General features: G+C 43.4%; 1 protein-coding gene across 2 annotated transcripts; it reads right to left on the reverse strand.

The window, feature by feature from the left end:
* Nucleotides 1–1,098: 1,098 nt before the first annotated feature.
* QC (glutaminyl cyclase) lies at nucleotides 1,099–55,856 on the reverse strand. Of its 2 annotated transcripts, XM_086524778.1 has the most exons (14): nucleotides 55,561–55,856; nucleotides 55,402–55,488; nucleotides 55,124–55,180; nucleotides 55,008–55,043; nucleotides 53,436–53,500; nucleotides 53,271–53,334; nucleotides 53,086–53,203; nucleotides 2,753–2,850; nucleotides 2,598–2,668; nucleotides 2,490–2,517; nucleotides 2,348–2,402; nucleotides 1,700–1,737; nucleotides 1,622–1,629; nucleotides 1,099–1,473 (listed from the first exon to the last, which is right to left on the reverse strand). In XM_086524778.1, exons 1-14 carry the CDS (start codon nucleotides 55,726–55,728, stop codon nucleotides 1,434–1,436), a joined length of 933 nt encoding a protein of 310 aa, XP_086380904.1. In that variant the 5' UTR covers nucleotides 55,729–55,856; the 3' UTR covers nucleotides 1,099–1,433. The 2 variants fall into 2 exon arrangements, with proteins under 2 accessions (XP_086380904.1, XP_086380903.1); XM_086524777.1 differs by having other exon boundaries at nucleotides 1,622–1,737; nucleotides 55,561–55,851.
* Nucleotides 55,857–72,089: the final 16,233 nt, after the last annotated feature.

Here is a 72,089-nt window from a genome sequence, read left to right on the forward strand (position 1 = left end):
GTGAAGATCTAGAATACCATGTAAAATGACGGATTTGCTTGCCCACTAATGTTATTTTAACACTCTACCCTAGTTTTTTCATGAACCCAGTGGTTTGCGTGGTAATGGATGGTGCTTAATATTCCTTTTTCCTTTCTTTTTATTGTAAGGCTCTTTTTATTGGCAAGTCTTTATTGGATAATCATATTATATATATGTTTTAATCCAGTAGGATGTGGGGTGCTAAAAGGTGCCATTGTCAAACAGAAGAATGCTAGTCTAAATGCTGTATAGCTTGATTTTCTTTTTTCCATTCTACCATCGCTTTTACCTAGATACTAAGAATTATTCGCAAAAACTCCGACATCCAAAGACCCACGTAACTACTGCAACACAAAAGCATGAGATAAAGTTGTCCACAGCTTGTGTTATCAAGATCAATAGCATGCCATCATGAGACCTCGCCTTGTTTGGGAAGACTCAGGGATTTACCACACTAAGCCTGAATTGTACTAAAGCTCTGCAAAAGGGAAACTCACGTAACGTCTTCTAACTTGAGCTACCACCCTTAAATCTTTTGAAACGACGAGCATTGCCGCAACTTCAAACTTTCCCAACGGTGAACTTCCTTTTTTTTAAAAAAAAAATTCTAGGTGGGTAGTGTTCTCACATCTTCTTCACCCATAAACATGGGCAAGATATCCGAAATTAGGTAAAAACCCCACAAAGATCAACACTAATTGCAATGAATATGTATTCACAAAATGTATTCCTTCTCAGCGTTTAACCACTTCCCAATAAATTAAATCCATATAGCTTGTGAAAAGACCTTTGCAATATGATCCTGTATTAGGGGCTTTGTTTTGCTTCGGGACTTAAAACAGCATAATATTAGCGTACTCGTACAGGAGCCCCAGTCCAATCAAGCGCAGATGAAACATAATAATCCTTGAATAAACATAGGGTGATTTTCTGGCTTTAAAAATGTAACATTCTGTAAGCGTTTTCTATTTCCCTTGATGTGCATGAAACGAGGTAAAAGGAGTCTTACCATTTTATTTTAATAATTTTAACATTTGCAAAGCTTATTACACCTGAAGCACCTACCCACATCCAGCATCCTCACAAAATAACTTTATCTCAAAGATCAGAGCACAAATTTCCTTTAGGGGGGATATAAAAATTGCCATCATCTCAGGAGCACAAATTGCCCGCAGGGTATATGAAAGTTACCATCATCTCAGACCGGAACCCGTATGTTGCTAGGTCCCCTTTAGAAATTGAACAGACAACCCCCATGACGACACCCAAAGAGAAAACGACCTGCACTCACACTCTTACTTTGGATGATTTCCATAAATATGAGTTGGACATAGCTCCTCATAATCAGGGGGTCTATTTTTATGAGCTTGTCTGACATGCACAAGCATCCATAGTATACCTCTGATTGTTTCTCAAGTCATTTCCCGTTTGATGCTAGTTTGCCCTTCAATCCTATCAAAAGCCAAAATTCACGACGTGATGTACTGTCTTTAGCTGTTTGCAAGAAATATTGCATTCACTCAAAATTTCACATTTCCTGTAGTATGCCCTGCCAAAGCATCCACAAAAGATACAAGACACACCACAGTTTAAAGCTCACCTTCCAGGCTTAAGAATGCACATGGCATCTCTCCCAAACATGTTTGTGATCTTGGAGTTCTTCTGAATGTGGCCGAACCTTTATCTCATACAGTTTGGGCCAATACTTTCCCGTGACTGTCATGAAGCCATGGAATATAGTCAGAACATTCACAATAGACTGTGTGCGTGCCAGTATCTAATAACACAGTGTATGTAGTCATCCATTTGACCAAGCAATTGAGCATACAAACATCTAAACACACTATTTAGAACCCACAAACAGTCCACAACACACAAGACAAACAACAAAAAAATACAAACCCGTGAGTTAGGATTCCAGAGTATGCATCCATACAAGGGAATGCATGGATATGTGTGTGAGCATGCAGGCGTGGACACCCTCACCACTCTATTCAATGCTAGTAACAAGCATCCATACGCTCATCAGGGCTTGGAACAACGTTCACTATGGGTTCAGGCGTCTCATGACACAGATATGATGATTATATTCAAGATTTCAACATCAACCAGCATCAAATTCAGATATGCCAAGACTAAAATTGGCTGTGCATGACATACTTCCCAATAAAGACTCAGGGAAATTTCGAAGTCCTCTAAACTGTCTTTTTTGTCCTTTTTATTAAAGCTTTCAAAGTGGAAAGGACAATTTGGGGAGGGGGGAATTCTGAAACTTTGGGGCATTAATTTCACAACAGGTATGTGCATGTGCAACAAAGCAACTCACCGAATAATCTGTTTTGCTTGTTATCCCAAGCTATGCCATTTAGAACATCTACACCCTACATGGTAGTCACAAATTAACAATTTGTTCAACAAATAAACTCAATTGGCTAAATTTAAACTGAGTACACAGCTCACACTAGTACCTTATAACTGCGAGCCAGCAGGTTGCTCCTATAAAACTACACATGTCAGTCCAAAAACAGCATTGCTAAAATGTCAGTTTCAAAAACTATATAATGCTAGGGCTTTACTTTAACTCATGAAGAAGGATCCAACCAAGAACTTGTCCATTCAATGGTGAAATTCTCACAATACAGTCAGTCTGCACAAGTGGAAGACTCCCCAGTTTAACTCACTACAGGATTACGATTAGGCACTGCAGCTACATTGAATAATGTTGGTTTACCATCCAAACGTTGGCCCAAAGCTCACCATCAACGTACTCCAGCTCATTAAGTTGGGTTATCTCCTTATTTTGATCTTTCACTAAAAATCGCTTTTCTTCTGCATACACGGAGTGAAGGCCTTAAAACAGACCATTGTGCATCTTTCATACAACCATAAATAACTGCAAAGAACTTGACTCCAGTTTTACCACCTAACTTGACCAAAAAGTTATCAGGCTTTTGAATCCCTTAAGACAGAGCGCATGATATGATGGTCATAGATCTATGGACTGATTTGATTTTCTCAGGTAAAGGTCGACTTGGGAGATATTTGACACAAAGATCCAAGAAATAACCATGCACAAACATTGCACCTATGTCGGTGTGCACATCCCCGCCCCACCCCTTTTTTTTTGGAAGAAAAATGGGGCCTGGCACTCTTCATAATAGTTTCAAAAATGTCCGAAGGCAATATACAAGAATGTTTGAATGGAAAAACCCCTAAAGCACACAAAGTACATAGCTATAGGGAACGCCCTATCTATGTACAAAATAATGATACATCAGTGACAAAAACTCTGTCTGCATGACACATACAAGAATCTACCAGGTGCCCTGTTTGCACCAAGCCATATAGGGAGCTGCATCCTAGGTACTGTGGAACTGAAAAATCATCCTGACCCTAAAGATCTTGTTCCTGGCCTTGCATACGTCAAGGAACACTAAAGCATGACAGCCATGTCTGAAGCATCCACTCAATAAGGACATTCTCCTCCATATTAAGTAAGGATGCAGCTCTCCTCAACCTCCATAACGCACAAAAGGGAGAAGAGGACACCACTCATCCTCAAAAATAAAAGGCATGCCCCCCCCCCCCCCCCCCCCCCCCCCTCCTCCTTCCCATCCACCTGTAAAGGTAACAGCCACTAAAAGTGTTACCTTTACAGGAATAGCTGAAGACTCAACTGGCTGCTATGAATCAGAGGCCGGCCCTTCGACGCCACCTGTGACCTAAGTCCCACCATGAGGTGGCCTATCAGAATGTTGCTGCTCTTCCTCTATAGCTACTCTCTCCCTTTGTATAACAAAAGGTGTCCCAATATTGGCTCCAACAACATCATGATCTTCCTCCCACTAAGCAAGGAAGATCAATTGTGCTCCCAAATCGAGAGGAAAGTGCACCAATAACGTAGAGGCAAAGTCTGCAGATTGAATCACTATGAGTGGAGAGAGGATGACACTAGCCTCTGAAAGATGGGCACTTTGAAGCGAACGTGCGGCGAGGATCTCCCAGCTACACGGACCGCCTATACACACGCGTCAGACAAACCACCCGTATCCGAGGGCAGCGTCTGAGGGCGTAGGCATGCACCTATAAGATCGAGCATCCCATACCACCCGGCTTCACCTCCTTGCAGTGACCTCGCGCACTCCTAGCCTCTCAGGCTCACCACTGGCACTTCCGTTCAGTTTGTCGGTCGGATTCAAGATGATTAGAGGACGGCATACTCAACTTCGTCCAAAGGTGAGCAAACACATCTCGCCAAAACCACTCAGTGAACTTGGCATCCCAATCATTGACGATGTCCTCTAGCAAATCATATGGCTTATAAAGCTGGTCGATAAATAAAACCGCCAACACGTGGCTTTTTACTCTCGACTTCGTTGGTATAAACTCTGCCATTTTTGTGAGTCGACCGACCACAACCCAAATGGCATCGTTGCCACGACTAGTATTTGGCAAAGCAACAATAAAATTCATGGAAATATCACTTGGCATCAGGGATTTCCAATGGATGTCGTAGGCCAGGCGCTCTGCGTTATTGACCTCACAATGAGTGCATCTCTTCACAAAGCTCTCTATGTAAGAGCACATCTTTGGCTAAAGTTCTCCGGATGCTTGGATGCCCAGTGCTAGGAGCAACATGGCAGTCGAGCAAAATCCTTTTGTCGAACCTCATCAATTTTCGAAACACATCTATACATTTCTAAACTATAGTCCACCTCTAATGGAATTTTGTCGTTGTCTCATCTCTCCAACACGCCTCACTTGGGTCTCCAAATCACCCAAGCCTACATGTGAGTCATGCCCCAAGTCGACCTTGTTCCATATCTTGCCAAAATAGCTGTTGTAAGGACATGGGCCTTATAGAGAGAGAGAGAGAGAGAAATCCGTCGAGATTTCAGCCATAGACCAGGTATTAACCTCAGGAATCCAACTCAGTGCGTCAACAGCTTGTTTGTTGGATCCTATTCCGTGACGGATCTCAAAGTCAAACTCTTGTATAAGCTTAACCCATCTAGCCTTCCGGCCTTTGAGATCACCCCAATCACAGACATTCAAAAGAGTGACGGTTTGTCCATGCAACAAAGGTAGAGCCATATAAATAGTTCCACCACTTCCTCAAAGCGTGGACCACGGCATAAAGCTCTTTTTCATACCTTGAATAACGCATTCCAACGTAAGAACGTTTCTTACTTTCAAACGCAACAAGACGTCCATCCTGATACATCACCGCACCAATCGCATAATCAGTAGTATCCGGCATGCTAAGCTTAGGAAACAAACGTTCCTTGCCTTTCCTTTTCCTTAACCTTGCCTTTTCAAAGCGCAAAGGTACCCAATCACCAAGTGAAAATACAAGTTCACGACGGTGACGATCAGCAACTTTCTTTTGCTTAGCCTGCGTTTTCTCAAGAGCAATCTTTATCTTCTTGTATGTTTCATCCATACCGTGCACATATTTGTCTGCCTCAAATATCTTGTCCTTAGTTTGCAAAATGGGTGGGACTTTCTTCCCTCCTTCCACTATCTCAAATGGTGCCTTGCCTGTTGACTTATGCACAGTGTTATTGTAAGCATATTCAACCAATGGGAGATGGTGTTCCCAAGTTGCCTTGTGCTCTAACACATAACGTTTGAGCAGATCCACGACATTAGAATTTTTGCCTCTTCTGATTGTCCATCAGTTTATGGATGAAACGAAGATGAGAAGTTTAATGTAGTGCCCATGCTCTCAAACAATGCCTTCCAGAAAAGACTCGTCATACGTGGATCCTTGTCATTGACAATTGACTAAGGCATCCCGTGATACTTAAAAATATTGCTCATGAATATCTTGACCATGCATTTTGGCTTTATCTTCTTCCTAATAGGAATGAAATGGGTCTTCTTACGGAACCTACAAATGATAGTTCAAATCCCATCATTGCTTGTTTGCGTTCTTGGAAGATCAAAGATAAAGTCCATCGCTATGCTTTCCCATGGCCTATCAGGGATAGGCAATGGCTGCAACAATCCCGATTGCTTTTGCAAATGTGTCAACATCTTGACGCAAAGCTGGCCAATAGAAGAATTACTCAACCCCTTTCACTGTCGCATCAATTCCATGATGCCCAGTATATGGTGGAGCATGACTTTCCATCAAAACCTTTGGCCATAACTCTTTAGTAACGCATAACTTTCCATGCATCATGAGAAAGTTGTTCTTAAGCATATAGTGCTCATGATGTTGCCCATCAACAAGTTGATCATAGATCCTTGCAAAATCTGAATCTTTAGCATATTGTGTCTTCATTTCATCTAGTTCACAATGGTACGGAATTGACACTCCTGAAATTTGGGGCTTTCGTGACAAAGCATCCCCCACCACGTTCTTTCTACCTTGCACATACACAATCTGAAAATGGAACATTGACAAGATGTTTGCCCATCACATGTGTTTCTCAAACAACTTCGTTTGTGCGAGAAAGTATCACAAGGTTTGATGATCTGTTTGGACAACAAAATCAGCTCCTAGCAGATAGTGTTTCCAACTAGTAAAAGAGTGAATTACTGCCAGCAATTCTTTCTCATAAACTTGCATGTTCCTTTCGGTCTTCAAAAGAATGCAGCAAAATTTCGGATGAACCTCTTGTAGTAGGCACATAAGCCTAGAAAGCTTTGAATGTCATGTACAGACTTCAAGTCTGGCCATGACCTAATTGCACTCTTCTTCGCATTAATGAGTAGCATGTTCTTGCGTAACTCATTGAAAACTGCGGTCAAGTGATCCCTATGCTCCTCTTAAGACTTTGAGTAGACAATCATGTCATCAAAGAAGGCACCCACGTAATTTCTATGTGGTCTAAATATTATGTTCATCATTCTATTGAACGTGGCAGGACCATTTGTGAGACCAAATGGCATGACAAGAAACTCATAGAGACCAAATGTTGTCTTGAACGCAATCTTTTCTTGCCTAATGCGTATCTAGTGGTACCCACTCTTTAGGTCTATCCTCGTAAACAGTGACGCTCCCTCAAGCCAATCAAGAATGTCATCTATCCTCCGTAAGGGGAACCTATTCTTGATGGTATTCGTATTCAAGGCACGATAGTCAATACACATGCGCCACGAACCATCCTTCTTCTGCACTAGGAGTACAGGCGAACAAAAAGGGGATGAATTGGGGTGAATCGGCTCCTTCTCTAAAAGCTCGTTGACCTAACTCATAATCTCTTTCTGTTGGCCTGCACTAACCCTATAGGGTGGTCTATTCGATGGACTGAAACGTGGCACAAGATCTATGGTATGATCCTCACGTCTCTCAAGAGGTAATTCCCCTGGCAAAGAGTCCAAAAAACAATCACTGAAACCACTCAGAAAAGTTAACCTGTCTTTATCTAAGGTAGACAAATTAGATACAACTTCAGGTACTTCTTTTGCAAAGATCAAGTATGCAGAAAGATGATTCTTTATTACAGATGAAATAGCAGAAGCAGAAACAACTGGAACAGACTCGCCTTTAAGCTTTACATCAAGGACATGAGTCCTTCCTCTATGTACAAGGGTAATCTTTTTGTTGTAAGTATCCACCATAGCATGCAACTTGTAACACCATGAGATACCCAATAACACATCACAGTCCTCAAGTGGCATAATATGAAACTCTTCCGCATCCACAGCTCTAAATGTGCAAACGAAGCTTCCCCAAAATGGGAATAACACGCTCTGAATGACTTAGGGCATGCCAAACCTGCTTCACCTGTCATACCCATCTCCTCTGTATGAATGCCCAACTTTGATGCCAATTCCAGCGATATGAAATTTACACGGGTCTAGTCTCTAACTTTGCCCCAAGCTCTACGTAGTTCCGTGGCATCTATGTTTGGGTGGTCACCAACCAAATTTGGGACAAGTCCTGCACTGGGCTTTGGCTTCTTTCCTTTATGCTCTGACTTGTCATCCTTATCCTGTGACTTCTTCTATGGGCATTCATTCGCAAAATGTTCCTCCTCTTCACAAATGTAGCATTTCTTCAATCTTGGCCTCTCCTAGAGCTTTCCTTTCTTCAAAAGATTTGCCTTTTCTGTCCTTGTCCTCGCCCCGAAGAAGATTTAGATTGCTTCTTGGACATGTCAGTTTCATCAGTGGAGGGTTTCTTTGTGGGAGGCACAAAAGCCTTTGTTGAAGCATTGCCCTTGGCTGAAAATTGTTTACCCTGGGACCCTTTCTAGTGGCTATTGAATCCATCGGAATCTCCCTTCGACAGATTGCTGGCCACTCTCGCATTCTCAATCAACTACGCCATATTCATGATAGTAGTCCTTGTGCAGTAGTCCCTGATTTTCTTAGGCAATCCACAACATCACTTCTCAATCTATTCTGACAATGGCACAAATCTATAGCAGGTTACTGGCAACAGTGCGGCCCAAAACTATTTATTGTACTCTTCAAGATTTGCACATTGTTTAGCATTTAACTCATGCCATTGTGTCATCACATCCACATCAATGTTTGTAAGCCATGCAGGTGCAAAAAGCTGTTTGAACTAGACCCACGTTGTTGGGGCTTGACCCTGACTCAACAATGAGGTCCACCATTTAAATGCATTCCCTTTCAAGAAAGTGGCAGCATTGCGTATCTTCGAAGACTCTATGAAGTTTTCTCAAGCATAAGCTACATCAAACCGTTGTATGAAGGTCAAAGCCTTCAGTTGATCCTCGGTTCCCCAGAAAGTCTCAAACTTCACTCCCTTCCCACCTTCATTGCAATCCTTAGGCTGACTCAAAGGAGTCACATTGTCGTAAACAGGTGCCCGCAAAAGTGGTGCTCCACGATTGTCCATTCCAACACTCACATCACATGTTTTATGTCACAAAGTGATGACGTGGCGGACAGCAGAAACCCTAATTTCTGCCAAAAAAAACCTGAAATTCCTGCAAACCCTAATTTTTGCCAAAAACCCTAATTTCCGAAAATCGCGGAGGCTTTTATTTTATTTTTATTTTTTTGGGAAAAATGATGAGTGACGCGAATTTTGCTTTTTTTATATAAAAAAAGAGAAAAGACTCTCTAGGAGAGAGAGAGAACTGATGCTTTTTATTTTAAAAGCTTTTGGGGCTCTGCTTTTGGGCATCCCTTGTAATCTTTAAATTAGTGGTGAGGGCCTCACTTCTCAGAGCATCTGGACGCAGAGTCTGAGAGTGAAACCCTAACCGCTCTCTTGTACTTTGATGATTGATTAATACAAAAAGAAATACCGAAAGGGGCGCCAGTCTTTGGGGCCAATATCTCTAGGCACGGAACTCCGCCGGGCCAGTGTACATCTATTGAGATCTGTGACTTGTTTTGAAGTGGTTATTTGGTGCTGTCGCGGTTGATTCTTGACTTGGAGTGTCCAAGTCTGTTACAGTGGTATCAGAGCACGGCCGATTTCTCTTCTACGGGAAATCCGATCCCCGAATTTATTTTTTTTTCCGCGGCACCTATGGCTTCAGGCAATGATCAGTCGACTCTCTCTACATCTGGAGATGCGGGCTAGGATCACAACGAAGATTCAGAGAGAGTATGGCCCGCCTCGGCCTACTCAGGCGGAGCAAAGAGAGATGGAGCGTCGTCAATTGATTGGCGATGCTACAAAGATGATGCTCAATTTTGCCAAGGACCCGAAGATGGCAAAATATATGAACCAGACCTCTTTGGAAGAGGTACAGATGGAGTGGCAAAGAACCACAACGCCACTCCCGAAACCCGCTCTCAAGAAACCTTCTGCCCCCAAGAAAATATACGGAGAAGGAACTGGACAACGTGGTTGATGCACGGATTGCTCAGCTTTTTGACGCGCAAAAGAAAGCCAAAAAAAGCACGGCAAAAAGCAGAAGAAAAGCATTGACTTTTCAAGTTATTTGGGTCGTCAGTCGACTTTTGACAAGGCAAAGAAACAGAAGAAGCGTGTTTGATTTGAAGGAGTACCCAGTTCTTCTTCTTCTGACAGTTCTTCTAGCTCCTCGGATTCGAGCGAAGAAGATAGAAAAGGTAAAAAGCGAAGCAAGAAACAAAGCTTCGGAAAGGGCAAGAAAAAGGCAAAGAAGGCTACATCTCGCCCAGAGACTGACAGTTCTACTGAGGACTCGTCTACAGACAGCTGAGATTCCGATGACGGAAAGTTTTATGCGAACAAGAAGAATTTTTACAAAGCCAACCAGTATGACTTTCTCGAAGATAAAAGCAAGAAAGTCCGAGAGTTTAAGGAAGGTGGCCACTCGATCAAGTTTGATACTTTTTCAGGATACTCAGATGCTTCGAAGCCTTTGTCTTTTATACAGCAGTTTGACATCACTTTCGCGGGAGGACGCTATTCAGAGCACTCCAAGATTCGGAGAGCTACCTCTTACCTTAAGGGGAATGCTCGTACTTGGTGGTCCACGCTTCTTTTAAACAAGACTGCGCCAGTTAAATGGCTAAAATTTAAAAAGCTTTTTATTTCTTCTTGGTTGACGCAAGAATATGAACGAGATATACGAGCTGCTTGGAACCATCTTCGGATGACCAAGAAAGACACAATCAATGCTTATTGTGAAAGATTCTGGAGCTCTTTTCTACCCGCCTCTTCATTCAAGAAGATCTTGTTCAGAGAACAGATTGAGCGGTTTACCTTGGGTCTACCTACAGAGATCCGAGATCACTGCTTGGAACAGAAGTCGGCTTCTATTTAGGAGTTGATGAGTCATGCGAAGCGGGGCTTTGCCATTCACTCTGGCAGTTTGACCTACCCCACAGATAAGGCCATGACACAACGCCGAACAGACTTCTGGGAATGAAAGTAGAAAGAAAAAGAGCAACCCAGAGAAAAAGGATGCACGACCCAAGCTTACTCCTGAGGAGAGAGCTCGCTTCATCAGAGAGGGGAAGTGCTTTGGATGCGGGGAACATGGACATATCTCCACGAAGTGCCCTAAAAAGGCACAGAAAGAACAGAATGATAAAGACGACGATGGACCTGAGAGTTCGAGAGCAGCTGAGGAACGTGGCAGAAAAGGCAGATAGAAAAGCAAAACTGGTACCACATGGCGTGGGACTTGCACCGAACCTAATGAATGAAAGTACAAACTTTGCCGCTTTTGGGGCAAAGTGAAGGATCAGGAAGCTCTTTTGAAGGTGCCACGGCCAACTTCTTTTCACTTGGAATTGGCGGCTCGATTTGGAATTACGTCCGACAAACTGACGCCACAGGCGGAGGTAGTTCGACTCGCACCCGGATGGGATGTTGCCATTACACCGAGCATTGGCAAACTTCGTTTGCAATGACAGGGGTGTTCAGGGCACGCGAGTGCGTATATGCACTAGCTGCGCAGACAAACTTCGGCTGTAGATCAAGATATCATCGAGAAATACAACAACGAAGTTGCCTAAAAATGGTCTCAGCAGATCATTCATCATCTGCTGAAACATAGCTGGAGCATTGGTCAAACCAAAGGCAAGACCAAAAACTCATAGTGTCACGTGACACATCTCAACCCTATGTGTCCGTGGACAAGCTACACCACAGCAGGGTTTAGTCAGTTCAGTCAAGTCTAGATTAGCAGTGATCTGACACTTTTGTGAGTCTATTCGTAGACCGTGCATGCCCAGTCACTTAGCATAGATGCATATCCTCCGGTTGCACACAGCATGATCATCAGAATTCCCATCAGAATCCATTAGCATTAGTTAGAGGAATTTTCCAGTGCAGTTAGCCTATTTTCCTATTTTTGGTTATTTTCACTTATTATTTTTAAGTGACTTTCCAACAAAAGTAGGTAGGGCAATTTTGCTAATTTAATATATAAGCAAACCCTATAAGCAAACCCAAGTTAGCACTTTCTGGCAGAAGAGGCAGCAGGAGCTTCCCGCTCAACAGGCAACTTCTTAGCAGTACCCCCCAACACCCCCAGCGTTTTTGGACTCCATCCTCGCCAGGCAGTTCCCATCCTCAGCCGCAACCATCGCCATAGAAGCTCCCCTTTCTTGGTGGTTTTCCCCCAGCATGTAGCATCACCAGAAAGCATCAAGGTCTAGCGTTTTTCCTCCTGACTATCATCAGCGATTTCAGCCTTTTACTAACGCTAGCATGAAGCAGCAGGTTCAGAGTTTTCTTCATTGAATTCAGCAGATGCATATCGGCCCTAGCGTTTCTTGTTCCAGCCATTCGGAAGCAGAAGCTCAGCAAATCACTAACGCTAGGACAGCAGGTCAGCGTTTTTGGTTTGCAGCCTAAAAACGCAGATTTTCAGCATATGGAACAGTAGCAGATCAGCCCCCAGTCGGTTGCAGAAGTCCTCCCAACTTAAGCCCAAGAAAACGCAGCCAAAACAGTCATTTTCAGCCACCGAAACAGTCCCCGAATTCAGCCCTAGAAGATCACAAATTTCAGCCTTAGCTGTCGTCGTCACTGTCGTAGTCCCATTGCATCAATCCATTGCATTGGCATTGTACACCTTTTGTGCAATCAAGTTAGACCACTCTCGCCGACGAGAGTGGGGCCTTCGGAGGAGGGTTCTACAACCTCTCGGGTGTCGTATCTCTTCTCTCTCCTTCTCTCAGTCTCATTCACTTGCACGCGCAATATCCACTCACTTGTTCGTGACCACAACACTCTACAAGACGGAAAGCTCTCTCTTTCCCTAAGAACTAAAAGGAACCTTGAGCAATAAAGATCACTAATCTTGAGAAAGTACAACATTCATTCCGCTGCACCTTACATTGGTATCAGAGCTTTGGAAGTGTTCTGCATTACCCAAGGAAAGAACCACAAGAACCACAAGAATTTTTTTTGCTTGTTGCGATCGCACGAACCCAAGTTCGCTTGGGCGTGGCGATTCCTAATTGTGTTTTGTTGAAGAGTGACAGGAATCCCAAGAAAGAAGGGCTTGTCCAGCCTCCCCTTGTGTCTCTTTTCACTCATTGAGAGCGGACCGTGCACTTAGCGGCCGGCCAATCGACGTGAGGTGGGAAAAAGCAACCTTGGTGTGAGTGCAAGGCCGCCAAGGGGTGCGCCCGCAGAAAGGAGTAGAACTCGGGTGAAGAGAAGATCCTTCTGCAACGCGATTTGCAAGCAAAAGAAAACCTCAAGAATTCCAAGAACCCAAGACCCTCAAGACTCGAGAACCTCAAGACCCTCAAGAACCTAAGTTCCTCGCGAACTTAAGAACCCAAGATCGTAGTGCATGGTCGTCACCCGAAGCGGAATGGATACTTCGTATATAGGTGATGAGCATGAGAGAGGTGATGAAGACTCGTCCCCACCCGGAGATGATTTCTTCAACCCTCCCCCTTCGCTATCTACGCCACCAAGTGCACCAGACCCTATGGAGGCAATGATGAAGAAGATGATGGCCATGATGGATAGATAGGAAGACAAGCGCTTTGCTTTAGAACGCGAGCGCGACGCAAGAAAAGAAAGAAAAGAACTAAGGAAGGAAGAAGCGGCAGCACGAAACGCAGCATTGGAGGCCGATCGTGCCGCTCATAGATTGGCTTTGGAGACCGAGCGTGAAGCTCGACGAGAGCTACGCACTCAAGAATTGATTGCCCAAGTCCTAGCCTTGAAGACCGAACCACCCAAAGATCGTGGAAGTTCGCAAGTGGCGCAAGCCACGACGCGGATTCCAACCATCCAGTTACAGAAAAGTTGACTTTCAATAAGTATGACGGTAAGATGGATGCTACAGTTATTCATTCTTGGTTGCATCAATTTAATGCTTATTTTGCGGCAGCTAAGAAAACAGGAAATAGCAAAGTTTTGATGGTAGCTATGTACCTTGCCGGTGATGCCATCAATTGGTACCATGCATGGCAAGAGACACAATTAGCCGCGCACCTAGAGGCAGCCGACGATTTCACGCCCCCCTCTTTTAGTTGGGCTGATTTCCAAGACAAGCTCAAGGCGCGGTTTATGCCACCTGAGTATCTTGCATGATTGAAAGACGATTAGCGCGCTCTCAAGTAAAATGGTATGTCGGTTATGTCTTTTTCTAATCGTGTTTTGCAGCTAGGTACCCAACTACGCATGTCGGATGAAGAGCGCAAAGAGGCTTTTCTCTTTGGATTGGACGAGTATATCAAGTACGATGTCGAGGTACTCGATCCAATCGATCTCAACAAGGCAGTAGCGATTGCTCTCGCACAGGAGATGAAGCACAACAAGGGAAAGCCTAAGAAGAACAAGACTTCCACAAGTACCTTGCAAACTTCTCAGAACGGTAAGAACGGTAAGAATGGTAAGAATGATAACTCTTCTAACCAATCTTCCAACAGTCTCTCATCAAAGAATTCTTCCAATGAATCTAAGGGTAAGGCTAACACAAGTGCTAAACCTAAGATTACTCCAGATGAAAAGGTAGCACAAGGAATTGTAGGAGGTTACATCACTTCGGAAGAACAAAGCACGTATTCTAAGGAAGGTCGTTGTTTTCATTGTCACATTAAGGGTCACATAAAAAGAACATGTCCTAAGCTAGAATCATCTAAAGAACCCACAGCACCCACTACATCTGTCAATGCAATGAATGATAACATGGGTGTGCCCAAAGTTTCTCAGGACCCTCTCATTGATGATTCTCTCATTAAATGTTATGGTCGTACGTCGGGGCACCGTTTTGTCATATTGTTTGACCTAGGTAGTATGCATGATGTGATCAATCCCTCTCTTCTTGAGAGAGCCCGCTTCGAAGTTAGTCCGAGATCTCCTATCGAGGTCTCTGGCTTTCGTCTTGGTATGGAGGCTCTCATCACGAAGGAGTGCCTTGATGTGTTGTTTGCAATTCAACAGACTGCCTTCACTAGAAGATTTGTTGTTTCTCCTCTCTAAAGATGTGATATGATTTTAGGCATGAAATGGTTTCATGAAATAAACCCTCTTGTTGATTGGGAGGCTAGCACTTTAACTCTCAATGCCAAAAGTGATTCTCCTACTGTCTTTCATGGAGTGGACATTGCTCTTTCTCCATCTCTCATTGCTAATATGCAGGACAAGGTTGAAAGGATTCGAGATAAGGAGACTCTCTCAGTCTCTTTTTCTCCACAGCATGACACACAGAATTTGCATGATTATGAGAAGCATGATGATTTGAAGGATAATGATTTGCATGATGATTTGGATGACAATGACAAGCATGATGATTTGCATGCTCACTGTCAGACTCTGCGTCCAGATGCTCTGAGTTGTGAAAGCCCAACCCATCTATTCATTGATTACAAGAGATGCCCAAAACCAGAGCTCCAAAAGCTGCCAATCTTTTAAAAACAACTTAAAAATGAAGCAACTTATCCCAAGCTATTCCAAGTGCTTGTGTAAGATTTTAATTGCTTTTTCCTTATGCAAATCAGCGCAAAAAGCGGGATTCTGTATGCTCAACCACGTCAGCATGTTGTCGCAATTCACACCGCAAACCACGGATGTCTATACACTGCCACGTCAGCAATTCAACGGCTTCTCCGGGCCTGTTTTCCGGCTGTCCATTGCTGCCCCATTGTCCGAGGCCTTGACATGTCACTAGTTTGTGACAGGACACCTCCGCAAGAGGAGGCGCCCAAATGAGAGAGGAGGCTGATCATTGGATCACTGTGACCAACAATGTGGGTGTGAGTATCGGGTGCATGTGATCACAGCCTGCTGTCACAAAACGGGAGCGTACACGAGCACTTAGAAAATCTGAAAATTATAATTCTTTGAAAACATGAGACAAGGGAGAAGATCGACACAGTATTGGGGACCAGAAGATGGGCTGGTCCCCCCCCCCCCCGTTAAGAGTATTCTTTTATTCAGGGAGAATTCGTATACAAGCACGAGAACTCGAGGAAACCCCTCCGTTCTGTAATCTTAGACCCGAAGGTCGTGCTTTTCCGTAAAGAGCTTGGGCACAAGGCCGTTCCTTCCCGTAAGGGACTTAGGCGCGAAGCCGTACTTTCTCGTAAGTGACTTAGGCGTAAAGCCGTACTTCCCGTGAAGGGCCTTCCCCGTAAGACGGGAGATTCCTGCAAAACAAACCACACAAACACGTGACAACCATTCGTATGGCGAATCCACAATAGATACCTGTCGCTCTTGTGTGGGAAAAGTGACTTCCGTGCTTCGTAGTCTTGCGATCTCTTGCGGCAAAGTCTTCTCTTGCTGACGTTGGTACCCCCCGTGAGTGAGGGCATGTGGTGCTTTTATAGCTCCTTGGCCACGGCACGAATAACTGCTCGCGTAGAGATCGCGGCCGTTTGTTTGTTTTTTTTTTTTTTTTTTTTGCGCTGTTCTACCCGAAATAGGGAGAGAGAATTCGCTGGCTGGTTTTGTTGCTTTATCTTCTAAGTGGCTGCCCACTTATTAAGTGGGCGGCCAGCATATTTTAAAATTGGTTTGAACCTGCCCAAAAACTCAATAAAACCTTAAAAGTTAAAACCAATGCATTTAACAACACTTCCCAGGCGTCCCTGGATGCAACCACATGCACGAATGCAATGCAAACATAGATTCCTCGCCGGGAAGCGTCTGCCTTCCCGCGATTGTTCTTGCTTTTCGTAAAAAGCTTCATTGAACCTATCTTTATTCTTGTGCTTGCGTTCTTACGCGTATTTTCTTACTCAGTTCGGATTTCCTCCTTAGCCTACGGGATGCCCCCTTACTGATGCACCCGTCACCCATCATGTGACGCACCAGGGGCACTCGTAACCCGGCCCTTTCCACCGAACTTATGGAATCTCCTTCGCGATGTTTACCGTCACCCATCAAATGGCAGATCAGAGTTGTCCGTTCCTGATGGTAGTTCTTGTAGCTACAATCTTTTAACAGTTCTTAGTGCACATAATCAAATATCCTAAAAAAATATATTTAATCTTTAAAAATAAGAAAATAGTCCAATTAGCAACATCCCTCTGGCTTCTATACAATTGACCTCAACTGTAGTGCTTGGACATATACCTCCAGTATCTCGGGATAAGCTGCTAATTCCTCCTGCGTCATCCACTGAGCATCTAGATTCGAATAGTTCTTAAACTTAACCAAATACTTCCGTGTTATCTTTCCGGATTTGAGAGACCGCTCCTGATGACTTACTATCTGCTCCGGTTGGAGTATTTCTTCTGTTTCCTCAACCTCAAGAGGTTCCTCAGCACTAGGCTGGCTCGGAGGCGGTCCCACATACGGCCGGAGTAAACTGACATGGAAAGCATTATGGATCTTCCAATTAGGCGGTAGCGCTAATCGGAACGTGACATCATTTACTCGCTCAATGATCTTAAACGGCCCATAATAACGGGTAGAAAGTTTTACCACCTTCCCCTTATGAGACACTTGTTTCTTAAGTCTTGCCTTCTCAAACTTGAGTAAGACTAACTGTTTGACTGTTAAGTCTAGATTCCTTCTGTGCTTGTCTGCAGCTTTCTTATGGTTTTCCTGAGAGCGTAGAATAGCTCTCCTAACTTGCTCGTAGGCTGTCTCCAAGTCTCGGACAAATTCATTTGCTGCAAAGATCTTATCCTTAGTTAAAAGGATGGGTGGAAGCAAAGGCTTACCATATAGAATCTCAAAAGGTGCTTTCCCTGTCGATGAGTGTATGGTATTGTCATACGCATACTCGACAAGAGACGAATATTTCTCCTAGTCAGATTGCCGGTCTGACACATAAGCTTTTAACATATCCAATACTGTGGAATTGGCTCTCTCACTTTGCCCGTCCGTTTGAGGATGGTAGGCAGATGAAAAATTCAGCTTCGTATCAAGATTATCCATCAAGGCACGCCAAAAATTTCCTGTCATGCGAGGATCTCGATCACTCACAATAGACTTAGGCATTCCATGATGCTTAAAGAACTGTGCCAGAAAGACCCTAGCTATATGATCTGCTTTTATCGTTTTCTTGACTGGTATAAAGTGTGCTTGCTTGCTAAACTTGTCCACAATGGTCCAGATCGCGTCATTTCCAGTCTGAGTTCTAGGGAGGTCCATGATGAAGTCCATGGCAATACTTTCCCAAGGTTCATTAGGCACAGGCAATGGTTGTAGTAACCCAAGCGTCTTATGGCGATCATATTTCACTTTTTGGCAAACCAAGCATTCCCTGACATACTTATCAATGTCTGCTTTAAGGCTAGGCCAAAAGAAATATCTTTCCATTGCTAAGGTCGTAGGGAGAATACCCCGATGACCCGCATAAGGCGAAGCGTGTGCTTCATCCATGATCTTCTTTCTTAATGGTTCTGCCACACATATAGCTTGATGGTGGTAGAGATAACCGTCCCGAATGGAATAGGGAAACTCATTCTCTATACGATGTAGCTTTCCCCAAATGGTGGAGAAGTCTGGATCACTCGGATACAAATCCGGTAGTGCTTTTAATTCTTGGTGATACACCGAAGTGATAGAGTTCACCCTTGGCCGCCTAGACAATGCGTCCGCGACCACATTCTTACTCCGAGCCGTGTGAAGGATCTGGAAGTGAAACATAGACAAAAAGTTTGCCCATCTCATCTGCTTCTCAGATAGTTTCCTTTGCGTAAGAAAATACCGCAAACTCTGGTGATCAGTCTTGATCACAAAATCCGCTCCTAGAAGATAGTGCTTCCAGTTGGAGAAGGCGTGAATCACAGCTGTGGGTTCCTTTTCGTAGATTGATGCATGCAACTCTGCATCCTTAAGCCGTCTGCTTTCGTAGGCCACTGCATGGCCTTCTTGGTTTAACACTTCTCCGATGCAATCGCCTGAAGCATCGCAGTGAACCTCAAATGGTTTTCTTAAGTCAGGCACTATCAAAATAGGTCCATGGCTTAGCAGGTACTTGAGCCGATCAAAAGCTCCTTGTTGTCTCGATCCCTATCTGAAAGGAATCTTCTTCTTTGTCAAGTCATAAAGTGGTCCTGCTACATGAGCAAATCCTCGAACAAACCTTCGATAATACGAACATAATCCTAGGGAACTACGTACATCATGTAGCGTAGTGGGAATAGGCCAATCTTCTACCACTTGGATCTTGGCAGGATCCATACTCACTTGATTGTGAGAGACTATATGGCCGAGATAGTGTATCTCTGAGAGAAAGAACTCGCTCTTCTTTGCATTCACATGCAACTCATGCTCTCGCAATTCTTGAAACACTAAGTCCAAGTGCTTCCCTTTCTCTGATTCTGTGTTTCCTTGAACATTTGGAATGGAGTTCGAGCTTGGTGGTGCGGGTTCCTTCCTTGCTTTCTCTTGCCTTGTAGAGGCTTGCTCTTGCCGTTGCTGCTCTAGCGGGCAATCTGGTTTCATATGTCCTTTCTCGCTACAGTAGAAGCATCTTCCTTCCTCTCTGAAAGTTTGAAGTTGAGTAGGAGAAAGGTACTTAGTTCGCTTGCCAGTGCCCTCTGGCTTCTTCGAATGATCATTGTCTCTAGATGGAGGACGTTTTCTTCCTTGGCCCCCTTGGTCATCGTAGACCCCTCTCTGTCTTGCACGGTAAGTGCTATGCTCCATCTTTTTGGGCGTCCCAGTTGAGTGCAAATCCTCAGCAATGATTGCTGACTCCATCATCCTCTGAAGAGTATCATGCGGATACACTTTCATACTCTTTCGAAGCTGCGGTTGGAGACCCGCTTCGAACTTTCGTTTCTTTTCCTTGTCGGTAATCTTCATGAAGGGAGTGACCTTCAGAAGAACCGACCAATACTTGTCCACATAAGTCGTTACTCTTTCATGTTCCTTCTGGGCAAGCCAGTCCCATTCCTTCCGTATGTCCTGCTCGAAGTCAGGCGGAAGAAATTGTTCATAAAATTCAGATTTGAAGCTCTCCCAAGTTCTTGCCTGAGAACCTTCCAGGATCTTGGCTAACCACCAATTACTTGCCGTTTCCTTGAGGTGCATCCCCACATGGCGTAATTTGGATTTTTCTGTGAAGTGCCCATTGGTAAAGGCGACTTCAAACTCTCTGATGAAGGACAGTGCTTTGGAGATGTTTCTCTGTCCGTTGTAGGTTTCGAACTTGATGTCCTTGTCGCCCGATTTGAAGACTCTCATGCGATGTTGAGACTTGCGACCATGCTTCTTGAATCGAGGTTTATCTTTAGGTTGATGTAGGGTAGTGGCAGTAGTAGCGGCTTCCTTCTTGTGACGAGATGATCGAGAAGTAGAAGTATAATCAGGAGAGTAAGATGGAGATGAGATAGAGATGTCCTTGCTGTTGTCTAGCAAAGAGAGCGCTTTTTCCTTGCCTTTCCTTGAAGTAGGCCGTTCATTCCGATCCGAAGATCCTTTGTGCACCTCGGCACGTTCTTCTCTTGCCTCCTGTGGTCTCACGCCAACAGTGTTGTCTGGATGCTTGGCTGCATCAGTTCCATTCGTTTTCTTCATTCCGCCCAAAAGCTTTTGGACGTCTGGCAACAGTAAGATTTGTTGCAACTCCGCAAGCTGAGCTTGCACTTGTTGAAGCTCCTCTTCAACGCTTCTCCCTTGGCTCGAGATGGTTCTTCCCGTTCTTCCCGTTCTTCCCGGAATCGTCCTTCTTGCAGAGAAAGAGAGGAGTCCGAGCTCTGATACCACTGTCACAAGACGGGAGCGTACACGAGCACTTAGAAAATCTTAAAATTATAATTCTTTGAAAACATGAGAGAAGCGAGAAGATTGACACAGTATTGGGGACCAGAAGATGGGCTGGTCTCCCCCCCTCGTTAAGAGTATTCTTTTATTCAGGGAGAATTCGTATACAAGCACGAGAACCTGAGGAAACCCCTCCGTTCTGTAATCTTAGACCCGAAGGTCGTGCTTTCCCGTAAAGGGCTTGGGCACAAGGCCGTTCCTTCCCGTAAGGGACTTATACGCGAAGCCGTACTTTCCCGTAAGTGACTTAGGCGTGAAGCCGTACTTCCTGTGAAGGGCCTTCGCGTAAGACGGGAGATTCCAGCAAAACAAAGCACACAAACACGTGACAACAATTCGTATGGCAAATCCACAATATATACCTGTCGCTCTTGCGTGGGAAAAGCGACTTCCGTGCTTCGTAGTCTCGCGATCTCTTGCGGCAGGGTCTTCTCTTGCTGACGTTGGTACCCCCCGTGAGAGAGGGCATGTGGTGCTTTTTTAGCTCCCTGGCCACGGCACGAATAACTCCTCGTGTAGAGATCGCGGCCGTTCTTTTTTTTTTTTTTTGCACTGTTCTACCCGAAATAGGGAGAGAGAATTCGCTGGCTGGTTTTGTTGCTTCATCTTCTAAGTGGCTGCCCACTTATTAAGTGGGCGGTTGGTCTGAACCTGCCCAAAAACTCAATAAAACCTTATAAGTTAAAACCAATGCATTTAACAACACTTTCCAGGCGTCCCTGGATGCAACCACATGCACGAATGCAATGCAAACATAGATTCCTCGCGGGAAAGCGTCTGCCTTCGCGCGATTGTTGCTGCTTTTCGTAAAAAGCTTCATTGAACCCATCTTTATTCTTGTGCTTGCGTTGTTACGCGTATTTTCTTACTCAGTTTGGATTTTCTCCTTAGCCTACGGGATGCCCCCTTACTGATGCACCCGGCACCCATCATGTGACGCATCAGGGGCACTCGTAACCCGGCCCTTTCCATCGAACTTACGGAAACTCCTTCGCGATGTTTACCGTCACCCATCAAATGACAGATCAGAGTTGTCCGTTCCTGATGGCTACAATCTTTTAACAGTTCTTAGTGCACATAATCAAATATCCTAAAAAAAAGATTTAATCATTAAAAATAAGAAAATAGTCCAATTAGCAACAGCTTGCCTTCTCCCTTGTTTCATGTAGTGCGATGATTTGCTCTCGTGCATCTCGCTCTCCGCTTTGTACATATGGTAATGCCCCAATAGTTCGGATACTGAGACAATTATGTGCAGTTATGAGGGTTTTATCCGCGTTTGCCAAGGAAAGAGCCTTCTGAGCAGGAATCGGATTAGCTTATTGCTAATCCCCCACAGGTACGCACAGTTCCATCGCGAAAGATTGCGAATTTGGAGAGTTTTCTTGCGTGAGAACTCGTCCAAACTACAAGGGAATTGTCCCATTGCGTGCGGGAGCCCTATGGGACACGCGTAGACGTGTTTGGTTCGCTAAAAACAATCCAAAACAAAGAATTACAGCCTGCTGTGTTTTTCTGCAGGTTTAAGGAAACACCAGGGGAGCCTAGGGAAACCCTTGGGATGTGTGTACATGGTTTTGGGCACCCGACAGTGGAAAAACAGAGAATTACAGCACGCTGAATTCTGTTACAGCTCGCTAGAAAGCTTCTAAATTGCGAGGAAATCCGTCACAGGTACTTTTGACCTGGAGGGGATTTTGGTCGTTATGTTGCCGAAATTGGGTCAAAAACCTGCAATTTCAGCCCTCGCCGGGTTTGGACAGCTTTTCGAGACTTTGAGTTAAGTGATTGGATCGTCTATTTCAATTGAATAAAGAAATACCGATAGGGGCACCAGTCTTTGGGGCCTACATGTCACGCTATGTGCATGTGGACAAGCTACTTCAGGTCTAGGGTTCAGGTAGCTTAGGAAGTGTTTTGGCCACTTTGGGAGCGTGTGCACAAGCCGTGCATGTCCAGGCACTTAAGAGTAGTTGCATATCCTCTGGTTGCACACAATATGATTATCAACATGACAGTCAATACCCATCATGAGCATTTTTTAGTGCACAGAACCCATTTTCCCTATTTTATCCATTTTTCACTTATTATCAATAAGTGACTTTGTTGGGAAACTGGGTAGGGCAAATTTGCTAAGTTCTATAAAAGAAACCTAGCGCTAGCACTATCTGGCAGAAGAGGCAGTAGAAGTTCCCACAGCTTGCAGAGCACCTTCTCAGCAAGACCGCCAGGAACCCTAGCGTTTTCAGCCAACAAGACCCTCTGGCGTTTTTCATCAGCAGAATTAGCCTAGCATTTGCAGTAGATTCAGCCTGGCATTTTTCATCAGCAGTTCCAGCCTAGCGTTTTGGCTACAGATTTCCTGGCGTTTTTACTGTCACAAAGTGATGACGTGGCGGACAGCAAAAACCCTAATTTCTGCCAGAAACCCTAAAATTCCTGCAAACCCTAATTTTTACTAGAAACCCTAAATTCCGGAAATCGCGGAGGCGGATTATTAATTTTTTTTTTTTGGAAAATGATGAGCGACGCGAATTTTGCTTTTGCTTTTTTTTATTAAAAAAAAAGAGAAAAGACTCTCTAAGAGAGAGAGAGAACTGATGCTTTTGATTTTAAAAGCTTTTGGGGCTCTGCTTTTGGGCATCCCTTGTAACCTTTAAATTAGTGGTGAGGGCCTCACTTCTCAGAGCATCTGGACGCAGAGTCTGAGAGTGAAACCCTAACCGCTCTCTCTTGTACTTTGATGATTGATTAATATAAAAATAAATACCGAAAGGGGCGCCAGTCTTTGGGGCCAATATCTCTAGGCACGGAACTCCGCCGGGCCAGTGCAAATCTATTGTGATCTGTGAATTGTTTTGAAGTGGTTATTTGGTGGTGTCGCGGTTGATTCTTGACTTGGAGTGTCCAAGTTTGTTACAGTGGTATCAGAGCACGGCCGATTTCTCTTCTACGGGAAATCCGATCCCCGAATTTATTTTTTCCGCGGCACCTATGGCTTCAGGCAATGATCAGTCGACTCCCTCTGCATCTGGAGATGCGGGCTGGGATCACAACGAAGATTCAGACATAGAGTATGGCCCGCCTCGGCCTACTCAGGCGGAGCAAAGAGATATGGAGCGTCGTCAATTGATTGGTGATGCAACAAAGATGATGCTCAATTTTGCCAAGGACCCAAAGATGGCAAAATATATGAACCAGACCTCTTTGGAAGAGGTACAGAGGGAGTGGCAGAGAACCACAACACCACTCTCGAAACCCGCTCTCAAGAAACCTTCTGCCTCCAAGAAATATACGGAGAAGGAACTAGAGAACGTGGTTGATGCACGGATTGCTCAGCTTTTCGACGTGCAAAAGAAAGGCAAAAAGCACGGCAAAAAGCAGAACAAAGGTACTGACTTCCCGGGATATTTGGGTCGTCAGTCGACATTCGACAAAGCAAAGAAACTGAAGAAGCGCGTCAAGTTTGAAGGCCTACCCAGTTCTTCTTCTTCTTCTGACAGTTCTTCTACCTCTTCAGACTCGAGCGAAGAAGACGGAAAAGCAAAAAGCGAAGCAAGAAACAACGCTTCGGAAAGGGCAAGAAAAAGGCAAGGAAATCTAGGTCTCGCCCAATGAGTGACACTTCTACAGAGGACTCGTCTACGGATAGTTCAGACTCTGACAACGGAAACTTTTATGCAAACAAGAGGAATTTTTACAAAGCCAACCAGTATGACTTTCTCGAAGATAAAAACAAGAAAGTCCGAGAGTTTAAGGAAGGTGGCCAAGCACTTAAGTTTGATATCTTTTCAGGATACTCAGATGCTTCGAAGGCTTTGTCTTTTATACAGCAGTTTGACATCGCTTTCGCGGGAGGACGCTATTCAGAGCACTCCAAGATTCGGAGAGCTGCCTCTTACTTTAAGGGGAATGCTCGTACTTGGTGGTCCACGCTTCTATTAAGCAAGACTGTGCCAGTTACATGGCTGAAATTCAAGAGGCTTTTTATTTCTTCTTGGTTGACTCAAGAGTTTGAGCGAGATATACGAGCTGCTTGGAACCATCTCCGGATGACCAAGAGCGATACAGTGAATTCTTATTGTGAAAGATTCTGGAGCTCTTTTCTACCCGCCTCTTCATTCAAGAAGATCTCGTTCAGAGAACAGATTGAGCGGTTTACCTTGGGTCTACCTACAGAGATCCGAGATCACTGCTTGGAACAGAAGTCGGCTTCTATTCAGGAGTTGATGAGTCATGCGAAGCGGGGCTTTGCCATTCACTCTGGCAGTCTGACCTACCCCACAGATGAGGCCATGACACAACGAGCCGAACAGACTTCTGGGAATGAAAGTAGAATGAAAAAGAGCAACCCAGAGAAAAAAAAAAAGGATGCACGACCCAAGCTTACTCCTGAGGAGAGAGCTCGCTTCATCAGAGAGGGGAAGTGCTTTGGATGCGGGGAACATGGACATATTTCCGCAAAGTGCCCTGATAAGGCACAGAAAGAACAGAATGATAAAGACGACGACAGGTCTGAGAGTTCGAGAGCAGCTGAGGAATGTGGCAGAAAAGGCAGATAGAAAAGCAGAACTGGTACCACATGGCGTGGGACCTGCACCGAATCTAATGAATGAAAGTACAAACTTTGCCGCTTTCGGGGCAAAGTGAAGGATGAGGAAGCTCTTTTGAAGGAGCCAAGGCCAACTTCTTTTGACTTGGAATTGGCGGCTCGATTTGGAACTACGCCCGACAGACTGACGCCACAGGCGGAGGATGTCACGAGGACGTGGCAGTTATTAACCATGTCACAGAGATGTGGCAACTGCTAACCTTGGTTGTTGGTTTCTTTCCAATGGGGTTTATTTTATTTGTTTTGAGACCCTCTTTTTGAAGTAGCAAACGGTCGGACATTGTATGGCCAATGTGAACGGTAGATTCACCCGCAGACGGGAAGTGGTCGGCACTGGAATTCGTATGGTAAGAGGATGTCTAGGCTCAGAGCAAGATCATATAGGTCCCCCCCGTCGCACTTAGCAAGTTGGTGGATACTAGGAAGTGAACTCAATTAAGGCGTAAAGTCAAGGTGGGACTACCAACAAAAAGTATCCGACATTTGGGCCACATTGCACTTTTGGATGCGGCTCCAATGAGGATAGATGGTCAGAAGACCAGTGGGAGCCCAACGAAAGCATCTCCTAAAATTTAGGGAACTGCTATTTTGGGCCGTGAAATGTGTTCGCGTCATTACCTCCGGTATGACTAGGGGAACACTTTATAACTCTGCCGCGAAGTCAACTGACGCGTCGGTTGGGATATTTGTAAGTGGCGAACCCGAAACGGGAAAATGCTTGTAAATGCGCCAAGTGTCAACTTTTCATGCACTTGCCTCTTGCAGAAAAATGGGCGCTGATTTTTATGCTGGGAGAGGCCTCATTTGCAACCTGTCACAGGTTAAGAGCTATGGAGTGCTTTCTTTCCCTCTCATGTACAGTGTGGTGCTAGGAGTGATGCCCAACACACTACACACTGCTCTCTCTTTCCCCTACGTGCAGTTATGTGATGCCGCACAAGAGGGCTCCTCATTTGACTGATGTACAATTGTGTGGGTTCATGCTTTTGTGCTGAGGCAAGAGCCTCCTTGAGCAGGAACAGGGGTAGCTAACTGCTACTCCAAAGCAGGCACTGGTGAGGGTCATAACCTCACTGTACAGGTGCAAAATCAGCGCTATGTATGCGCTGTATATTCACTGTTTTTCAGCTGTACGGACGCCAGGATCATTGGGAATCGTGCCGCATTGGCCAAGGACAGTTAGGGGACTGTTTGGGGCTGAAAACAGGGCAAAAACCAGTAAATACAGCGTGCTGAATTTACTGTTTTTGGACAGGAATCAGAGGGTATACGACAGTGCAAGCGAGTTCCAGCAGGGGAATTGGTTTCGCGCAAGTTTTGGGGTTGTTATGCTGCCGAAATTTGGCCAAATCAAATGGTATCTAGGTGGATACACGTGAAGGATTCCCAGGACCTTACCTTGTAATTTACCCTCCTAAAGAATAAAGAAATACCGAAAGGGGCGCCAATTTTGGGGCCTACAGGTTGTCGGCGTCTGCTCGGAGCATTCTAGCTTCCGAGCCGTGTGTGTATTCAAGTGTTAACTCCCGTCGTAGGTTCTCTTTGCAAAGTGCTCTGTGTGTGTGTATAAAGTAAAGAATTTCGGGTGAAAGCCAACGCCTACCGCCCTACGGGCCGGTTTCAGAGGTAGTTCGACTGGCACCCGGATGGGATGTTGCCATTACACCGAGCATTGGCAAACTTTGTTTGCAATGACAGGGGTGTTCAGGGCACGCGAGTGACGTTCTACTCGGGATCCCTTGGTACCACAAGAACTACGCCGTGGTTGACTACCGGGCCGAGAAAGCGACTTTGATAAATGAAGGGCTTAGAGATTGTACTTGATGAACTTCAATTTTCTTACTCATTCTTTTGGGAGAACTGAACGATGGATAAAGGTTGAATATGTTTTGACCTGAAGAAAAGAACGCCAAGATTTTTTTCTCCACGCTCATGCCGATTGCTTTTGAGAGGGCCTGAAGATCATACCATTGATCTGATATCTGGAAGCACGCCACCGAATCGGCCACCTTATCGTGTGAGCCGAGTACAAAATGAAAAGATTATGAACTCAGTGAAAGACCTCTCGGAAAAGGGTCTTGTCCAGCCTAGTACTTCACCGTATTGCTCTTCAGTGTTGTTGGTTTTGAAGAAAGACGGATCTTGGAGAATGTGCATCGATTATAGCACTCTCAACGAAATCACCATCAAGAACAGATTTCCGATTCCTAGGATCGATGATATACTCGACAGGTTACAGGGATCCTCGTGCTTTAGCAGGATTGACTTGAAGAGTGGATATCATCAGATCAGGATAGCGCCAGGAGATGTCTACAAGACAGCTTTTCGGACGACTTTTGGGTTATTTGAGTTTTTGGTGATGCCTTTTGGCTTAACCAATGCTCCTACGACATTTAACCGGATGATGGATAGGATTTTTCGAGGGTACAGGCTATTTGTTGGCACTTTCTTTGACGACATCATTGTTTTCTCTAAGAATGAGGCAGAACACAGAGATCATCTGCTTCAAGTCTTTCAGGCATTACAAGATCACACATTAGTGATTAATGCTAAGAAAAGTGATTTTTTTCCTACCAGAGATAACACTTTTTGGAACACATTGTGTCAACAGCAGGAGTGCAAATGAACCCGGCCAAGATAGAGACTATCCGTGATTGGCCCGATTTGAGGAATGTCCATGAAGCTAGAAGCTTCTTGGGACTGTGTTCGTACTACAGGCGGTTCATACGAAAGTTTGCAGAGGTTGCTTCTCCTTTGCATACCTTGACATAGAAAGGAGTACCTTTTTCGTGGGGACCCACAAAGGTGACTGCCTTTCAGACGTTGAAAGAGAAATTGACTACAGGACCTATTTTGACTTTGTCGGACTTGCAGAAGTCATTTGAAGTATATTGTGATGCTTGTAGTCGTAGTCTGGGTGCGGTCTTGATGCAAGAAGGCCATGTCATAGCTTACGAGAGCCGTTTGTTCTCTAGGCCGGAGATGACAGCACAGATCTATGAGAAAGAGCTTTTGGCGGTTATCCATGCTCTTACTCAGTGGCGGCATTACCTACTCGGAGCGGATTTTACTGTCTTTACAGACCATCAGAGTTTGCGCTACTTCTTGTCACAAAAGCAGCTTTCGGAAAAACTGATGCGGTGGGCGAACATCTTGTCACAATTCCACTTCCAGATTGTCCATGTGCAGGGACATAAGAATGTGGTGGCAGATGCTTTGTCTCGGAAACCGTTGGTTCTGGCTATTTCCGCGATACATTATAGGAGCTTCGAGGATATGGTCGATCAGTATGCCGCAGATACAGATTTTGCAAATATTTTCACACGGATATGGGATGGGGAGATAGTAGCTGGATACTCCCTTCGGGAAGGCTACTTGATGAAAAAGACTATGTTGTGCGTTACACAGCCGTTGAGGGAAAAGGTTATGACTGATTGCCACTGTCCACCTTTTACGGGTCACCGCGGCATTGCTACCACCATGAAAGGGGTAGAGAGAGATTTCTTTTGGCGGACACTGAAGAAGGATGTGGAAGAGTTTGTGCGCAGTTGCTTGGTATGCCAGAAGGTCAAGTTTGACAGGCATAAGGCACAGGGATTGTTACAGCCTTTACCCATACCCACCTGCCCCTGGGAAAATATTGAAATGGATTTCATTTTTTTTTAATCTCCCGAGAATACAGAATGATCATGATGATTTTCCGATTACATGGCACGCCTGAGACGATTGTCTCCGACAGAGACCCCATATTTATGAGTTTGTTTTGGAAGGCAATTTGGGAGAACATTGGCACGCGGTTGCAGTTCTCGTCATCGTTCCACTTGCAGACTGACGGGCAATCTGAGATTGCCAATTCAGTGATTTTTGGATTTATTGAAGTCTTGTATCTCGCATCAGAAGACTCAATGGGAAAAGAACTTACCTTTGGTGGAATTTGCCTACAATAACACGATACACTCTTCGACGGGGAAGACGCCATGTGAGATTGTTGAAACTGCTGCGAAGGTTCCATCCTTCCTGAGCACGAAAGATTAGAAATTTGAAGCGGATGAATATTCGCGAGACTTGGATACGGCTTTTGCCAAGGTTCGCGAGACTTTGCAGGAGTCTCAAGAACGACAGAAAAAGGCAGCGGATCGCCATCGTCGCGACTGGAAACTGAAGGAGGATGATTGGGTGCTCTTACTTTTGAGAAGGCACGCCTAAGAAAGAAAAAGGGAAAGGAGAGGCTTTTTCCAAAGCTTAGTACGTGATACTACGTACCTTTCCAGATTACTGACAAGATAAATGATGTCTCCTTCCGATTGGAATTGCCAGATACTTGGAGGATTCATAATGCATTGCATGTGAGTCTCTTGAAACCTGTTAAGGGTGATGTGCCTGATGATGGGGAGCCTGATGAGCAACCCAAAGTGGAAGAAACCGAGGAGATCCTTGTTCCTGAACAGATTTTGGCACATATTGATACGAAGAAAGGTAAATTCCGAAGGCGGTTCTTGGTTAAGTTCAAGAACTTTCCTGCATTTGATGCGAAGTGGATGGAGGAGGAGGACCTAGCAGATACTCCTCAGATTGTGAAACTTTACCTCGGTGCTTTTGGTTTAGCATAGTCTACTCCAAACGGAACCCAGAATTCAGCTTGGCCGAAGATCTGGTGCAGTGGGATGCACAAGAGGGGAGTTACTCCACTCCTTTGCCAACAGATGCCTCGATTTTGATACTAAAGTCACTGATGTCTCTTTGAGCTTCAGGGATACTGAGAGCTGACAATATTCTGCTGGATGACTTTATGAAATGGAATTCCTGATTATGATACTGATTTGTTCTCGACTTCTTGTGAGTGCAGGAACTGATAGACGAAATGACTGCAGCATTTTGGTCTACTTGATCTCGAATAGACATGGTTGCAATAGGGGTTAGTCAATCGGACATCGATGAGGTCCCGATTGGACCTAGATGTGATTGCTAGCTACATTGCCGATAAATCATGGTCTAAGATCCGAATGAATGTTGAATGTCCTGTGATGTCCTGTGATGTCTGGTGATGTCCTGTGATGTCGTGTGATGTGACTGTCGATTTTGTCCATGTGCTAGATGTGTGTTCCTAGTACGTAGGTACTAACACTCAGTGTCTGCTAAGACGGTTTATGGCTTTTGTCGGTTTTGCAGGCGTAATCGCGGTCGATTACAATGCTTTCAAGAGGGGGGTATGTCACAAAGTGATGACGTGGCGGACAACAAAAACCCTAATTTCTGCCAGAAACCCTAATTTTTGCTAGAAACCCTAAATTCCGAAAATCGCGGAACCGGATTATTATTTTTATTTTATTTTTTTTTGGGAAAATGATGAGCGACGCGAATTTTGCTTTTGCTTTTTTTTTTAAAAAAAAAAGAGAAAAGATTCTCTAAGAGAGAGAGAACTGATGCTTTTGATTTTAAAAGCTTTTGGGGCTCTGCTTTTGGGCATCCCTTGTAACCTTTAAATTAGTGGTGAGGGCCTCACTTCTCAGAGCATCTGGACGCAGAGTCTGAGAGTGAAATCCTAACCGCTCTCTTGTACTTTGATGATTGATTAATATAAAAAGAAATACCGAAAGAGGCGCCAGTCTTTGGGGCCAATATCTCTAGGCACGGAACTCTGCCGGGCCAGTGCAAATCTATTGTGATCTGTGAATTGTTTTGAAGTGGTTATTTGGTGCTGTCGCGGTTGATTCTTGACTTGGAGTGTCCAAGTTTGTTACATTTACACACAACAGATAGCCTAGCGTTTTGCAAATTGCCGGCGTCAGATCAGTCTATTGTCCCAGTGTTTTCAGTTTTTAGCACTTAGACACAGCAAATCCCGTCCCCAGCCTCGCAGATCTCACCCACACACAACAAATCCTCGCCCCACCATCAGATCAGCCAGCGTTTTCAGATTCAGCTCGATGTCCACAGATTTCAACACCTGCGGTTTTAGCGCATTGTTGTCACGTCGTTGCCATCGCCATCCTCATTGACGCAGTGTCAGAATTGAGCAGTTAGCAGATTTGGCAAGTCCATTGCATCTAGACGATTGTACTAGATTTGTGCAATCAATAGCATAGACCTCTTTCCCCTTAGAGAGGGGGGCCCTTGGAGGAGGGTTTGAGAACCGTTTGGCGACGTATTCCTCTCTCTCTCTCTCTCTCTCTCTCTCTCTCTCTCTCTCTCTCTCTCTCTCTCTCTCTCTCTCTCTCTCTCTCTCTCTCTCTCTCTCTCTCTCTCTCTCTCAGCCATTTAACTCGCGCTGTCTTGTTCAATAGAAGCGTGGACCATCAAGTTGTAGCATTTCCCTTGAAGTAAGAGGTAGCCCTCCGAATCTTGGAGTGCTTTGAGTAACGCCCTCTAGAAAAAGCTATGTCAAACTGTTGTATGAAGGCCAAAGCCTTCGAAGCATCTCGATATCCAGAAAATGTGTCAAATTTAATCGACTGTCCATCTTCTTTAAACTCTCGGACTTTCTTGCTTTTATCCTCCAGAAAGTCATACTGGTTGGCTTTATAAAAATTCTTCTTTTTTGCATAAAATCTACTGTCGTCAGAGTCCGAACTGTCCGAAGACTAGTCCTCTGTAGAACTGTCAACAACTGGGCGAGATTTAGACTTCTTTGCCTTTTTCTTGCCCTTTCCGAAGCTTTGCTTTTTTGCTTCGCTTTTTCCCTTTTCAGTCTCTGTCACAAGACGGGCACCACATGCCAATAGAAAATAACAAACTGAACAGAGTTTTAACACTTCAATTACAATTGAACTGAAAGAGAGATACGACACCCGACACGGAGTGGCGGAATTTTACCCCAGAGAGTATTGACCCCAAACCTTGGCACCCCTTTTGGTAGTTCTTTGTATTGTCTCAACACAGTACATGTCACGTGACACATCCAACCCTATGTGTCCGTGGACAAGCTACAGCATGACCAGGGTTCAGTCAGTCCAGTCAGTCTAGATTAGAAGTGATCTGGCGCTTTTGTGAGTCGATTCGTAGACCGTGCATGCCCAGTCACTTAGTGTAGATGCATATCCTCTGGTTGCACACAGCATGATCATAAGCATTCCCATAAGAATCCTTCAGGGGAATTTTCCAGTGCATTTAGCCTATTTTACCTATTTTTGACATTTTTCACTTATTATTTTTAAGTGACTTTCGTTGGAAAGTAGTTAGGGCAAATTGAGTAAGTTTGTATATAAGCAAACCTAGACTAGAACTAATTGGCAGAAGAGGCAACGGGAGCGAAGCTCAGCAGGCAACTTCTCAAGCAAGACCTTGGCGGTTCTCCCCTCCAAGCAAGACTCAGCATCTAGCGTTTTCTTCATCAAGCACCATGTTAGGCAAGTCCCAGTCCTTGGCGTTTTTGCATCAGGATATCATCGCCACACACCCCAGACCTAGCGTTTTCCAGATTGTAGCCTTGGCGTTTTTCATAAGAGGCTAGCATTTTCAGCAGATGGAACCTCAACATGCAGCGTTTTTCAGCCATAAAGAACTTGCCAATTCAGCCCTAAAAGAGTAGCAGATTCAGCCTAAAGACCATACATTTTCAGCCTACGAGAAGTTCAGTATAAAGACCCGCAAGAAATCAGCTTTTTCGACAAGCCGAATCAGCGTTTTTTCGATGCGGCAGAATTCAGTCATTAGCGTTTGTGGACAGCAGTAGAAGCAGTCTCAGATTTCAGCCCATTAGCGTTTTGGACAGCAGATAAAAGATTGCAGATTTCAGCCCTTAGGTCAATCTTGTGGTCCTCGTTGTCATCGCCGACATAGCCTAGACTTGCATCAGTCACATGCATTCAGTTTGTACCAGTTTGTGCAATCATAAGTAGACCACTCTCGCCGACGAGAGTGGGGCCTTTGGAGGAGGGTTTTACGTCGTCTCTGGTGTCGTATCTCTCTTCTCTCTCTATCTCTCAGTCTCATACACTTGCACGCACAATGTCCATTCACTTTGTTTGTGATCATAGCATTCTCTCATTAAGAACAGAAGGCTCTCCCTTTCATAAGAACAAAAGGAACCTTGAGCACAGTTCGGAGCACTCATCTTGAGCTGTAAAGCGCAAACATTCATTCTTCTGCACCTAACATTGGTATCAGAGCTTTGGCAGTGTTCTTTATCACTCAAGGAAAGAACCACAAGAATCACAAGAATTTTTTTTTTGCTTGTTGAGGTCGCACGAACCCAAGTTCACTTGGGCATGTCGATTCCTAATCGTGTTTTTGAAGAGTGACAGGAATCCCAAGAAAGAAGGGCTTGTCCAGTCTCCCCTTGTGTCTCTTTTCACTCGTTGAGAGCGGACCGTGCACTTAGCGGCCGGCCAATCGATGTGAGGTGGGAAAAAGCAACCTTGGTGTGAGCGCTAGGCCGCCAAGGGGTGCGCCCGCGGAAAAGAGTAGAACTCGGGTGAAGAGAAGCTCTTTCTCAAACACAGATTGCAAGTGAAAGAAAACCTCAAGAACCCAAGTTCCTCGTGAACTTAAGAACCCAAGACCACAAGAACCCACGACTTCAGAATTTCATCACTCGAAGCGGAATGGATACTTCGCTTAGGGGTGATGAGCATGAGAGAGACGAAGAAGAATTTTCCCCACCAGGAGGTTTTTCCGACCCTCCCCCTTTCCCATCTACGTCAAGGATTGCACTAACTCCTATGGAGGCTTTCGACCATATGTTTATGAAAAGGAAGTTGGAACGCGAAGCAAGAAATGCAGAAAGAACGACAGAAATGGAACGAAGACACGCAGAAAGAAGAGCAGAAAGAAAAGCAGAAATGGAGCGCAAACACCAAGAAAGAATGGCAATCGTTGTCAACTGAACAGACTTTTAGCGCTTCATTTACAACCGAATTGAAAGAGAGAGACGACAAGCGACACGGAGTGGGAGAATTCCACCCCAGAGAGTATTGGCCCCAAACCTTGGCGCCCCTTTTGGTATTTCTTTATATTGCATCAACACAGTACAAGCCGGTACTCCAGACTCTGCATCTTCTCCAAGAAGCATGCCAGAGAATGAGCCCTAACCTCATATTTAAAGGCCCTTGGCCTGAAAAGTAGCTATAGTGAAAAGCCTTCGAAACTCAAAACCTTCTGGTCCAAAAGCAAAGCCAAAAAGCTGCGAGCGTAAATCACGGAAATGCTTATAGCCTGCCACGTCATCAGCCAGCGCAAAACGTGGAAATCTCCCTGTTGCCCTTATGGTTAGGGTTTGGATTTCTGCAGTTTTAGGGTTTTTGGCAGCAGAATTAGAGTTTGCAGGTTTTAGGGTTAGGGTTTCCAGAATTAGGGTTTCAGAAGTTAGGGTTTTTGCTATCGGGGAGCCACGTCATCAGTTTGTGACAGTTTAGGCCCCTTGGCCACGTCTGTAAGTTGGCGCCATTCTTTAGGCTTTGACACGTCAACAGTTTGTTACAACTGCCACGTTAGCAATCAACGCAAAACGCGGAAATCCGTATAGCTTGCCATGTCAACACTATCAGCGTAATTTTTGCAAAATCTGCCAACTGCGGGTCCTACTTTTTTTTAATTCTTTATGTCACTTGGGGCCCCATCGGACAGGGTTCCCATAAGTTGGTAGGACTTCTTCCTCTATTACTTGTCCTTCTTAGGTTTTAGGCCCTCGGCCGACATCTGCAAGTTGGCTCCCTTCTTCAAGGCTTTCAGCTTGTGACAGTCTTCTTCGATCGAGTCAGAGGGCTAGATTCTAGAAGAACTGTAAGAAGAAGAAGAAGAAGAAGAAGAAGAAGAAGAAGAACTGGGTACTCCTTCAAATCGCACATGCTTCTTTTGCTTTCTTACCGAGGTAAATGTAGATTGACGACCCAAATAACCCCAGAAGTCAGTGCCTTTCTTTTGCTTTTTGTCGTGCTTTTCAGCTTTGTTTTGCGCGTCAAAAAGCTCAGATATCAGTGTATCAACCACCTCTTCTAATTCTTGCTCTGTAAAGATCCTTGGAGTAGGAGGTTTCTTGAGTGCCGGTTTGAGGGGTGGTTCTGTGGTTTGCCGCCACTGTGAGTGCACCTCGTCGAAGGAGGTCTGGGTCATAAATTTTAGAAATTTCGGGTCCTTCGCAAAATTTAGCACCATCTTTGTTGCATCGTCAATCAATCGTCGACGCTCCATCTCTTCAAGCTCCACGTGAGTAGGCCGAGGCGGGCCGTACTCCTCGCGTGAATCTTCTTCGTGATGTCTTCCCGCATCTCGGGATGCAGAGGAAGTCGACTGATCTTTGTCTAAATCCATAAGTGTCGCGTAAAAAGGATCGGATTTCCCGGTAGAAGAGAAATCGGCCGTGCTATGATACCATTGCAACAAACTTGGACACTCCAAGTCAAGATTCTACTGCAACACGACAGGAATTTACTTCAAAACAATTCACAATTCACAATTGATTCGACACGGCCCGTTGGAGTTCTGTGCGTAGAGATAATGGCCCCTAAGACTTACGTCCTTTTCGGTATTTCTTTTTGTATTAATCTGCAACTCAAAGTACAAGGGAGAGGGGAGGCTCTCACTTTCAGACTCCGTGTCCAAATGCTCTAAGAAGTGGGAGGCTTGCCCACGCTTATAAAGGTTTTACAAGGGATGCCAAAAGCAGAGCCCCAAAAGCTGTAAATCAAAAGCCTTGCAATAAATAAAGCAAAAGCTCTCTCTCTCTCTCTCTCTCTCTCTCTCTCTCTCTCTCTCTCTCTCTCTCTCTCTCTCTCTCTCTCTCTCTCTCTCTCTCTCTCTCTCTCTCTCTCTCTCTCTCTGCGTAGAGCGTAGCCCAAAAGCTGCCACTGCTTTTTTCCCATACGCAATCTGCCACATTAGCAAGGTTTTTTGCGTCGTGAATCGCGGAGATCCGTATGGCAATGCCACGTCAACATTTAGCGTGAATTCCGGGAGTGCTTGGCTGCTAGAGAGAGTGTGTGTGTGTGTTTCTGCTGCCCCATTTGGCTACCCCAGGTCACCTGTTTGTGACAAGGTCTTCCTTTGTCTCTTCCTCACATGGCACAAAGAAAGTTCCTTCAACTCTTCAAGAAGAGAACAAGTTGTTGAGAGCTCAACTGCGTAGTTGCATGGAAATGTTTTAGTAGTTGGCTAAGAATCCAAGGATGAGGAGTTCTTACAGGCTCCACACAGGAATTTCAGGCTCCGACATAGGTTTTCAAGCTCCGACACAGGGCATGACTGAGCCGTTGCAGGAAAAGGAGATTTCCAATGCACAGAGGACTCGTGATGCTCGAGGTTGAGCAACCAAGCAATGTCCATTGATTCAAGGCAATTTGCTTTACTTGGACAGGAACCGTTTGTGAATGGTCAAGGGAGTAATGAGCAGGCTAGCTTGTAAGAATTTTGGAACACAATATCAATGCAAACTATAATAAAAAACTCTCTCAAGTGATCACACAATCATTAGAACTAGTGAATGATTGCAAGCCTATCTTAGGCATGTTACCTACCAAATGATGCTCAATTGCAATCAATCTTACTGGGGTAGCAAATAAGGCAAGATAGGCCAATCCTATGGTCTTAAAACCACCTAATGAGCATTAATCGCAAAAATTAACACTCAAGATATGACATCAAACAACAATTAGGGAGCCACAATAAAATTTAGAAATAGCACAAGAGACTTACATCAATGCAAAAAAGCCTTTGCATGGAAATGCATAGCATAGTTGAGAATAAAAAAAGGAGATGAACTTGGATGTACCATTCCATTTTCTATGAGCTCACTAACTTAGGAGAGAATATCTCATCTTGTTATGCATGAGAAACACGATAAGGAGATCTATCAAGAGTAGCTTTAGGCACTAGCTGAATCATACAATCGTGATTTTCTCTCATGGGAGGGTGGTTGTGATTTCCTCCAGACCCTTCCGTTACCTATTACATATCCTGGTTATTTTGGAGGTGGTTCAGTGTTTCAAGCTATGCTTGGACCTTCCACAGGTTATATGCAAGGGAATGTGTTTGTGACAATGCAAATAGGCATGGTTAACCCTATGTATGGGAACATGGGTGTCCAACCAGGTTTTCAGGGTGCCTATGGTCAATTCAGAGTGCTTGGAATACAATTTGGTATGGCTGGTTTTTCGCAGCCATATGCCCAAAATGTAGATATGACAGGTAAAACATGTTATGTTATGATAGGTAAAATGTAACAGACTTGGACACTCCAAGTCAAGAATCAACCGCGACAGCACCAAATAACCACTTCAAAACAAGTCACAGATCACAATAGATGTACACTGGCCCGACGGAGTTCCGTGCCTAGAGATATTGGCCCCAAAGACTGGCGCCCCTTTCGGTATTTCTTTTTGTATTAATCAATCATCAAAGTACAAGAGAGCGGTTAGGGTTTCACTCTCAGACTCTGCGTCCAGATGCTCTGAGAAGTGAGGCCCTCACCACTAATTTAAAGATTACAAGGGATGCCCAAAAGCAGAGCCCCAAAAGCTTTTAAAATAAAAAGCATCAGTTCTCTCTCTCTTAGAGTCTTTTCTCTTTTTTTATAAAAAAAAAAGCAAAATTTGTGTCACTCATCATTTTTCCCAAAAAATAAAATAAAATAAAATTTTAAAAGCCTCTGCGATTTTCGAGAATTAGGGTTTTTGGCAGAAATTAGGGTTTGCAGGAATTTTAGGTTTTTTGGCAGAAATTAGGGTTTTTGCTGTCCGCCACGTCATCACTTTGTGACATACCCCCCTCTTGAAAGCATTGTAATCTACCGCGATTACGCCTGCAAAACCGACAAAGCCATAAACTGTCTTAGCAGACACTGAGTGTTAGTACCTACGTACTAGGAACACACATCTAGCACTTGTACAAAATCGACAGTCACATCACAGGACATCACAGGACATTCAACATTCATTCGGATCTTAGACCATGATTTATCGGCAATGTAGCTAGCAATCACATCTAGGTCCAATCGGGACCTCATCGATGTCCGATTGACTAACCCCTATTGCAACCATGTCTATTCGAGATCAATCAGACCAAAATGCTGCAGTCATTTCGGCTATCAGTTCCTGCACTCACAAGAAGTCAAGAACAAATCAGTATCATTATTAGGAATTCCATTTCATAAAGTCATCCAACAGAATACTGTCAGCTCTCAGTATTCCCGAAGCTCAAAGAGACATCAGTGACTTTAGTATCAAAATCGAGGCATCTGTTGACAAGGGAGCGGAGTGACTCCCCTCTTATACATCCCACTACACTAGATCTCCGGCCAAGCTGAATTCTGGGTTCCGTTTGGAGTAGACTATGCTAAACCAAAACATCGAGGTAAAGTTTCACAATCGAGGAGTATCTGCTAGGTCCTCCTCCTCCATCCACTTCGCATCAAATGTAGGAAAGTTCTTGAACTAAACCAAGAACCGCCTTTGGACTTTACCTTTCTTTGTATCGTTATGTGCCAAAATCTGTTCAGGAACAAGGATCTCCTCGTTTTCTTCCACTTCAGGTTGCTCATCAGGCTCCCCATCATCAGGCACATCACCCTTAACAGGGTTCAAAAGACTCACATGCAATGCATTATGAATCCTCCAAGTATCTGGCAGTTTCAATCGGAAGGAGACATCATTTATCTTGTCAGTGATCTGGAAAGGTCCGTAGTATCGCATACTAAGCTTTGGAAAAAGCCTCTCCTTTTCCTTTTCTTTTTTAGGCGTGCCTTCTCAAAAGTAAGAGCACCCAATCAATCCTCCTTCAATTTCAAGTCGCGACGATGGCGATCCGCTGCCTTTTTCTGTCGTTCTTGAGACTCCTACAAAGTCTCGCGAACCTTGGCAAAAGCCGTATCCAAATCTCGCGAATATTCATCCGCTTCAAAAATCTAATCTTTCGTGCTCAGGAAGGATGGAACCTTCGCAGCACTTTCAACAATCTCACATGGCGTCTTCCCCGTCGAAGAGTGTATCGTGTTATTCTAGGCAAATTCCACCAAAGGTAAGTTCTTTTCCCATTGAGTCTTCTGATCCGAGATACAAGACTTCAATAAATCTAAAATCATTGAATTGGCAATCTCAAATTCCCCGTAAGTCTGCAAGTGGACAATGTGTCCCAAAAAGTGTATCTCTGGTAGGAAAAATTCACTTTTCTTTGCATTAATCACTAACGTGTGATCTCGTAATGCCTGAAAGACTTGAAGCAAATGATCTCTCTCTTCTGCCTCATTCTTGGAGAAAACAATGATGTGGTCAAAGAAAGTGCCAACAAATAGCCTGTACCCTCGAAAAATCCTATCCATCATCCGGTTAAATGTCGTAGGAGCATTGGTTAAGCCAAAAGGCATCACCAAAAACTCAAATAACCCAAAAGTCGTCGGAAAAGCTGTCTTGTAGACATCTCCTGGCGCTATCCTGATCTGATGATATCCACTCTTCAAGTCAATCCTGCTAAAGCATGAGGATCCTTGCAACCTGTCGAGTATATCATCGATCCTAGGAATCGGAAATCTGTTCTTGATGGTGATTTCGTTGAGAGTGCTATAATGGATGCACATTCTCCAAGATCCGTCTTTCTTCAAAACCAACAACACAGGAGAGCAATACGGTGAAGTACTAGGCTGGACAAGACCCTTTTTCAAGAGGTCTTTCACTTGGTTCATAATCTTTTCATTTTGTACTCGGCTCACACGGTAAGGTGGCCGATCGGTTGCGTGCTTCCAAGTATCAGATCAATGGTTTGATCTTCAGGCCCTCTGAAAAGCAATCGGTATGAGTGTGGAGAAAAATATTGCCGTTCTTTTGATCAGGTCAAAACATATTCAACCTTTATCCAACGTTCAATTCTCTCCCAAAAGAATGAGTAAGAAACTGAAGTTCATCAAGTACAATCTCAAAGTCGCTTTCTCGGCCCGGCAGTCAACCACGGCGTAGTTCTTGTGGTACCAAGGGATCCTGAGTAGAACGTTTCCAACCTGATTTCGACAACATAACGACGCAAAAACCCATGTAGATCAAAAATACATGTCTAGGGCGAATTCCCTCGCTATCTGGAAGCTTTCTGGTGAGGTGTCACAGAAATTCAGCGTGCTGTAATTCTCTGTTTTTCACTGTCGGGTGCCCAAGAGCTTGTACACGCATCCCAAGGCTCTCACAAGGCTCCCCTAGTGTTCCCTTGCAATTTAGGTGTGAAACCCTAAACCTGCAGAAAAACACAGCAGGCTGTAATTCCCTGTTTCGGATCGTTTTTAGCGGAGCGAACACGCCTACGCGTGTCCCAAGGGCTCCCGCACGCAATGGGACAGTTCCCCTGTGAATTGGACGAGTTTTCACACGAGAAAACTCTCCAAACTCGCAATCTTTCGCGATGGAACTGTGCGTACCTATGGGGGATTAGCAATTAGCTAATCCGGTTCCTCTTCAAAAGGCTCTTGCCTTGGCAAACGCGCATAAACCCCCCAGAACTGTACATATTCATCTCAATAGCCCAACTAGTGGGGCATTACCATATGTGCCAAAGGGGGGAGAGAGATGCACGAGAGCAAGTCATTGCGCTACATGAGACATAGGAGAAGGCAAGCTTTCCATTAAAACTGTAGACCTGCACCCACTACTCACACACACACTGTAGGCCACATCCAGTGTAAAAATCAGCCCTCAACCTCATTTGGGCGCCTCCTTGCTAAGGTGTCCTGCAGACTGCTCTCCTCCTGCCAAGTGTCCAGTTTGCCCCTTTGAGTTAATTCCCTAGTTCCCACTCACTTATTAAGTTGTAAGTGACTTGCCGAATAGCCCAAATTCCTTCTAGCGCACACAGGCTTCCATACTCATCAGAATTCAGTGCTAACTAGCCCAACTAGTCCGAAACCGACCGACCTAGACTCCCGATGCGAGAAACATGTTCGGTCGCAGCCGTTTCACACTGGCCATGCAATGTCCACTAGCACCTTTTCAAGGGTTCCGGGGAAAACAAGTAAAAATTAAAATAAATAAAAATATCTAGTACTTATTTACGGAAGGCAACAAGAAAAATACACCTCCTGGTGACACTCCACTCCTTTGTCAACAAATTGCCCCGATTTTTGATACTAAAGTCCCTGATGTCTCTTTTGAGTTTCAAGGATACTATGAGCTGACAGTATTCAGCTGTAATGACTTTAAGAACTGGAATTCCCAATAATATGATATTGATTTGTACTTGACTTGTTTAAGTGCAGGAACTGATATAAGAAATGACTGCAGCATTTCGGTCTGATAAATCTCTATAGACATGATTGTAATAAGGTTTAGTCAATCGGGCATTTGGGAGGTCCCGACTGGATCTAGCTGTGATTGCTAAATACGATGCCGATTAATCATGGTCTGACATTGGAATGATTGTTGAATGTGATTTGTCATGTGATGTCTTGTGATATCAAGTGATGTAATGTGTCGATTGGTACATGAGCTAGATGTGTGTTCCTAGTGCGTCGGTACTAACAGTCAGAGTCTCCTAAGACACTTTATGGCCTTTGTCTGTTTCGCAGGCGTAATCGAGGGCGATTACAATGCTTTCAAGAGGGGGGTATATGTCACAAATTGGTACGTGTCACGGCCTTGGACAATGGGGCAACAGTGGACAGCAGAAAAACAGCCCCAGAGAACCGTTGAACTGTTGACGTGGCACTGTACGGACCTCCGTGATTTGCGGCGTGAATTGTGACAGCATGCTGACGTGGCTGAGCATACGGAATCCCGCTTTTTGCGTTGATTTGCATGAGGGAAAAGCAGTTAAAATCTTACGCAAGCACTTCGAATAGCTGGGGAAAAGTTGCTTTATTTTTAAGTTGTTTTTAAAAGATTGGCAGCTTTTGGGGCTCTGCTTTTGGGCATCCCTTGTAATCAATTGTTGCTAATTGGACTATTTTCTTATTTTTAATGATTAATTTTTTTAAAAGATATTTTATTATGTGCACTAAGAACTGTTAAAAGATTGTAGCTACAGGAACTGCCATCAAGAACGGACAACTCTGATGTGTCATTTGATGGGTAACGGTAAACATCGCAAAGGAGTTTTCGTAAGTTCGGTGGAAAGGGCCAGGTTACGAGTGCCTCTGATGCGTCACATGATGGGTGACGGGTGCTAAGGAGGAAATCCGAACTGAGTAAGAACATACGCATAAGAACGCAAGCACAAGAATAAAGATGGGTTCAATGAAGCTTTCTACGAAAAGCAGGAACAGTCGCGGGAGGACAGATATTTTCCCGCGAGGAGTCTGTGTCTGCATTGCATCTGTGTCGCGTCCTGCACCCGAGGACGCCTGGAATGTGTCCGTATAGCATTGTTTTCACTAACTGAGTGAGTTTTAAAGTTTGAACAGGTTCACACTTTATTTTATAAAGTGATCGGTCACTTTTAAGTGACCGGCCCCTTTATTAATAAAATAAAGCAAGCAAGGCTCTTAATAAAAAAAAAAGCCAGCGCTAAAACTAAGACAGGGGGCTGAATTGCGATCTCTCTCTCTCCTCACTCTAGAAAACAATATTCTCTCTCCTCTCTCTAGGAGCGCCAAGCTCTGCTTTTGGACCCCTATTCCTGCCGGGTGTCAGACCCTATAATAGGGTAGCCAGCGTTTCAGTTTGGGAGAGCCGGAAGCAGAGGAAAGTGCAGGCGCTGGGATTCTGGAGTAAAGCCTGGCGACAGAATTTGCAAGTGTTCGCGTGGCGACTGAGTACGGAGGTCGATTCTCCGAGCAAGGAGCGACAGGTATAAGGTGTTGATACGCATTGAGAATTGTTGCTCTGTGTGGTTTGTTTTGCAGGAATCTCCCGTCTTACGGGAAGGCCCTTCACGGAAAGTACGGCTTCACGCCTAAGTCCCTTACGGGAAAGTACGGCTTCGGGCCTAAGTCCCTTACGGGAAGGAACGGCCTTGTGCCCAAGCCCTTTTACGGGAAAGCACGACCTACAGGTCTAAGATTACAGAACGGAGGGGTTTCCTCGTGTTCTCGTGCTTGTATAAGAATTCTCCCTGAATAAAAGAATACTCTTAACGGGGGGGGGGGGACCAGCCCATCTTCTGGTCCCCAATACTGTGTCGATCTTCTCCCTTCTCTCATGTTTTCAAAAAATTATAATTTTCAGATTTTCTAAGTGCTCGTGTACGCTCCCGTTTTGTGACAGTGGTATCAGAGCTCGGACTCTTCTCTTTCTCTCCAAAGAAGGACGATTCCGAGAAGAACGGGAAGAACCATGTCGAGCCAAGGGAGAAGCGTTGAAGAGGAGCTTCAACAAGTGCAAAGCTCAGCTTGCGGAGTTGCAACAAATCTTATTGTTGCCAGACGTCCAAAAGCTCTTGGGCGGAATGAAGAAAACGAATGGAACTGATGCAGTCAAGCATCCAGACAACACTGTTGGCGTGAGACCACAAGAGGCAAGAGAAGAAGAACGTGCCGAGGTGCACAAAGGATCTTCGGATCGGAATGAACGGCCTACTTCAAGGAAAGGCCATGAAAAAAGCGCTCTCTCTGCTAGACGAGAGCAAGGACATCTCTATCTCATCTCCATCTTACTCTCCTGATTATACTTCTACTTCTCGATCATCTTGTCAGAAGAAGGAAGCAGCTACTACCGCCACTACCATACATCAACCTAAAGATAAGCCTCGATTCAAGAAGCAAGGTCGCAAGTCTCAACATCGCATGAGAGTCTTCAAATCAGGCGACAAGGACATCAAGTTCGAAACCTACAACGGACGGAGAGACATCTCCAAAGCACTGTCCTTCATCAGACAGTTTGAAGTCGCCTTTACCAATGGGCACTTCAAAGAAAAATCCAAATTACGCCATGTGGGGATGCACCTCAAGGAAACGGCAAGTAATTGGTGGTTAGCCAAGATTCTGGAAGGTTCTCAGGCCAGAACTTGGGAGAGCTTCAAATCTGAATTTTATGAACAATTTCTTCCGCCTGACTTCGAGCAGGATATACGGAAGGAATGGGACTGGCTTGCCCAGAAGGAACATGAAAGAGTAACGACTTATGTGGACAAGTATTGGTCGGTTCTTCTCAAGGTCACTCCCTTCATGAAGATTGCCGACGAGGAAAAGAAACGAAAGTTCGAAGCGGGTCTCCAACCGCAACTTCGAAAGAGTATGAAGGTGTATCCGCATGATACTCTTCAAAGGATGATGGAGTCAACAATCATTGCTGAGGATTTGCACTCAACTGGGATGCCCAGAAAGATGGAGCATAGCACCTACCGTGCAAGACAAAGAGAGGTCTACGATGACCAAGGGGGCCAAGGAAGAAAACGTCCTCCATCTAGGGACGATAATCATTCTAAGAAGCCAGAGGGCACTGGCAAGCGAACTAAGTATCTTTCTCCTACTCAACTTCAAACTTTCAGGGAGGAAGGAAGATGCTTCTACTGTGGCGAGAAAGGACATATGAAACCGGACTGCCCGCTAAAGCAGCAACGGCAAGAACAAGCCTCTACGAGGCAAGAGAAAGCAAGGAAGGAACCCGCACCACCAAGCTCGAACTCAATTCCAGATGTTCAAGGAAACACAGAAACAGAGAAAGGGAAGCGTCAACTTCTGAAGGGCTGGGGGTCTCTAAACAACCAGCGAGTACTGATTCTTTATGATCCAGGATCCACGGATAACTTCATCTCCCTGGATACTGCGGAACGATTGTGCCTCACACCGGCTCAACTTGGCACACCGATTACATCCGGATCGGCATTCGAGGGGTTGACAACCAATGCAACTCTCGTGCAAGGACAGCTCAATCTTCGGATTGGCGAGTACAAGGACCGCGAATCATTTTTGATGGCACCTATCGAGGGATGTGATATCATCTTGGGTATGCCATGGCACTTTCACATGACACCTATTCCCGATTATGTGGGAAAGACCCTCACTTTTGATCATGGGGGTAATAAAATAAAGATTCAAGCTGATGCAGGAGATTGGCAGTTCCCAATTGTAAGCCATATCTCCATTAAGAAAGAAATGAAGAAGTGTGTTTCTGCTTACTTGATTTTTGCAAAGGATAAAACTAGTACAGACTCTCTCTCTAGTCTGGAAATCAAGTGTCTTCAATTTATTAAAAAGTACAAGGATTGTTTCACGGAAACACTTCATGATGGACTCCCTCCAGTACGCCCAGAAGATCACCGCATAGATATCATACCGGGTAGCTCGCCTCCCAATCAACCCCCTTATCAGGTAAGTCTTGCTCAGCAAGAGGAAATTTTGAAGCAAGTCAACGAGCTTCTAGAGAAAGGGTTAGTACGGCCGAGTGCTTCACCCTACTGCTCTCTAGTTCTATTGGTGCAGAAGAAAGATGGCACGTTTCGAATGTGCATAGACTATCGGTCTTTAAACAAGATCACAATCAAGAATCGCTTTCCGATCCCTCGGATTGATGATATACTTGATAAGTTGCAGGGTGCAAGTGTCTTTAGTCGCATAGACTTAAACAGTGGGTATCATCAGATACGGATCGCCCCCGAGGATGTCCAAAAGACTGCTTTCCGCACAACTTTTGGACTATATGAATTTTTGGTAATGCCTTTCGGCTTGACCAATGCTCCTGCGACCTTCAATCGCATGATGGACCGCATTTTCAGCCCCTATCGAGCTTTTACAGGAGTATTCTTTGACGACATACTCATCTTCTCTAAGTCAGAAGAGGAACATCGGAAGCACTTGGACTTAGTGTTGCAAGAATTGCGAAAGCATGAGTTGCATGTGAATGCAAAGAAGAGCGAGTTCTTTCTCTCTAAGAAACACTATCTCGGTCATATAGTCTCCCACAATAAAGAGAGTATGGATCCTGCCAAGATCCGAGTGGTAGAAGATTGGCCTATTCCCACTACGGTACATGATGTACGTAGCTTCCTGGGATTATGTTCGTATTATCGAAGGTTTGTCTGAGGATTTGCTCATGTAGCAGGACGCCTTCATGATTTGACAAAGAAGAAGATTCCTTTCAGATGGGGATCGAGACAACAAGGAGCTTTTGATCGGCTCAAGTACTTACTAAGCCATGGACCTATTTTGATAGTGCCTGACTTAAGGAAACCATTTGAGGTTCACTGCGATGCTTCAAGTGATTGCATCGGGGCAGTGTTAAATCAAGAAGGCCATGCAATGGCTTATGAAAGCAAACGGCTTAAGGATGCAGAGTTGCATGCATCAATCTACGAAAAGGAACTCACGGCTGTGATTCACGCCTTATCCAACTAGAAGCACTATCTTCTAGGAGCGGATTTTGTGATCAAGACTAATCACTAGAGTTTGCGGTATTTTCTTACGCAAAGGAAACTATTTGAAAAGCAGATGAGATGGGCAAACTTTTTGTCTATGTTTCACTTCCAGATCCTTCACACGGTTGGGAGTAAGAATGTAGTCGCAGACGCATTGTCTAGGCGGCCAAGGGTGAACGCTATCCCTTCGGTGTATCACCAAGAATTAGAAGCACTACCGGATTTGTGTCCGAATGATCCAGACTTCTCCACCATTTGGGGAAAGCTACATCGTGGAGAGAATGAGTTTCCCTATTCCATTCGGGACGGTTTTCACTGAATTAGCGGCGCGATCTAGATTACACCCAATTGGATGGGACCATAAGCAGAGGCAGTTCTAGCGGCACCCGGCAGTGACGTGGCCATTACACCTGTCATTCGCAAACTTTGGTTGCATTGTCAAGGGTATTTGGGGCACAAGGACTTCTACATAATGCCCTTGGAAGGTTGTGATGTTCTCCTTGGAGTCCCTTGGTACCATAAGAATAACGACGTGGTCGATCATCACGCGAAGAAAGCGACACTAACTAGTGAAAAGGGCAGAACCATTGTCTCAATGTGAAACTTAAGGGAGAGTCTGTCCCTATTGTATCCGCTTCGGCCGTTTCAAAATTAATAAAATCCAGTCTGTTTGTTTACTCGATCTTTTTGAAAGAGTTGAATGATGATCATAGGACAAATACGTTTGATCTAGAAAAAGAACGCCAAGATTTTCTACACACTCATGCCGATTGCTTTTCTAAGGGCCTGTCAGGCGAGTTGCCACAAGATCGTCCTCCTGAGGATCATACCATTGATCTGATACTTGGAAGCACGCCACCGAGCCGGCCACCTTACCGTGTGAGCCACGCCGAGAATGAAGAGATTATGAACCAAGTGAAAGACCTCTTGGAAAAGGGTCTTATCCAGCCGAGTACTTCACCTTACTGCTCTCCGGTGTTGTTGGTTTTGAAGAAAGACGGATCTTGGAGAATGTGCATTGATTATAGAGCTCTCAAAAAAATCACCATCAAGAACAGATTTCCGATTCCTAGGATCGATGATATTCTTGACCGACTACAGGGATCCTCTTGTTTCAACAGGATCGATTTGAAGAGCGGATATCATCATATCCGAATCAGGCCGAGAGATGTATACAAGTCAGCTTTTCGGACGACCTTCGGTTTATTCGAATTTTTGGTGATGCCTTTTGGCCTTACAAATGCTCCAACGACCTTTAACCGAAGGATGGACAGGATTTTCAGAGAGTACAGATCTTTTGTTGGCACTTTCTTTGATGACATTATTGTCTTCTCCAAGGATGAGGCAGAACATAAAGCACATCTGCTCTACAGGTCTTTCAAGCATTGCAAGATCACAAGTCGGTGATTAATGCAAAGAAGAGTGAATTTTTCCTACCAGAGATACACTTTATGGGACACATCGTCTCAGCAGCATGAGTGCGGATGGACCCGGCCAAGATTGAGACTATACGTGATTGACCCGATTTGAAGAATGTCCATGAAGTTAGAAGCTTCTTGGGCTTATGTTATTATTACCGGCGGTTCATTAAAAAGTTTGCAAAGGTTGCTTCCCCTTTGCATATCTTGACACAGAAAGAAGTCCCTTTCTCGTGGGGACCCACAGAGGTGACTGCCTTTCAGACTTTGAAAGAGAAATTCACTACAGGACCAATTTTCAATTTGCCGGATTTGCAGAAGTCATTCGAAGTATATTGTGATGCTTGTGGTCGTAGTCTGGGTGCGGTCTTAATGCAAGAAGGCCATGTCATTGCCTACGAGAGCCGATTGTTTTCAAGGCCGGGATTGACAGCACAGATATATGAGAAAGAGCTTTTGGCGGTTATCCATGCTCTTACTCAGTGGCGACATTACCTACTCGGAGCCGATTTAACGGCCTTCACAGATCATCATAGTTTACGCTACTTCTTGTCACAGAAGCAACTATCGGAAAAGTAAATGCGGTGGGCGAACTTCCGGATTGTCCATGTACAAGGACAGAAGAATTTGGTGGCAGATGCTTTGTCCCGAAAGTCGTTGGTTCTGGCTATTTCCACGATACACCATAGAAGCTTCGAGGATATGGTCGATCAGTATGCCACAAATACAAATTTTGCAGACATATTCAGTCGAATTCAGAATAAGGAGGTAGTAGCGGGATATTCCATTCGGGATGGCTACTTGATGAAGAAAACGATGTTTTCTTCATCAAGGTGGTTCTAATTGAATGCCACTGTCCACCATTTACGGGTCACCGCGGCATTGATACCACCTTGCAAGGTATGGAAAAATACTTCTTTTGGCGAAGACTCGAGAAGGATGTGGACGATTTTGTATGCAGTTGCTTGGTATGCCAGAAGGTCAAGTTTGATAGGCATAAAGCACAGGGATTGTTACAGCCTTTACCCAGTCTAGATACCATCGTGCCCACTTTGATCTCTCGAAGACTCAGAGTGGGCACGATGGTATCTAGACTGTTATTGACAGATTTAGCAAGCAAGCTCATTTCATTCCAATGAAGAAAACAGTCAAGCCGGATCACTTAGCGAGACTGTTCATTGCCCAGATATTCAGATTACATGGCATGCCTGAGACAATAATCTCTTACAAAGATCCCCAATTCACAAGTTTGTTTTGGAAGGCTATTTGGGAGAACATTGGCACGCGGTTGCAATTCTCGTCATCTTTCCACCCGCAGACAGATGGGCAGTCTGAGATTGCAAATTCAATCGTTCTGGAATTATTGAAGTCTTACATTTCGATTCAGAAGACTCATTGGGAAAAATATATACCCTTGGTGGAATTTGCCTACAATAACACGATTCACTCTTCGACGGGGAAGGCGCCATTTGAGATTATTGAAGGTGCTTCGAAGGTTCCACCCTTCTTAAGCATGAACGATAAGATTTTTGAAGCCGCCCAGTACACGAGGGACTTGGACATAGCTTTTGCCAAGGCAGGAAAGACACAAAAAGGCAGCAGATCAACATCATCGCGATTTGAAATTAAAGGAGAACGATTGGGTGCTCTTACGTTTTGAGAAGGCACCCCTGAAAAAGAAAAAGGGAAAGGAGCGGCTTTTTTCAAAGCTTAACATGAGATACTATGGACATTTCCAGATAAAAGAAAAGATAAATGATGTCTTTAGACTGAAGCTACCCGATACTTGGAGGATTCATAAATCTCCTGAAGCCTTTTAAAGGCAATGTGCCCGATGATGGGGAGCCAGATGAGCAACCCGAAGTGGAGGAAAACGAGGAGATACTCGTTCTAGAACAGATATCAGCACATAAAGATAGAAAGATAAAAGGTAAAGCGATAAGGCGGTTCTTGGTTAAATTCAAGAACTATCCCGCATTGGATGCGAAGTGGATGGAGGAGGAGGACCTGGCAGATACTCCTCAAATTGTGAATCTTTACCTTGAAGCATTCGGTTTAGCATAGTCTACTCTGATAGAACCCCGACTTCAGCTTGGGCGGAATTTGGTGCAGCGGGCTTGCACAAGAGGGGAGTCACTCCGCTCCTTTGTCAACAGATTGCCCCGATTTTTGATAATAGAGTCACTGATGTCCCTATTGGGTTTCAAGGATACTGTGGGCTGACAGTATTCTGTTGTAATGACTTTAAGACTTTGGAATCCGTGACAATATGATATTGATTTGTACTTGACTTGTTTAAGTACAGGAACTGATAGACGAAATGACTGCAACATTTCAGTCAGATAAATCTCTATAGACATGATTGCAATAAGGATTAGCTAATCGGGCATCTGTGAGGTTTCGACTGGATCTAGATGCGATTGCTAAATACATTGCCAATTAATCATGGTCTGAGATTCGGAATGAATTTTGAATGTGATTTGTCATGTGATGTCCTGCGATGTGACTGTTGATTGGTACATGTGCTAGATGTGTTGTTCCTAGTGCGTCGGTACTAACAATCAATGTCCGCTAAAACAGTCTATGGCCTCTGTCTGTTTTGCAAGCGTAATCGAAGGCGATTACAATGCGTTCAAGAAGGGGGTATGTCACAAATGGGATGACGTGACTAGACCCGGACACACACATTGCCCGGACAAATGACATGTGGTAGCCTGGTACAAAAATCCTTGAAAAAGCCCCGCATAGTGGCCATCCGTACAGATTTCCGGGATTTGCGGCAGAAAAAGCGATGACATGACACGTGGCAATTGTACAAATTTTCGTAAACTGCGCTGGCTGATTTTGAAGCTTTTGGGAATAACTACTTTTGGGAACTATTGCTTTTGATTTTGAAGCTTTTGGGGCTCTGCTTTTAGCATCCCTTGTAACCTTTATAATGAACCCAAGGGGGCTCACTCTGCAGAGCATATGGACGCAGAGTCTGAGAGCGAGCACCCGTGGGAGTTGTGCTTTTCTCTAAGATTGATATATAAAGAAATATTGAAAGGGGCGCCAGTCTTTGGAGCCAATACCTCTTGGCATGGAACTACACTAGGCCGTGTCGACTCAAATGTGAATTGTGAACTGTTTTGAAGTGAATCTCTGCTGAGTCGCGATAGAATCTTGACTTGGGGTGTCCAAGTTTGTTATACCTAGTTCCCACCAACTTATAAAGTTGTAAGTGACTTGCCAAGTGGCCCAGATTTCCTTGTGGCGCGCACAGGCTTCCATGCTCATCAGACTTCAGTGCTAACTGCCCGACCAATCCCAAACTAACCGACCTAGATTCCCAATGTGAGAAACCCATTCGGCCACAACCGTTTCACACTGGCCGTGCAATGTCCACGTGCACCTTTTCAAGGGTTCCAAGAAAACAATTAAAAATAAAATAAATAAAAATATGTAGTACATATTTAAGGAAGGCAACAGGAAAAATACATCTCCTGGTGACAATAGACAGCACACTGCATCATTTACAATGGAGGGTCTCCTTTTTGGGTTTAAAACAGGTAATTTTCTACTACCCCCCCCTCCCCGCCCCCCCCCCCCCCCAAAAAAAGGGAGAGGCACCCTTGGATAGAGGCCTTCCTCAGCAACCCTCTTCTAAAAACATATCCACATGGCCCCAACAGAAACAAAAACATTTGCTGCTGCCCTAACCCAATTACCATAAGCACCAACCCCACCATCCACCAGGCAATTCGCATGCAGGTGTTCCTATTGCAAGAGATCAAGGAACTTCACGGAGAGTTAACATCGATCACACACGAACACAGTAAGAGCACAAAGATCGCAGAAAAGGCAAGATGCGAGAGTAGGGAGACAGTACACAACATGCAGGAAGCCACCACGGCACAAACAGACATGAATGGACAAGACAACATAAAGCAAATCATTGCAAGTAAAATCAACCCACACTATTAAAGAGGTTCTTTAAAAAGAACAAAAAGCTTATAAACCATCATCAGGGTGGCATGTCTCCCACTTGGTTGGGATAGGGAAGGCTTAAATGAAGAATCATAACGAAAGGGACTACATTTTATCCACACGTGCACTCAAATAACAACCCATGCTAATAGAAGTAAAAGGAAAGCAGACGAGCAACTATTTTCTCTCTCAATGACAAAGGGGCACGATACCATATACTTTGAAAAAAAAATACCCTAGGAAAATATACAAGAACAATTATAGGGGGAAAATCCCACAAGATAAACTGTAAAATACATAACCATGGAAAAAGCCCTATCTAAGTACACTTCGTGCAGGTATGACAAACCAACTCAGATTCAGCCAGACATAGCCACAAAACAGTGCTCACTTTCTAATATGCTCCTGGGAGAGATCACAACCACCACCGGACAGGAGGTAAATAACTAACAAATCTTTCCTTAGAAGATATTCTTCTTTTCTACCTCTTGAATGTTTACCCCTTGTATATGCATCCCTATAAAGCTGAAGATCCGAACCATCCAAGGTAAGAGATCAAGGAACTTCACGGAGAGTTAACATCGAGCGTTTTGGAAGAATGAGGCTCAAAGGGCGGACAGTTCACACAAGGGGAGATGGACCAGGAACAGTAGCCGGCAGGAGGAGAGGATGCAACTAGAGGAGCTGCAGCAGCAGCTTTCAAGTCAGACCTCGCCGATCTATCAGACAAGGCATAGGATGATATACACGATAAGAGACTACTATTACTTATTGGAAGGCTACTGGCCTATGTCACGCTAGCCCAGCAAGAGGTGCAGCTTGGAGGACTCCTCTACACTGTAATATCTTTTAGACTTCTATCGTTCACTATATTTTTGTAGCTTCTTTTTGTAATGTCCCTTTGTATAGTCTCTTGGCTTTGACCCTCAACCCTTGGGCCTTGTGCCCTCTATTGTTTCCCTTTTAAAAAAACTTCTTTGTTCAAACTTTAATGTTCATTGTCTCTACCTTTTGTCATCTTTTTGTCCCACGAGAGTTAAACCCATATTGTATCTGATCTCTCTAAACGTATGTTTTGCATAGATCCTTACTTGTGCCTCGGTCTTGACAAGTATTATAGCAATGGAAGAATACTACACTTGATCAATAGAATAGTAGGAAGCTTTTTAAATTCTGTTATGATAGTGTAAAACATAATAAATGTACACAATGAGCGCACCATTGAGCTTGCTTTTCTATAGGCCCCATGAACGTTGAAAAAATTTGCAACACAAATCTAACCATGAAATGGCACAACAAACCTTTGAAAGTAGATGGCTGCATAACATAAATTGTAGAAGTTCCATCGCTTCCAAAGATAACTTTTCCATCAGTAGCCAATCCCCATCCATCTTTCATTGGGTGTCTAAAACTTCCTAACTATGTCAAACTGGACACGGTTGGATACTGCTACGCATTAATAAAAGAAAACAAAAGTTCAACATACCCTTGAGAGAGTATCCGTGTCATAAATAAAACCAGATGTTATCCTCCAAGCAACTTGAAACAATCTGCAAAGCACCTAATAAGGCTTATACTAAAATTTTAAAGTGGGCAAAGAAAAGACTGTAAGATAAGGATGTATGCACTCCTAAATCCAATGACAAAATACCTATGATCCAACAAGGTAAGCCCTTCACCAAAATACTTGTCTTCCATTTGGTGCAATTGTAACACCTGATAAAGAGAAAGTAAGTTGACCTCTTTCAATGATATGCACAACGTACGTTTTTACATTTAAGATGACAGAAACTTCACAGGCAAAGATAATATATTAACACAGAATTTACTTATGAGAATATGTCTAGCAAGAGGAATATCTTATATATCCATGATGCATCCCCTACTGGTGTCATTAAATTGCTGAAGCAAGAGAATGAAGGGGAACTATAGTGACTTCCAAAGTTCAAAGTAACCTTGTCACAAGTAGCCAAAATCAATTTTGTAGATGTACACTAGCTTAAAGCTGAAATGCACACATAATCTTTGTCACTTTATCTTTGTCAACGAAGTCAACTACATTTAGCAATAGGCCCAGTAATACTATGTTTCTTGCCAATATCACAAGCCCATTTTGCAAAAGGATATCGCCATGAGTCATAAATGCAATATAGAATATTTAGCATGGAACATTTAGCAAGAGGTCCAATAATGCTATGTGTCTTGCCAATATCACAAGCCCATTTTGCAACACCACGAGTCATCCATATGTAACATGATCATATAGTTTAACCTTACATTGAGCCAAATTTTTCAGCTTGGGCTACATTAATCATATTGAGCCAATGCTCCCTCATGTTTAATGGATGCAACACCAAAATTATCAGAAAACAACTTCAACAGCAAACAAAACCACCTTTTGAATAGACTCCGAGATTAACAATATCTTCAAAGAATACTATAACCATGAGCTATTAATTGAGTGGCATTGTAAACATAGATCCATTCTCCAAGAAGGGGGTCGCCATAAACTCAACTACACATCAAATTCTTTCGCCCACTCTAGATTGCTCCATCCATGGGTCTTACAAATTATCATGTTGCACCATAAGTAAACTCTCTTGAAAAAGTACTATGAATAAGACATTTTACATGGTTTGCTCATAAATGAATAAAATAAAAGATTTGTCCATAAATACTACAACGTATTGCCAACTGCACAAAAAGGTACTCTCTAATTACCCAAGAGTGAATTGGAAGGCTAACAAAAGACATTGTGGTTAACTGAGAACTCAACTCCTTATCCACAAGCTTTACGTGCAATTAAATGTGCAACTAAGGTTGCTTAAGGAACAAAACCTAACTCAACCATTGTGGTTGGCAATGTAGCATAAATCGATGTAAATAAGTGATCTCTCTTTCATGCATTGTGTGCATCTCATACCCTTCATGCTGTGCATTACATGCTCCTATAGAACTGCCTTCTTCTTAATAAAGCCTGAGGAACTGGGTGCATGGAAGTACCAAGGACTGTGAGCCCTGGACTCTGACATGTCTTACACACATACCAAATCAGAAAACGAGCATTGTTCCATGAGATGCAATTCTCACACATCTCTCTAAAGTTTTTCTTTCTTTTAGGTTAATTTGCAGGGCTGTAAATCATGAACATATTTTTATGGTAAAGTCAAATGGCTATGTGAATAGTAATACAAAGAAAAAGGTTCAAGAAGCCAACACAAACCTTTCCAGACTGAACATGCACTTTCCTCACGGATGACTGCAAAATACACTTCAAACTTTAGAAACTACTATTAACCCTTACAAATCCATTAACTCAAAAAGTAATAAATTGCTTACCGAACGATACATCCCCGTGGACTCATATAATGTGTCATTACCTGCATATACGAGACCCTACACAGACATCACACACGTGCACACAAAAAAATGTAACTTGATTTCAAAATTAGATACACTTTTAAGATCCATATGATTTAGAAATTAGGTGGGTGCCGCAATGCATGCACATAAGTGTCCGCGTCATTCAATCTTTCTCAGAACGTTTCAAAAGCTCCACCGACGTCTTCTTGAAGAAACTCATATGTAGGACATAAAAGGTCCTGCAGAAGATGTACCTGGGTGAACGCAAAAGAATCATGATCGTACTCATTCACAACATCAAAAGTGTAAACTCGGTAATCGTTCTTTGCAGTTTGGGCATCCTGATACAAGCAGTTGACATGAGCAAGTTTACGTTCCGATACAGCAAAGGTGATGATGGAGATGGCACTCGCCTGCTTCGGATGCAGAACATGTCGGGACGATACTAAAAAGGCGAAGATTACGAGAAGAGCGAAGAGGAGGGCGCTCAGCACTGTCAGCAAACGGTGGCGCTGCACGTTGACAACAAGAGCAGGTTTCATGGTAGCCACAGTCCTGGAAGAGACGCGCCGTCTTTTCATCTGCTCCGACTCCTACATGGCGCACTCTTTAGTCCTCCGACTGTGGTGGACATTTGGAACTTCGCTTTCCCGGATTTATGACGGAAATACATAAGAGGGACGTTCAACATTAGAACGAGGAAACGAGCGGGGTAGCGAATAGGAACAATGCCCTCATTAACGCCCAGAAGGCGGCACTGCCTGTATAGAGAGAGAGAGAGAGAGAGAGAGAGAGAGAGAGATCTTTGAAGTTTGAATGGCAATGCAAGTGAGAGAGAGAGAGAGATTGGCAAAGCTATTTTTATTACGAAGCCTAAAAAATGTGTACAAGATTTGATAGGCACCGCGTCTATCTGTGACCTCCAAGCAACCAATGCCAACAATATGTAAGTCAAAATAGAATCACTAGTAATTACTGCTATTTTTTATTGGGAAAAAAACCAAAATATCCTTGTAATTTGTGGAACCCAAAATACCCCTCAAATTTTAAAATTTCCATAATACCCTTGTATTTATTTTGGTTGAATTGTTCAAGATTTTCTAATATTTATTCCTTTCTAAAAATTGAGATTCATTTTTGAGTGCTTAACATTTAATTTGTCACAAATTACCTCGCAAAAAACAAGCAATTAGGTCTGAAAATAATCAAGCAATTCATTTCCAAAGCTCACATAACCAACTCAGATTCTAGTTTTAGCATCTTGTATTTATAGACAGACAATCTTCTTATGAAAAGCTACAAATTTTTTATCTTTGGAGAAACTTAATCTCACGACCAGGGGTATTTTGAGAATTCTGAAAACTTTGAAGGGCATTTTGGGAATCTATGACAAAATATTGGCGATAATTTGGGAATTTTTGGAATTTGAGAGGTATTTTGAGAATTTCCACAAATTAGAGGTGCATTTAGTAATTTTTTCTTATTTATTTTATTTACAAATCAAAAGTTTTACTATGTGATGATTAAGCTACTTCCTTTCTACTAATATATAAAACAGAAACGGGTAAAGTTTTAGCGTTCAAATCTTTTAAAAAGTTTTTTTACAAAAATTGAGCTACTATAGTAAGTCACAAACAAATTCACTCCCTACATAGTGCACAAAAACTCTAAAGAGGAAAAAAAAAAGAGGTAATGAACATGAGGTCAATCCTATACAATGTCTCAAGCTCACTCATGTGAGTATGTGTGTGTGTGTACACCTAAGTGTACGTATGTGTGTGTGTGTGTGTGTGTGTGTGTGTGTCTATCTTTATACACATCCTTTTGACACACATCACATTCTCTCTCTCTCCCTTGTTGTCATCCCTCATCACACCCATATCTCTCTCTCTCTCTCTCTCTCTCTCTCTCTCTCTCTCTCTCTCTCTCTCTCTCTCTCTCAAATAGAGAGAGAGTAATGAAAGCTCGAGTCTCGACACCCTCCGGGCGTCCTCGGCCCACGACGTTGTCCACCACCTCTCCTTTTAGCCACCTGGCGTGCTTGAATTGTGGCTTCCAGAATAAAGTAAAATAGATTCGACAGTCATGTTTTCGTTCCATATAACAAACAATAACAACTATGGAGGGTCAAAGTACACAGCTGACAACCGGTGGCAAGTTTTCATTTTTCAAAATCTCTTCTATCTCGCCCGCTTGGGCTTCTTTTAAAAACTTCTCTTATTTTTCTTCTCTCATTCAAGTGTGATAGGTTGGTTATAGTTTTAGTTCCCTCTTAACAGGTTCAAGTTCAAGACTAATCGCATAGATCTTTGAGTCTTACTCCTATGTCGTTAAAAACTTATCTCTCTCTTACAGCTTGAGATCATTTTTAGACTCTCTATCGATGTGATGAAGAGTCCCATTATCATAAATCGGACCAACTTGGGCCAAATTCTAAAAATACATCGAGGAGCTACTTAGCTCTACTAATGTCAAGATGTGGTGGGTATCCTACTAGGAAGGTTGTGTGCTCCCCCACCCTTGTGAGGGTCTAAGCCGTGTACGTATGAGCCGATGTTGTTCAATCTCTCCCATGAATGAAAACTAGGCCTGATCAACCACCTCAAGTGGTTGATTCATTTTGCTAGTTAAATGGTCAGTTCTTTGGTTGTGCATGGTTACTTGCTATTGGCCAGGTAGTCTCTACAGTTTGATATTTAACCTTGGCTCTCTCGAAGTTGCATACCTCAATCCCAAGTCAGATGAGGCTAAAATATCTTTCTCTCCCTCTCTCTCTCTCTCTCTCTCTCTCTCTCTCTCTCTCTCTCTCTCTCTCTTTTTGTCGGATAGGTTTCTTGGGATAGTTTCCTATGAACATATATATGTATATATGTACATCTATATATATATATATATATATATATATATATATATATATATATATATATATATATATATATATATATATATACATACATACATATATAGATATGTATATCTATGTGTGTGTATATATATATATATATATATATATACATATATCTCACTCACAAACACACACATAGCATGTTTGCCCTCCTCCAAGCCTCGGGACATCCTTGCATATTCGTGTCCGTGCACCCTTCGAGCATCCTTGGCTCATGACGTCTCCCCTTTTGTCCATGTGGCATGCCTAAATTGCGGCTTTCATAGTAGACTAAAATAGATTATGTAGCCAGATTACCGTTCCCAATAACAAACAACAACATCAAACAATAAAAACTTACCCGCACCAAAGTAGCGATGTAGCTTAGCTTCTACTCCTTTAATGCAAAAAGGGGAGAATGAAGCATCAGAGAAGAGTGTCTTCATGTGTGTACACACTGCCTCTTGCTTGTTTGAGAGTCAGAGCATCATGATTCATACGGAGATCATACCTTGCTAGAATGATCACATTCGAGTTTGCTTTCCTTACATTTTTAGCTTAGAGAAATTGCAAAAAGATTTATGAGGTCACTACCATTGCTCGTACGTTTTCTTCTCATTGGAAGTGTGTGTGTTTTTATTTTAATGTATGTATGGATAAGTAGAGGGAAAAAAAGTATCCTCTTTACGACTCTAATCTCATTTCCTTATTGCGTAGTTAGCCTAAGTTTAGGACTTTCCACATGAATCTTTGAGGTTTCCTTGGATTGTTCCTATGGCAATAAACTTCTCCCCCCCTCCATGTGTGTGTGTGTGTGTGTGTGTGTGTGTGTGTGCACGCGCTTGCGAGCAAGAACCTCTTAGACTCCTAAAGCTAGACGACACAATAGCATAGATTTGAGTCCCTCTTGTCATCTTGTAGATGTATTGGGCTGCTTCGTGCCACACTATAGCATTGTTTTAACATGTCAAAGCCTAAAATTTTGCTTCATCTACACTATATTTAGTACATGGAGAAGCCTGGAGAAGGAAAAAGCTCTCAATAACTTTAATTTGCATGTTAACTAAAAGGACTAAATTTAACATGCTTGCAATGACATTATTGTTTATAGAAATGGTCCCCCCCCCCTCTTCTCTCTCTCTCTCTCCATCCATCCGATGGATCTTTGAGGTCTCTTGGAACTTGGAATTGTTCTTACAATGTTCAAACTTTTCTTCTTTTTCTTGTTCTCATGCCTTGCATAATCAGATTATGTAATATTTGCATGCAATGCACTCTTAATACATATTAAAACATATAGAACACCAAAGCCTCAAAAGTAATGAGCGATGGTCACATCAAAATCATAGGCTCGTATTATGATAAAAACCTTACATTGAGATATCAATATTAATGGTGCCATCTCGTCCTTCAGAAATTAGGTAGAGCATTACTCTAGAATTAGCCTCCATATCCCTTCTCATTAAAAGTCTTTCTTCTGGTGCTGCATCAAATTGTCCTCTTCCGAACTTACATGAGGCATAGTCAGGGCCCATGTGCCATTAATCCCTTGTTCAAGCATGAGCAACCAGCTAACATAATTAGCAATTAGACTCCAAAGTATACTCATGAGAGAGGAAAAGGATCAATGGGATGCATGAAAAATAAGATCGATATGCAGAGCTTTGTTGCAAACAGTGGAGTATTTTGCATGCTGAAGGTACTTTTCTCATTTTGAATTGAGTTTCGACAATATTCTGCTTCAAACTCAATAGAAAATGTGGGAAACCATTGGGAATGCCTCAAGGTTTTTGGTTTGGAGGTGCAGGAAGGAGAATGAGAGAGAGAGAGAGAGAGAGAGAGAGAGAGAGAGTTGAACATCATCATGACTTCTTGGAATCCCTTCCATGGAGCCTTTGTACCCCTCCTGAGATGCCTTATCTATGCGGAACCTCCGCTGTCAACTTTGTCTCGACAGCTCCTACACAGTTCCTTACCCCTCTATAGTTGGCCGCAATGGAAAGCTAATTGCTCTCCCCCCCTCTCTCTCTCTCTCTTCCCCAAGTCGCCACTTCCAATCCCTCTCTAGCAGACCGCCTATTCACCTCTCGCAGGCCCGGCATGTGGTGTCTCCCCTCCCCATTTGGCTCGTGCATGTAGAGTCTTGGAGTCTTCCTTCTACACTCAGATTCTCTTTTTTGTCCACTTGGCGAGCCTGACTGACCCATTGCACACACACGTGCACACACGTGTAGATTACTTGGACACTTCGAACGTATCCGACTGCTTGAACAAGGAGCTCTCTCTCTCTCTCTCTCTCTCTCTCTCTCTCTCTCTCTCTCTCTCTCTCTCTCTCTCTCTCTCTCTCTAAGCTCCCACTAGAGGAGAATCCTGAAGGGCTTCCTAACTCACGTCCACGCTCATCACTTCACTGGTACTCGCTTGCAGCACACATGGACCGATCAGAATGCCACTTCCCATAGAGTAGAAAGATTATGCCACCTCTTTATATGGACACGAAAAATCTTTTGACTTTTCATTTCTAAACTCGCCCACAAGATCTTTTGACTAGTCCGTCTTTTCATTCCCTCAACTCACACTTCACTTCTGCACTTAAGATCTTTTGAAAGGCTATTTAGTTTTCGAGATGGGGGAGACCTAATCCCACAATATGAATTTGTATAGATACTCTTTGAAAGTGAATCTTGGTAGTGTCAGGTAAAAAAACTAACCACTGATATTTCTCCAACGTGAACATTAATTTGCACAAACTAGCGACAACATGCAATATACATTGAGAAATCTAATGGATTGTGGGGTTTTTGGCTTTCTAAAAGAAGCCTCAGTGTTGAGTTGGGTTAGGCATACTTTCATTGTTTTCAGTGCCATGATGGGACTTACCTTAAATGTTATTTCTATTTTAAAATATTAAATGAATTTTTCTATTTCATGTTTCATTTCACAACCTTACACGGCTTGACTTCACTTGCATTCTATTCTTTTAGAATGCTAAAGTGAAGCTTCACCTTGCATTATTCTAGTAAATTCTATACATATACATACATAAATATATATATACATGTTGAAGATGATGAAACAGGAAACAGAAGGAAGACAACAACTCAGAGTAGGAAGAAGATGGAGAAGGAGAAGACACAGAGCTTGTGTATGAGATCTCTGTAGTCTATCTCTCTGTATTGGAATAATAGTATATACAAACTCAGAGCTACAAAGCTTATATGAAACCCTAAGAGATAAGGTGTCCTTTCACACCGAATGTCCAGGGGGAAAAACCCAGTGGGAGAAAAGTGCCCCTGGTGAAGCGCGTATACACACTAACACTACTACATGTCTACAAATCCCCCCTGTAGTGATAGTGTGAATCCGTACAAGGTAGCAGATCATCATGTGTATGAGAGTAAGCCCAAAGCTTTTCGGAAAGCTTCAAACTTTTCTCGTGATAACGCCTTCGTAAATAGATCTGCAATGTTATCCTTTGTAGGACAGTAAGTTAGTGTGATCTCCCCTGCATGTAGCCTTTCCCTGACATAGTGATAGTGAACCTCTATGTGCTTTGTTCTTGCATGAAATACTGGATTCCTTGCAACTGCCATAGCACTCTGACTGTCAGTGAAAATGGTAGTGGGTGCCTGTTGACACTCACAAAGATCTGCCAATAACCTGCGTATCCATACACAATCAACTGTTGCCGTGAAAGTTGCCCTGTACTCAGCTTCACAAGTTGATGTAGCCACTGTGGGTTGCTTCTTGCTTAGCCAAGATATACATGCATTTCCCAAGAAAAAACAATTGCCACTTGTGGAATGTCGTGTGTCAAAATCACCAGCCCAATCTGAATCGCTGTAACCAAGAAGCTGCATAGAACTGTGCTTTCCATACATATCCCCCCTTGGAAAGAACATGGCAAAATTAGGGGTACCTGAAAGGTAATGAAGTATGCGCTTCACAGCCTGCCAATGATGCATACCTGGGCTGTGCATAAATCTGCTTGCTTGTGAAACCCCAAATTGAATGTCTGGACGAGTGTTGCCTGCCAAATATATCAAGCAACCAACGGCTGCTGCATAAGTATGTACATCAAAAGGTTCTCCAGCATCATGCATGCTCAATTTTGATCCAGTTTCTACGGGTGTAGAGATTGGCTTACAATTTTGCATACCAAACTTGTCCAAAATTTTATGCAAATATTTTGCCTGCAACATGTATATGCCATCCTCTGATTGCACAAACTGAATACCCAAGTAATAATGTAGCAAACTAAGATCAGACATCTCAAAGGTTTTTCTCAAAGCATCTTTAAACGCTTCAATTTCATCTGCACTATTGCCTGTAAGAAGCATATCATCCACATAAAGTGTTAGCATAATGAGAACTCCATCTCTCTTTTTGACATACAAAGTACTTTCTGTTGGACTATTCTGAAATCCTTGGCCAATCAAATAAGTATGTATCTTCTCATACCATGCTCTTGGAGCCTGTTTGAGACCATACAAAGCTTTACGCAATCTACATACCTTTTGCTCTTGACCTTTTTCAATAAAACCACTCGGTTGACTTACATAAACTTCTTCCTGCAAATCACCATTCAAAAAAGCAGTTTTGATATCCAACTGATGCATTTTCCAACCATGATGAGCAGCAATTGCAACTAGTGATCTAACTGTGGACGCACGAGAAGTAGGAGCAAAGGTTTTATCATAATCTATGTCTTTCTGTTGCGCATAGCCTTTTGCCACAAGCCTGGCTTTGTACCTGTCAACAGTACCATCTTGTTTCCTTTTTACCTTAAAAACCCACTTTGTACCAATAGGCTTTTTACCTGTAGGCAAGTCCACTAGATCCCATGTATGATTCTTATGAATAGAATCAATTTCTTGATGCATAGCATCTTTCCACTGAACACACTCTAAAGCTTGTTCAAATGAATCAGGCTCATCTGCATCACAAAGAGTGCTAAAGCAAGCCAAATCTACTTGCTCTCTGCCAAAAGTAGTACCAGCACGTGTTTTTCGTGGCAACGGTGCATCCAACTTGCTATCCTGCAAAGTTTTCTGAACCCATTTAGGCAAGGTTCTTTCTTCCCTGAGAACTTCTTGCTCTTCACGCACAATTTCCTCTACATCATGAGGTGTCACATGTTGATCAAAAGATTGATCAAGATTATCAACCTGTTGTGATTCTTGATTCTCCACAAAAGAAGGAAGCAAACCTTCAAATACATCATGTGTCTGCATATGAGGTACATCAAAAGCAACCATAGGTTGAGCAGTAGTTTCTGCAAAAATTACATCACGACTTTCAAAAATCTTGTTTGTAGCAGGATTGTAAAGTCTATAACCTTTACTTCCACTACTGTACCCTACAAATATACATTTGATTGCCTTATCATCAAGCTTCCCACGTAACTGCTGAGGGATGTGAGCATAAGCAAGACAACCAAAAACACGAAGATAACTGACTGAAGGTTTTTTGTCATACCAAGCTTCATATGCAGTAATGGTCTTCAAGGCACGAGTAGGACACCTATTCAAAACATGTGTTGCACAAGCAACTGCCTCCATCCATAGCTTATGAGGCAAACTCTTAGCCTTGAGCATACATCTAGTCGTCTCCATTAAAGACCTGTTCTTCCTTTCTGCAACACCATTCTGTTGTGGTGTGTATGGCATAGTGCATTGGTGTTTAATGCCTTTCTTTCCCAAAAAATCCTTAAATGCACCTGACATGTATTCACCTCCTCGATCGGTACGAAGAGTCTGTACTTTGCAACCTGTTTCATTTTCAACCATGGCGACATAATGTTGAAAAACTGCAAACACGTCTGACTTTGCTTTGAGTGGATACATCCAACAAAACCTGGAAAAGTCATCAATGAAGGTCACAAAATAAAGGCTGTTTCCTATAGATGGCGTCCTCATAGGACCACATACATCACTGTGTACAAGCTGCAACTTTCGTGTCGCTCTAACTGAACCATCCAGCGAAAATGCAAATATGTGCATCTTTCCAAGAACGCAACCTTCACATACATGTCTTGGTGGCATCTCCAATAAAGACAAATCATGCACCATATTATGACGTTGTAAAGTCATCAAACTGCCATAACCAACATGCCCAAATCTAGCATGCCACAACTCAGCATCCTGCATGGCCTGAGTCTTTGTTTCTGCAATACATACCTGAATCTGCTTTTCATAACGATCTAGCACAAATAGTCCATTGTCCAGCGTACCTGTAGTGATAAGAGAATAACCATTCTCTCGATCTCGTACAACACATCTGTCATCCTCAAAAATGACCCGAAGACCATTTTTTGCAAGAGAGGATACAGACAACAAATTCTTCTTGATCCCTGGAACATATAAGACATCTGGCAAGCATAAATCTGAACCATCTGAAATGGTAATCAAAATCTTACCAACGCCTTTGATTGGATAAGAAGCATTATTTGCACATGTCACCTTCTTTCCTGCTGGAGCTACATCCAATGAACAAAACAAATCCTTCCTTGAAGTAATATGCCTGGATGCACCACTATCAAAGTACCAAATCATTTGTGTCTTGTCAACACTGTAAGCAGAAAAATCTGAACATACTACAAAAGCATAAGAATCTTGCACAAAGTTTGCAGACTCTTCTTTAGCTGTAGAAGAATCACCAGAAGCTGAAACAACCAAACTTGACTCTTTCTTCTTTTCTTTAGCAATTCGCTTTTTACACTCACTAATGTAGTGACCAAGTTTCTTGCAGTAGTGACATTTACCTTTCTTCTTGGACTTGTCGGAATCACCTTTAGACTTCTCTGAAGACTGTCCTGCACCAGACTTGGAGTGATGAGCACTCTCTTTACCCTTGTTTTTGTTCTGTACAACAAGAGCATGATCCATACCATCCACCTGTAAAGACTTGTTCTTACGTGATTGATCCTCCTGCAATAGCAAAGCCACTAACTCTTCAAAATGAAGAGGGTCAGGATTAGCTCGCAAAGACAGAGTCAAAGAAGTCTGAAAAGTCAAATAAGATGGTGGTAGTGAATTGAGTGTTTTGGAAACCAAGTCCTTCTCTGGAATCACTTCATCAATGCTAAGCAATTGCTCTTTAAGATCCCTGATTTTTGTAAGATGCTCGACAATATCGTCACCTTCGTCCATCTGTATTTTGTCAAGTTGTTTCTTCAAAAACTCTATTCTGACAGCGTTTCTTCTTCCAAACATAGCTTGCAGAGTGTTCCAAGCATCCTCAGAAGTTCTGCAAGATCTGATATGTGGTGTGATTGTCCTCTTTATGGTTAAGGCAATCACAGCCATAGCCTGTGCATCTTTAGTATCCCATCTCTTTTGCTCTGGAGTGACTTGTGAGGGTCCTGCACCAACAGCTGCACCACGACCAGGCGTGGCAGGTGCAATGCTACCTGGACGAACTTCATCTCTAGATACATAATCCCACAATCCTTTACCAACCAAAACATTTTTGGCTATAAAAGACCAAAGAGAATAGTTGATACCATCCAATTTGTCTTCGGATGTAAACGCACCAAAAATCTCTTTCTCCGTAGATTGAGCCATACTGTAGATGCACACAAGAGAGCAAAAGAACCTCCAAGAGATTCAAAAATCTCCTCTCCAATGCAAGCAAAACTCTACACAAAATCTCAGCACAAAGCTAAGACAAGCTGCTTCCCAAAAGAACTGTTTACCTGAAGAAAATATGTCAAAAAGCACACCCTCTTGATCTAAACGCCTCCGAAAAGTAACTTCTGCTATGCTGCTCAGAACAAAATTCTGAGGGCTCGAACGGCTTCGAAAGGGGGGTTAAAACCCCAGGTCGCCTCAGGTCGCCTGTTCAGAATACTCCCGGAACGTCGAGGATGCTCCCACGAGCAAATTTTCCGAAAACTGCCTGAAAACTGCGATTGCGCGCGCGGACGCGAAAACGCAAGTAGAGGCTCTGGAAATAACCTGGCTCTGATACCAATTGTTGAATGTGATGCAACAGGAAACAGAAGGAAGACAACAACTCAGAGTAGGAAGAAGATGGAGAAGGAGAAGACACAGAGCTTGTGTACGAGATCTCTGTAGTCTATCTCTCTGTATTGGAATAATAGTATATACAAACTCAGAGCTACAAAGCTTATATGAAACCCTAAGAGATAAGGTGTCCTTTCACACCGGATGTCCAGGGGGAAAAACCCAGTGGGAGAAAAGTGCCCCTGGTGAAGTGCGTATACACACTAACACTACTACATGTCTACAATACACACACACATACTAAATGAGCAAACCATGGTAAAGGGAAGACAAAATGGTGAAATATGTGAGAACTTAGTTCAAAAGTCTTACAAATTCAAAAATTCGACTATTATTTTTGGTTTGCTTCTTTGCAAGGAGGAAACTCAGTCCCTTATAAGGATAAAAGAGATATTCCTGAACAATGATTTACCTTATATATTTTAGAAAAATCAACCTAATGATTTTATCATTTTCTTGTTGTTTTAGAAAGCCACCATGACCCTTTCACTTGTTTTTTTTTTTTTTTGTTTGGGGGGGGGGGGGGGGGGGGGGGGGGGGAGAGATAGTTAAAGAAAGTAGCATGGTCAAAAGCTTGAAAAGGGAAAATAGGTTACTCTATCTAGGTAATTATCCACACAATAACCAAAATGGATTTGCACAAAAATTACGTAAATACTAGCAAACTCATGAGAGAGGTATCGGAAAGAAAAATTCAAACCCCAAGCAATTGTCAACCCCATTGTAGTGTTTTCCAAAAAGAAAATTGAAACCCAAAGCTCAATCACCAACCCTAAGCTAGATGTAGTGGTCAATATAAAAATAGAGACAATACCTCAACTACATGATGTTTCTTTAACTATGTGATATTTCTTCGTCTATGTGGTATTTCTTTACCCATTTTTGTTGTTGTTGTAGCGGTCTGTGCATTTCCGCCGTGGCAGATATAAGAGAGCCTCTTTGGGCATCACCTAGCCGCAATCGAACCCATGACCCAAGTCATGGAGTTTGAATGCTCAACCAATTGGGCTAGCTCCCATTGACTTTCTTTACCCATTCATCTTAAACAATCATCCTTGAAGAGATTGGATTGATGCATGAGGTGTACATTAAATCACTAAGCTCCCTTATATAGTGTTTTATACAACTCTACGCTTTCTCGTTTCAGCTCCCTTATATAGTGTTTTATACATTTAATGTAATGACTCTATGCTTTCTCGTTTCCATCCATCTCGCAGAAATGCAAGCGAGAACGTTTGTAGAAGGTTTTTCTTTAGGATGATCAAAGCAGCATTTCCAAGGAATAAATTTTGAAATACATCAAAAACTTTATAGGTCTCTTTGCAAAGTTTTACAAGTCTTTCAAAATTTTTATAGCTATGCTCCTGAAAATTTTTCAAATTTCAAAAGTTTGTTTAAAAAGTTAAATTAAAAACATGTCAACTTGCAGACTTCTCACTTTGCAGGTGTGGGCTTTGTTGCATTTTTTAGTTCTCTTTGATGCTCTCATGGGGACTTCGTTTCTTAGATTGTGGTCGTTTGGTAGACAAGCTAATGTGGGGTGGCAACCTCCCTAGCTTTGTGGCATCCCCAGTTCGGGCTAGGTGGTTCTTTCTTGATGTTTGCTCTGATGGATGGCTCCCAGATCGCAAGCCCTTTAATGTCAGGGTGGCTTCCTTATTAGCCGGTGTCTATGGATTGGTGGTTCATATGGTAGGGCGGCTCGCTTGTTAGAATCATGACCTATGGTTTTGTGGATGCCCTTGCTCAGTTTGAGCAAGGCTAGTCTTGTAATTTTTGGCCTGCCCCAAAGGGGTAAGGCCCCAGTGATGCCTTACCTTTTTGCTAATGAAAAATGGACTTTTGCTAACAAAGATTATCTTGAATTAAAAATGTTTCTGATTGGTTGGTAGACATAGTGTTTATTAATTATGGAGATAAGATTTAGAATGAATGATTATATTTGTTATGATTAAGTTGGAGAGGGGAAGTTGAAATGACATCAGAATCATGAGGGGCGTTTTGTTTTTGCACCTCTCTATCTACCATATCCTCACCCTTCCGCTCTCCTCTCTGCTTACCCAGGTGTCCCACGTGTTGCCCTCTACATTTACACTACTATTCTTTGGCATACACATCCCCAGCCCTTGGCTTGCCTCCTTCCTCCGTACAGACTTCTCAGGTTGGCCATGAGACCTGCTTTTGCAACACCACAAGGTCTACAATTCTCTTATGACCTTCCTCACCTTGTCATCGCTGATAAATCATGTCTCACAAAAGCTGTTGTGTTGTTCTGCTTATACCGCTTCCACTGAAGGCGTCGAGACTAATAAAGACGACTTCGTATAACCATAGCCTGAAGCTATGTGACATGCTGGTTTACTCAACTACCAAAGTTGAGGCATGAAGCTGGAGAATAGGCGACGAGCCCTAAGGGACTATGAGAGTATGCTTGCTCTGTTGGATTCAGGTCGTCGACATGTGAAGAGCTTGTTGTGTAGAGGGAGAGTTGTCCATGTCCATCAACAGTAGGCAGAGGCATGCTCTTCCCTGGAGGCTCGAGCCTCTTGTTGCTGAGCACTAGTTGCTCCACTATCTCATATATATGTCTTCTACCCCTTTTGCGACGCAAGCTTCCATTGCGGAAGGCGGCCTTTTGAGATGGAGAGAGGGGGCTGGTGCTGCCTATGGAGGGTCACTTGTGTGCACAGTTGCACTCTCTCTTGATCTCTAGGTCGCCGATGTTGTTTTTGCTGCGCTCTCTCTCTCTCTCTCTCTCTCTCTCTCTCTCTCTCTCGCAATCACTGAGGCACTGTGGTTTGATAAGTCTCCACTTCAAAAGCTTGCAGCTCTTGTAGAACTGATGGCGCAGGCTTGCAAAATTTGCAACTAGACTTTATGTAGATATGATGAATAGAGAACAATGTGAATCCTTACTGTACATAAAGTTAGGATAGTTCAATTTGGTCTTTCTCTGCAACATCATTAGCTCCAATGGCAAGCTTTTGTGGATCCTTGAGAGGAGGCACCTCCACACCCTAGGCTGCCTCTTCTATCCCTATGGTGTCTCTGATGCGAACTCCTTAAGCTCATGCACTGGTTCTTCATCTTGGATGACGTCTTCGACGACTCCCATCATTTGGGCCACGACTACAAACATAGATCATTGATTTGCCTGCACAAGAGCTCGTTCGACGACCAAGTGATAGAGGTGATGGATGAAGAATCACACAACGCTGCCATGAAGGCGCAGAAATAGTTGGCGAACAAAGTGGAAGAGCAATAGGTAGGAGAGCTTTGAAGGGGGGGTTGTTTGGTGGGCTGCATGAGCGGCCTCTTGAAGCTGTGGCAAATTTCTAGGGGACATCAACCCTTGTATAGTACAACAATTTGATTCCATTCTGACTTGATCTGGTGCAAAATGAGCCTCACATTAACCTGCAACAATTTGATTCAATTTGGACATGATCTGGTGCAAAACTAACCTCATATTTTATATGAGCGATTTCACATAGTCATATAAACATCAATGTTCGATGCCATGTCTACTTGCCATGTACCCAAAGCTCATGGGAACCACACCAAAAAAAACCAGTCATAGCATGGAAATGGTCATACTATTGATCATGACATTTGATGCATGAGCACCAAAGAATAGGCCACGTGATTGGCTTCAAGGATTTCCACAAGTGCAGCTCAAGCACCCATGGTCTCGTCGACCATACTCATTCATAGTTATAGGTTGGGTTCTTGGTGCTAGAGGGAGATGCAAGCTGCTTCCCCCATACTAGGTAGGCTTCAAACAGTGGTAGCGTTGATAGCATAATAAGAGCTGACATAGAAACACTCCCAATCTGCATTAGTGAGTGGTTCTCTAAATTTGAGTGTCAGAGCAACTGGGCAACACTAGTGGCAAAGTTAGCAAAAAAAATAAAATTAACTGAGGTAAGATACCAGGTGGAAGATCGGGGAAGAGAGAGAGAGAGAGAGAGAGAGAGAGAGAGAGAGTCTTAGGTTTTCCTTTGATAATTTAATGCATATATTGATGTTCCTTGCACGCCAAAAACTTCATCCAAGAAAAGGCAACTCAAAGCTGGCCACCTTTCCTAAACACAACCTGCAAAGCACTCCGTGATTCCACGCTGCAACTACCTTCATTGTTATTGCTTTGCTCATCCCATTTCTTTGCGAACTGTATGTGGAAAGACAAAGTTTGCATGGGAAGCTTTTCTTTTTGCACTCTCATTGCCAATGATGTAAAATCTAGCTATCAATTGTGGGTGAAACTTGGTTGATAGGGAAGCCTTGAGTGGGAGCAACATGGGAGGAAAAGCTAGCAGTAAATTGGAGAAAATGACAGAGAGGCGGGGAATGCCATACTAATTGTTTTGCCAGGTGGTTTCCATGAAAGTAGGATACCACGAGGAAGGTGTAGGTGATGTGATCCTACATCTACCAGAAAAAGCTATCCATTAGCATCCAAAAAGCAGTCATGAGGCTCAAGATTCGTAAGATTGATCTTTTGAGGTCTTTTGGGATTTGACCTACCACCTTCTTCTTCATCCAAATTCACACGTATGCCTATCCATCAAGTAGTATTCACCTTCATTGAATTTGCAATATATGTGGAAGGAAACTCATCGCAACAGAAAACAATAGGCAGGCAGGGTACTAGACTCGAAACGGCGCAAGGGTGGCTTGGCATGGCAACATCTCTCTCTCTCTCTCTCTCTCTCTCTCTCTCTCTCTCTCTCTCCCCTCATTGTTTAGGTGACTACACAAATGCCTTCTCTGGCTTTGCATGTGTGCACTCTCACTGTTGTTGAAAAGTTCATGGAACGGTGAAAGCCTCTCTCTCTCTAGATCTAGACTCTCGAGTCTATACTCTATATGTGTGTGTGGGCCGTTGTTGATGGGGCATCAATGATCACACTAACACACATTCTTCTCTCTCTCTCTATCTATCTCTCAAGTGATCTCCCACCGTAGCCATCATATTTTTTTACATCAAATCTTCCACAATCTATTATGAAGAATTTATAGATTTTTTTAAAAGCTCAATCATTTCCTCAAATATTCAGCACTAAAGGGATTGGCACTTTCCCTTTGAGGTAAGGCATAAAAAATATTGAAAAACAGGAGAACCTAGCAAGCCACCACCTCAAGTCATCATTTTCTTTCTTTCTTTCTTAATAGCATTACCTACCACTTCAAGTTATCATTGCCTTTTTTCCAAAGCTAAACAAGCTAAAGGCTACGGAGTCCTCAAGTGTTGAAATGAGGGTCTTTTATCTTTGTAATGAGTTTCTTTACCTCCACCAACCAATCAAAAAATTGTGCATTTTTCAAAAATAAACTTATCTTTCTCACTAGCAAAAAGGGGAGGCATCACTAAGGCCTCAACCCTTTGGGGTAGGCCAAAAAGAGACAATGTTTACCATTTATAAGACTCCTTTGAACCGTGGGCAAAAAATAAACCCTACACACTTCTGTCTCAATATAGGTTACAATATTGTCCATTAAAAGGCAAACAATAATTCACAACCAACACATGATGGGCTCTTAAATGCACACGGACAGTGATACTTTGGCGCCCTTCCCTTCTACTCAAGGTCCACAATTTTCTCCATGATTGTACACCCTGCAGATCAATACACATGCTCATCAGCAATTATGGTCTCAATAATACAGAAAGTGAAAATTGGCATGTTATCAATTTTTTAAAAACTTTTTCTACCATAGGATAGCATTGTGCTTGTGTTGGATATCTCACCGCATCACTCATTGAAGCTTCTATCGCTTTGTAATTAATTTTAGATTATTTCTTACAAAAAAGATAGAAATTGCGCAAAAAATTGTAAAAAATCCAGACTGAGTTCAAAAAAGTCTTACAAATTCCCCAAAATAGGATAAAGCTAAATGGCTCAAGATGGTAAATTTTGGTCCAAGATCCAGGCAATAAATATAAAATTTAACAGATTTTGGCCAAAATTTAAGCAAAAATGTTGGAAAGATATACATATGAGGTGTATTGAGGTTGAGATTTGGCATT

Source organism: Adiantum capillus-veneris, chromosome 12 (assembly GCF_014529385.1).
Source record: "Adiantum capillus-veneris isolate H3 chromosome 12, ASM1452938v2, whole genome shotgun sequence".
In the NCBI taxonomy this organism is placed as follows: domain Eukaryota; kingdom Viridiplantae; phylum Streptophyta; class Polypodiopsida; order Polypodiales; family Pteridaceae; genus Adiantum; species Adiantum capillus-veneris.

Bases quoted from the DNA above. Each gene is read 5' to 3' on its own strand.
- QC (XM_086524777.1), bottom strand. From the start codon at position 55,728: ATGAAAAGACGGCGCGTCTCTTCCAGGACTGTGGCTACCATGAAACCT. The intron at 55,181-55,401 runs GTACATCTTCTG...ATGTCTGTGTAG, and splicing joins ATTCTTTTGCGTTCACCCAG to GGTCTCGTATATGCAGGTAA. The intron at 2,403-2,489 runs GTACTAGTGTGA...ACTACCATGTAG, and splicing joins TGCTGGCTCGCAGTTATAAG to GGTGTAGATGTTCTAAATGG.